The sequence below is a fragment of the Musca vetustissima genome, unplaced genomic scaffold (genome assembly GCF_032173495.1).
Source record: "Musca vetustissima isolate MV318-11 ecotype Yass unplaced genomic scaffold, APGP_CSIRO_Mvet_v1 utg71418, whole genome shotgun sequence".
NCBI lineage: Eukaryota > Metazoa > Arthropoda > Insecta > Diptera > Muscidae > Musca > Musca vetustissima.
The window spans coordinates 12,234-74,419 of record NW_026886115.1 but is presented as its reverse complement, the minus strand read 5'-3'; the positions used below and the strand labels follow the sequence as shown (position 1 = coordinate 74,419).

At 35.7% G+C, this 62,186-nt stretch overlaps 6 protein-coding genes across 6 annotated transcripts; all 6 read right to left on the bottom strand.

Moving 5' to 3' along the window:
- Nucleotides 1-2,159: 2,159 nt before the first annotated feature.
- LOC133333599 (uncharacterized) lies at nt 2,160-4,758 on the bottom strand (the record flags this gene model as incomplete). The annotated part of the gene is made up of 3 exons (XM_061541909.1): nt 3,805-4,758; nt 2,450-3,012; nt 2,160-2,392 (listed from the first exon to the last, which is right to left on the bottom strand). Coding segments are annotated over exons 1-3 (1,750 nt in total), but the record flags the coding sequence as incomplete, so codon positions are not given.
- A 3,490-nt stretch (nt 4,759-8,248) lies between these two features.
- On the bottom strand, nt 8,249-9,939 carry LOC133333598 (uncharacterized). The gene is made up of 3 exons (XM_061541908.1): nt 9,061-9,939; nt 8,366-8,928; nt 8,249-8,291 (listed from the first exon to the last, which is right to left on the bottom strand). The coding sequence occupies exons 1-3, from the start codon at nt 9,937-9,939 to the stop codon at nt 8,249-8,251; spliced, it is 1,485 nt and encodes a 494-aa protein (XP_061397892.1).
- An 11,164-nt stretch (nt 9,940-21,103) lies between these two features.
- On the bottom strand, nt 21,104-21,757 carry LOC133333597 (uncharacterized). The gene is made up of 2 exons (XM_061541906.1): nt 21,361-21,757; nt 21,104-21,294 (listed from the first exon to the last, which is right to left on the bottom strand). The coding sequence occupies exons 1-2, from the start codon at nt 21,755-21,757 to the stop codon at nt 21,104-21,106; spliced, it is 588 nt and encodes a 195-aa protein (XP_061397890.1).
- Nucleotides 21,758-22,777: 1,020 nt separating this feature from the next.
- Nucleotides 22,778-27,885, bottom strand: LOC133333596 (uncharacterized; the record flags this gene model as incomplete). Its single annotated transcript, XM_061541905.1, has 2 exons — nt 27,160-27,885; nt 22,778-23,074 (listed from the first exon to the last, which is right to left on the bottom strand). Coding segments are annotated over exons 1-2 (1,023 nt in total), but the record flags the coding sequence as incomplete, so codon positions are not given.
- Nucleotides 27,886-34,956: 7,071 nt separating this feature from the next.
- Nucleotides 34,957-40,356, bottom strand: LOC133333595 (uncharacterized). The gene is made up of 3 exons (XM_061541904.1): nt 39,661-40,356; nt 35,208-35,574; nt 34,957-35,145 (listed from the first exon to the last, which is right to left on the bottom strand). The coding sequence occupies exons 1-3, from the start codon at nt 40,354-40,356 to the stop codon at nt 34,958-34,960; spliced, it is 1,251 nt and encodes a 416-aa protein (XP_061397888.1). The 3' UTR covers nt 34,957.
- Nucleotides 40,357-53,345: 12,989 nt separating this feature from the next.
- LOC133333593 (uncharacterized) lies at nt 53,346-58,400 on the bottom strand. Its single transcript, XM_061541902.1, has 4 exons — nt 58,226-58,400; nt 54,055-54,548; nt 53,612-53,978; nt 53,346-53,542 (listed from the first exon to the last, which is right to left on the bottom strand). Exons 1-4 carry the CDS (start codon nt 58,398-58,400, stop codon nt 53,346-53,348), a joined length of 1,233 nt encoding a protein of 410 aa, XP_061397886.1.
- Between the last annotated feature and the right edge of the window lie 3,786 nt (nt 58,401-62,186).

The window sequence follows — 62,186 nt, the reverse complement described above, 5'->3', positions numbered from 1 at the left end:
TTTTTTTTTTTTTTTATTTTGCTTGGTTAAATTCTAGTATTGCTCTCATTATCGTCGTCGTGACTCATATTAAGCACCAAAGGACAAATTTGCCATAGGTCAGAGTTTTGAGTTTAGGCCGCGATGAACTTTTCTTCTGACAACTCTACAGTTCACGAAGAAAAACAATTTTATCTATGTTTGTGGCTATTCCCGAGTATTTGTGATTGTATAACACACCCTCCTTCTATCTTGAAACTTTAAGAGTCTTTTTACACCCTTCATCACACTGAGGTACAGGGTAATATGTCTTTGTGCATAAGTTTTGTAACAGAAAACGAGATAGACCCATGGTTTGAGTTATGCATATCTGTTAGATATAGCTCCCATATATAGTTTCGTCGGATTTTAGGTAATTCGTGCACCAAACGCTTAATATTTGTCCGACTGAGACTGAATTAAACCCAGTTTGATGTATGTGAAGTATTGTTGAAATCGATTCAGATTTAAATATAGTTCCCATATATATTTTCTACCGATTTTGGTGGTATTTGGTGCACCGAACTTTCAATATTTTTCCGATTCAAACACAATTTTGTACAGAGAACTGTGTTGGTTACAGATAGACGTACGTATGTGTATGTGAGACATAGCTTCAATATATATTTTCGTCCGCTTTTATCTAAATAGTGCATGAAACTCCCAATATTCGTCCCATTGAGACACTATTTTGGAAAGCGTTGATATAGCTCCCATATATATTAGTTTGGAATATATATCGGAATGTCCGATTTGAGCCAAATAAGAACCTTTTTTGTATGATTTTTTGGTAATCTCATAATGCATTTCTCATAATGCGTCTCTCCTGCTCTCTTTTTGCAAAAAACTGTAGTAGTCGTTCTTTACAATCCTTCCTAGATACCATTTTTTTTGCAGTGCAAGAAAGAGAAATAGCCGCTTGGTGCCAGCTGAAGTCCGGACTGTATGGCGGATGCATTAAAACTTCCCAACCAAGCTCCCGAAGTTTCTCGCGAGTCACTGGGTGACACGACACCTCTACTGTTGGTCAATTCTGGCCGTTTCTGGTCAATTGCTATCTTCAAACGTTCCAGTTGTTGACAGTGGGGATCACAATTTAGCGTTTGGCCATATGGAAACAATTCATAATAAATAATCCCCTTCCAGTCCCACCAAATGCATTGCAGAACCTTCCTGGCCGTTAGTCCTGGTTTGGCCACCGTTTTAGGTGCTTCATCTTTGACCACGATCCTTTTCGCACAGGGTTATCGTATGTGATCCATTTCTCATCTCCAGTCACCATGGGTCTATATAATTCCGTTTGGACAACGCTTCGCAGATGTAATGGTTTAAAGCAGTTTTTTCGATTTCTAGTTTCTGGGCGATGTTACGACTGCTAACATACCGGTCAACTCCAATCATTTCTCCGATTTTATCGACATTTTCATAATGTATTTCTTTTTCGAGAACCTAATATATTCGTCAGATTTTAAGTGAATATTGCACCAAACTCTCAATATTTATCCATGTACGGCGAAGTTTTGTTGAAACCGGTTCATTTAGAAATAGCTTCCATATATATTTCCATCCGATTTCATATAAATAGTGTACCAAATTATTAAAATTTGTATTTATGCCACGGTTGCTCAATTAGGTCCATTTTTTACATATAGTCCCTTGGAGGAGGTTTGATGTAATTTATTTTACCACGGTCCTTATAAACCTTTATGGTTTCAATTTTTATGATTCTGTAGAATTGATTTTATTTCGTGCTATTTTTTACACAACCTATTTATAGTGTACGAGTATAAATAACATTACCAACATCTGCACAATTATAAATGCAGCAATTAACAATTAAAATTTCTGTACCTCATTATTTTATTGCAAAGTTTATAGACCATCTACATATTGGAAAAAATAAAGAAATCAAACACCTATCTTATCAAAAAATAATAAAGCCGACAAATATCTACTGTCACCTGGGGCACGCTTCAAAATATTACCTCGTTATCAATGTCCGCACTTTCTGATACCGTTCATATCGGCCAGTATAAACGTATTAGCACATAAATAACAAATACAATAGATATAAGAATGTACCCCATTCTTCAAACAAATAAAAAGTTCCATTACGATCGCCTAGAAATGTTCTCACGTACCTTTTAGCTCGATATCGATATCAGTCTTTAACATTATCGATGAATAGTTATCTCCGGTATTTGTTGCTGGGCTGACTTTGAATTTTACAATTTGTTGATAATTTTCAAACTCGCCACGAATAATATCTTCGAAATACTTTTCGTTTAACCATTCGGGGTGGGTGGTGGAGGGATCTTGCTTAGGTTCAGGGACAGAGACAGTTACAGTTTCAACAACTTCTTTGGTAACAAATCTGCAATGATATTATTTATTATGAATTATTCTTCTAAATTTTATTTCTAATACCTACTTTGGCACCAAATAACCATGATGAGCCAGCCATGGCAACACCTTATTAATGTGTGTTATATAACGTGGATTCGAGTACGCCAGTTTCTTAAAGTCCACACTCTCTTTTTCGTCACCCATGAGATTTTCAAATTTAGCATCATCGCTTGGGTCCAACAACACAATTCCCATGGTCAAGAAGGCAGTCACCGTGGCCCACGAACCATAGGTAATTATCTGTTTATTGAATTCTCTCAAGCTGGGAATTTTCTCTTTAGGATAGGCTAATAAATTTAAATTTTCCACCAAATGCTGATGATAGTATTGTACAAAATATTCAAATTTATCCACTTTAATATCAGCTTGTGTTGAAGAGATCATAAAATATAGGAAATCTTGAGCTGGAGAGCCGTAATTGGTATTTTGGAAATCAACATATAGACAATCCACCAATTTGCCTTGGTCATCGTATTTGAAGAGGATGTTATTGGACCACGAATCGCCGTGATTGAGACAATTGAAGAAGTCGGGATTTACTTTACGCATTTGTACGAATTCTTCAACACAGTTATCGAAGAAAAATTCCTAAAAGTAATAAAGACAGCGACTTTAGAATTATAAGGAAAGATAGGACAGAAATAATGGAAAAAAATAGATTAAATTACAAAAATATATAGACATTTCGTTAAATTTGGCCGAGTTCAATTTTTATACCCTTACAAAAAATCTGGTGTACAATTGCAAGGAGGTTCCTGCTCATTCCATAACTCGAAATTATGGTTGATTAATTGGGAGGATTTTTTTAACACCTTGACATATCAGATATGCCAAATTATAGATAAATAGTTTGAAGAATTTGGTGAGGACATTTAAAATGTCTATTATGGGGTTATGTAACCTGACCTGGTATTTTTATATGCGAGCCTCGTCAACATGCTTTGAGGTGTTTTACCCTTGAAATATGACCACGGCTAGGCTATCAAAAAAGTTAGAGCTCTGCAATTTTGCACATACATTGCTAGTACTCCTAGAATGTTAGGTATTGCAAATGGGATATATCGGTCCATGTTTTGGTGTAGCCCTCATATAACGGTACGCCCCAATATTCGGTATTCTGCAGATTTTGGACACGTTTCCAACCGAATTGATTGTAATTTGGTGTTTTGGGTTCTCATTGTATAGCACATCTCCGTACCAAAAATTATTAATACTGACCCCCAATATTCGGTATTCTGGGGATTTTGGACAAGTTTTTCAAACGTAGTGTCCTTATTTTAAATAATTTGATTGCCATCCTCATGTTGGAGGGTATAAAAACTTCGGCCGGGTCGAACTTAATATCTTTTTTACTTGTTATCCTTCAACATCTCTACTTACCATCGCATCATAATATTGTTCACCATTCTCGTAAAGTTTGATGCAATCCAAAAATGGTTTCTTGAATGAACCGAACATTTGTTGTATAAATCCGCGACTAATTGGCGAATCCAAATCACGCTTAAACTCCTCCCGAAATTCTCCCTTCCGGAACACACGAACAGCTGATGCCGCATGGAATAGAGCCATTTTGCGTAGAACCGCCTCTGTATGTTCTGTATCTAAACTTTCCAAGCGATTGGCATTCTTATAGTGTAGAGGTCCCAAATCTTGCAATAGGACATAAAAATCGGCGGGAGCCTCTTCAGCCATGCGATAGGCCTGTGGGCCAAAGGAAACATCAACACCAGCCTTACGATACATTTCTTCCATTTCGGGTATGGCGTCATTGTAGGTGGCATTTTCAACTTGGAAGAAGTTCATATGATGCAACATTTGTTGCATATCCTTGTTGTCGTGGGCGACCTTTAACATGTACGATAAATCTTTGGTGGTGCCATCCAAAAGGCTGATTGTGACATAGACGCGCAACATAAGTGTGGCATAATTTTCACCAGCAGCTAAGGCAGGTTGGGCTTTGAACGAAACAATTTCATTGAAATTGGGATATTGTTTCATTAGTAAAGGTTGGATATTTTTCTTGTTCACCCAAGCGGGAATGTGGGGATTTGGAACTTCTTCAGTTTTTGTCTCTTCATTGTCTACAGCAGAGGTTACGATAGGTACTTGTAGCTGTTCCTTGGTTGCAGTTGGCTCTTCCTGAGGTACCTCTTCATTATTTGTAGTGACACTTTGTGGTTCCTCTTCACTGGGAGTTTCAGGTGTAACTGTCAGTAAGGGTAATTTAATTTCTGGCAATGGCCTTGGTGTTTTCTTGTAACTGAAATCTTTATCCGATACAACAGGAGCTATATCATAACTCTTGGGATCATGTTTTGAATTGCGTAAACCCATAATATAAAAAACCAAACAAAACCGAATCTGAACACAAATAATTTCTATTGAATACTAAGAGAAAATAATTTCAAATCAACGGCTGATGAACAGAAATCGGAAAAATGATATTCGTAACTATTGGAATGAAACAACCTTCACGGTTCACTACACACTCAGTACTGTGGAGAAGCGATTAACTAATTTTTCGGTTATATGCATTTCATAGATATGTATAGCTAAAAAACAAACACACCACGATCACTTTGAGTAATTTGGCGATAAATTGAGAGCGGGCTCTTGGAAAAACAACAGGTACAACGTATGGCATAGTATTATCAAGTTTGTTTGAAGTGGCCACCAGTCGCTTAGCATTTCCATTGGTAGTGCGTAGTGAAATTATCAGAATACGATCTAAGATATAGTTATACTCTCTGTCTCTCTGGTGGTTCTCTTCGACGCGTTTGCCTCTTTTTCTATTTCTAAATTAATGACAATGCTTATTTTCAATATCAACAATGATGACATTTATTAGTGGTTTGTTTGCTATCAAAATAAAATCAATATTTTGTAGATAAGCTCGATTTTAGCCATGACTGATGTAATATTCGTATTTCAAGACAAATCCCGCACTAAATGTTTTGAAATATTTTAACCTTTGATTTATAATTTTTAACATTTCATTTCCTCCCCAATATCTAAAATATGTCATAAGTGCGATATCTAAAAATAAAAAAAAAAAATCTGAAGACCCTCTTCTGCATATTTTCTCTTTCATATTCTGTTGTATGGCTATTTTTGTGCACAATTTAATATTTCTAGTTTTGCACATTTTTAATACGTCATTTTTGTTATCAAATTTAAATTTGAAAGGTACATCCTAGTCAGTGTTATCAGCAAGTACAAAAGTCCTCATAGACATTGCGGTTTCTTAATGTGATGGATATGTAGGCTTTGAGAAATATTTCACTATGTTGACAGTCATTGATGGTTTTTTTTTTTTTTTTTTTTTTTTTGAAAATCGACAGTGCAAAGGTCGAAGTGCAAAGGTCGTTTAGTTCAGCTGGATCGAATTTGTTACACCCTCTAGCTTTAGGAAAATACATTTGAAATAAAAGCGATATATGAACTATGGAAAGATCTAGGTTATAACTTATATTGCCAATATGAAAATAATAATATGTTTTCCAATAATTCGTCGGCGGATTTTATATAATCTAAGTTTTTTTTATACCCTCCACCATAGTATGGAGGGTATATTAGTTTTGTTTTTCCGTTTGCAACGCATCGAAATAATCATTTCCGACCCTATAAAGTATATATTCTTGATCAGCGTAAAATTCTAAGGCGATCTAAGCATGTCCGTCTGTCTGTTGTAATCACTCTAGCGTCTAAACGAATTGAGATAGAGCCCCAAAATGTTGCATAGAGTCGTCTTTTGTCTGCAGGCAGGTCAAGTTCGAAGATGGGCTATATCGGTCCACGTTTAGGCATAGCTCCCATATAAGGGTACCCCCCAATTTTCGGTATTTTGAGGTTCTTGAGCGTGTTTTTCAACCAAATTCGCTGAAATTCGGTACTTTGAGTTCTTATTGGGTAGCAAATCTCCCCACTATAAATAATAAATATAGGTCCATTTTTTCGGACAGCCCCCATACAAGGGTACCCCCAATTTTCAGTATTTTGAGGTTCTTGGGCGTGTTTTTCAGCCGAATTCGCTGAAAATTGGTACATTGGGTTCTTATTGGGTACCAAATTTCTCCACTAAAAATTATAAATATAGGTCCACTTTTTCTGGTAGCCCCCATATAAGGGTACCTCCCAATTTCCAGTTTTTGAGGGGTATTGACCGGATTTTTCTACCGAATTGGCTGTAATTTAGTACTTTGACTTCTTATTGGGTATCGAATCTCTCCACAAAAAATTATAAATATAGGTCCATATTTTCGGGTAGCCCCCATATAAGGGAGCCCACAAATTTATAACCCCCTTTTTATATTAAAATAGTTAGAGGATTTTTTCCGTGTATTGGGGTTATCACATATAGCTGTATTCCACCATAGTAGGGGGGATATTCGGTAGACGAAATTTTCAGTTTATATCCCACATAGTATGGAATTCTAAAACGATTTAGTCGATTTAGCCATATGTTTAATAATTTTTCTCTCGGAGGATATCGATATAAAAACTAAAACGTGAGGTTTGAGAATGAACTGTATCGACCCGCATTTACGACCAGGTCCTATATAAAACATCCTTCCTATTAATTATTTAGCGTGATGGACGGTATTGGGATTCAAAACTAAAATATTAGCTTGGAACTTGAGCTACATCGGTTCTAATTAGGCCTAACCCCTTATATAATGAAAACACAAAGTAGTTGCTAAATTGGAGTATTTTCAGAATTTTATACACATGTTTCACCGTACCATGCGTTAATAATATATGTCAACATTTTAGGGTTTTGATACTTTCGGAAAACCCCCATTGAAATTGCAGAATATTCTATTTGGTTTACAACAATCGATTGGAAGAATTGTCGTTATATGTATGTTCCCTATGTTTTCATTTCAAAAATTTGCCAGTATTTCTTTTTTTATCAGAATCTTTCTATGCAAAATTTCCCGTTTAAATTGCAAAATAATTTATTTCATATTTTGGCTGGATGAACGGGTCTTACACATCCCGTTCATTAATTATTTGCTTCAAATGAGGTATTCGTTTTTATCAAAAAAGTTTCGAATTTAATGCTGATCAAATCGTTTATTCAATTCGCCTCAAATTAAACTTATAAGTTTCTAAAATATTGATCCTTACTAGGGGAGGTTCCATAATCTTGGTAATGATAATAGCTTGTAGAAAGTTTCAGATCGGACATTTCAATCGTCTGATTATATCGAATATCGATTATAATAAATATCGAAAGTTTTGAAAGATTTTTGAATTTATAAATATTGAAAGTTTTGAGCCTTTTTGGGGTGTCGAGTCTTTACGGTTTCTATATCATTCATTTGATTAAACGACTATCACCGAAAACTATACATTCAAAACTTTAATAATCGACGCGATATGTTAATATAGGACAACTACAGAATCTACATAATCTAAAATGTAAATATTTATGTGTAGCTCCCCAATCCGAGTATATATATATCTATGTAATTGGTATCAATTTACCATTCCATTTGGATATAAACATAGACCCAGGGACCCCAACAACTTATATGGGGATATATTAAAACGTGGACCCAGTGACCCCAGAAGTACTGCTGAGTTCTCTTGCTACGTCATATGGTTCGCCAGTTAAATAGTTTTTACTCAACATTCGGAGACTCGGATTATTACCTAAGTGTGTTACGTGTTTAAAGAATTATATAACTCTCCATTTTGAACCACAAGTGAAATCCAGAAATAAATTCCTAAGAAATTCCTCAGAAACAGAAAATAGCATTAATATATATATATATATATATATATATTTATCACATTATTTATACATTCATTGGATCGTCTAGTCCCTTGTTGGCAAATCCTTACCATCATTGCTACAATCCCTAAAGAAATAAAATAACATACAATTTTTACAAATTAAAACAGCTTTTCAATTTTAGATATTTTCACTACTCGCCTCGTTTCCATAAAACCCCGATGATATAGCCATGGCAATACCTCATTCATATGCTCCACATAACGTGGGTTTGAATATATCGTATTCTTAAATTCTAAATGCTCTTTTTGTTCGCCTATGAAATTTTCAAATTTCGCCTTATCCGTAGGATCCAACAGAACAATGCCCATTGTTAGGAATGATGTAATTGTGGCCCAGCTACCATAGTGAATTAACTGCCGGTGCAATTCACAAAGTGATGGAATTTTCTCTATCGGATATCCAAGTAATCGAAGATTTTCGTCCAGATGTTGATGATAGTAACGTATGAAATAATGAAATTGCTCCACTTTTATATCTTTCTGTGTTGATGATATTATAAAATAGAATAGATCTTGAGCCACTGAACCATAATTGGAATTCTGAAAGTCAACAAAAAGAACATCCTCGACATGGCCATCGGCGTTGTGTTTGAAGAGAATATTATTGCACCAGGCATCTCCGTGATTGAGTACGTTAAAGTATGCGGGATTTGGTCGGCGACCGAGAGTGAACTCGTCTACAACATTGTCGAAAAATTTACTCTGAAAGAAAGATAAAATGCAATTTTTTATAAGAAATAGTTTCACTGACATTTTTTGTGAGCCGTTTACGAATTATGAAGTTTCCCCAGGCTTATAAACGGAATTAAAAACATAATTTAGCTTCCTACTTACCATATTGTCATGATATTTTTCACCGTCATCATATAATTTCAAATTTTCCATAAATGATTTCTTAAATGAACTAAACATTTGCGAAATAAATTCACGACCCTTTGGATTTTCTAAATTAGGGGAAAATGTTTCAGAATACGGTCCTTTTCGATAGACACGACAAACTGATGCTGCATGAAATGTAGCTAATTTTCGTAACACCGCCTTAGTGTGTTCCATATCTAGGCATTGCAAGCGATTAACATTTTTATAGCCACGCAGACTTAAATCTTCTAAGAGGACATAATTAGATGAGGGTTCTGCGTCATGCAATTCATAGACTATGGCACCAAATGTCACCTCACTACCAGCCTGATGATACATTTGCTCCAATTCCGGTATGACATTGTGGTAGACCTCGTTTTCAACATCAAAGAAATTTTTGATTTGCAGTAATTCCTTCATTTCATTATTGTCATGGGCCACTTTCATCATAAAGGATAGTTTTTTTGTGGACTTATCCTTGAGTTTTATTGTGATTTTTATTTTCAGCATTAATGTGGAATAATTTTCTCCTGGTGCCAAGGCGGGTTGGACTTGAAAGGATATAATTTCTAGAAATTCGGATTCTATGCGTTGTAAAAGTTCATGGAAGGTACTCATATGTATCCACGTGGGAATGCTTATATTTGTGGTACGTTTATCGGAATTGACAACTTCTCTGACGTTTTTCTCATTTTCCGGCTGTGAATCTTCATCTGCTTCTGGTGCAATAATCACTTGTGGCACTGCAACATCGGGTAATGCCTTTGTTGCCTTCTTATAACGAAATTCCTTGTCGGATACAATTGGTGCAATATCATAACTGCGCGGACTGCGTTTGGAAGAATTTAAACCCATTTTGGTACATAAAAACAACAACCTATCTAATTCAACTTTTTTAATATACTGAACCGTCTCAATATATTTTTTCGTCGTCACTTTATGACAAGGTGAATATTGTCTTACGGAATATTTTTTTTTAGATAACCGATTTTAAGTAGATTGTTATCTTGTGTTTACATTGCCACCAACTCGTAAAATGAAGTGGCATTAGACCCCACCTATATAGGTAGTATTAAAAATAATGCAATTTTTGAACTACAACATAATAACAGTGATGGAAAAATAAATAGAATGGCGACAATAATACATGAATATATCATTGTTTCTAGATGGATATATGTAATGTTTGTCATAAATAGGTTTAGATTTGAGTATAGCTCCCTTATATAATTTCGTCCGATTTTCACCAATGTTTGCATAGAAAATGCTGCATCAAAATTACATCATATACATACATACTACGCTACCAAAATTAGTGTAAATTTGTCATTGCAACACCTTGAAATATTAATCGGAATGTATATACTTGAGCAGAATAAAATTATATGTAGATTTAAACATGTCTATCTGTCTATCTGTTGAAACCACGATTGAGTTTAGTTTTGAAGATATCTTGCTACTACTCCTTGGATTTTTGGTGTTGAAAATTTGTATTTTCGTATAGCCCCATATAGCAGTTTTGGGGGTATTTTAGGAATTTTTTGTATGTTTTTCAAACGAATAGGCTGTAATTTTTCTAATTATATACAACCCTAATCAGTGAAGGTGCCTACCCCATGTTAAAAATTTACAATTTCAGTTACAAATCTATCTAACTCCCACAAAAATGATCCAAATTGAAACAAACAACATTTATTTGAAAGATAATTTTAACCAGTCAACGGAGCAGTATAGTCGGTTCTATATTATAAACATGGGCATTATATCGCGATATTTGCACCTTTTTGACCGATTAGAGGTCAACAAATACTATTAATATTCAGTACAGCCCTTCTAATTACTTATCCAGATTTCCTTCACCGTGGGTTGTGTTGCGATGCTCGGCTTTCAATTGTGGCCTATATATCGATTCGAAAAAACACAAAAATAAAGTATCTGATCCTCACCGAACATTATAGGCGTTGTCCTTGACCATACCTTGATCCGATCAGTGCTATATTTCCGCCCTCTAGTATGTTAATTGGTTACTAAATAATATCTGAATACGTAAGGACCTGTAAATATTTAAGTGTAACTCCCACATCCGAGTACATACGACAATATAGTTGTATCAATTTAAAGGTCAGCCACTCCTCTTAGATATACTATCAACTTCTCGGGTCTATGTCCTCCAGGGGCAAATATATGCGACATAGAATACATTTTTTTTTTATTTTTTTCACACAAAAATCGGGGTCCATTCGACCCGCTAAATATTGACTGATATTTATCAAAACACGCATGCCTATTCTTTGGTCCAATCCTCATCTCCCTGTTAAAATTCGCGATGTTTGGGCCATAATTGCGGCCTCTGGAGCGACAGGAAAAACCGACAAAAATTAAGTATTTGGTCCATTTCGCCCCCTAAATATTAAATTGGCCAGAACCCATCGTACATGCAAAATTTCGTGAAGATTGGTCAATAACTGTGGCCTGTATCGTGTTTACAAATTATAATGGACAGACGGACGGACACACATGTCTAGATCGACTCAGCTAGTCGAGATATGACGATCGGTATACTTAAAGGTGGGTCTAGGACCAATATTTCGCTGCGTTACAAACTTTTGGGGCTGCACAAAGCTATAATACACTGACAACATAGTTGTGTAGGGTATAAATATCGATTATTTTGAAAAGGTTTTGTTTGTAATAGAAACCAGTAAGGAAAGATCAAAATCGGACGGACCGACTATATGATTCTCTTCACCACTTTGGGTACATGCAAGAGATTCTAATACATACAATATCTTGAAGATAGAACAGACATATCATCTTTAGAAGACCTTTGAAATGGAATCGGCCGAAATTTAATTTGTGTTCTACATAGATATTTGAACGTAGTAGAAAACCTCAGTAGTGTTGGCGGGTTATTTGGGATACCATTTGTATTTTGTTTTTGCAAAATAGTCAGGCTTAATCCCAGTTTGTTGTTTTTATAAAAAAAACAACTATTTATTAGTGGGAATGTATGGCATTGTCAGCCGAGGGGTAAGGCAGGGAAGACTATAGTTTCGGATCTCGCCACTGATCCTCATCAGTTCCCTTAGTTTTTTTGTTGGGATATTCTCCCCAGAAGCTATTAATAGCTTCTTTACAAAAAACCTTTCAAACGACGAATGCACATAACGTTGTTGATGGTATTGCTAGTTAAAGCAATAAACCAAACAGTATGACCGTGCCTCGTCTACAACTTCAGTAGTGTTGGCGGGTTATTTGGGATACCATTTGTATTTTGTTTTTGCAAAATAGTCAGGCTTAATCCCAGTTTGTTGTTTTTATAAAAAAACAACTATTTATTAGTGGGAATGTATGGCATTGTCAGCCGAGGGGTAAGACAGGGAAATAACCCGCCAACACTACTGAAGTTGTAGACGAGGCACAGTCATACTGTTTGGTTTATTGCTTTAACTAGCAATACCATCAACAACGTTATGTGCATTCGTCACAAAGTGACGACATATAGCAGTGGGAAATGTATTGTAGTTGTTTGTAAATGCCTTGTTGACCACGAAGTCAGGCGCCAACGAAACGAACTTCTCATTGGGGTCGTAAGAACTTCGAATTGTCACAAGAGACATTTGGGTTTGAAAGGTTTTTTGTAAAGAAGCTATTAATAGCTTCTGGGGAGAATATCCCAACAAAAAAACTAAGGGAACTGATGAGGATCAGTGGCGAGATCCGAAACTATAGTCTTCCCTGCCTTACCCCTCGGCTGACAATGCCATACATTCCCACTAATAAATAGTTTTTTTTTATAAAAACAACAAACTGGGATTAAGCCTGACTATTTTGCAAAAACAAAGTATTAGAAAACCCCTAAAATCTATGAAAATTTCTATGTTAATCAGAGAGACTTGCATTCTTTGATGTATCATTTGTATAAAATCGAGCAACACTCGTGTATATGGACCTCTTCCAAATTTTGTGTAAATCGAACAAACATCATTTACAAAAAATTGTACGAAAATATATTTTTGGGAGCTTTATCTATATCTGAACCGATTTCAACAAAACTTCCCATACGTCTATCTGGACCTAACTCGGTACACAGTGCAAAATTTTGTCTCCATGGGATAAATATTGGAATATTTCAACACAACTTCACATACATCAAACTGGACTTCATTATGTACACTGTGCCAAATTTTGGCTGACAAATGTTGGTAGTTTGGTGCACCATTTACACAAAATCGGACGAAACTATATATAGGAGCTTTATCAAAATTTGAACCGATATATAGATACTTTGGTGCACCATTTACATTAAATGGAACGAAATTATAAATCGGAGCTATATATAAATCTAAACCGATTTAAAAAAAACTTCACAGACAGTAAACTTGACCTAATTCAGAACGCTGCGCAAAATGTTTTTTCAATCGGACAAATATTTGGAGTTTAGTGCACCATTTAAATAAAATCGGACGAAAATATATATTGGAGCTATATCTAAATCTGAACCGATTTTTCCCAATTTCTACTGGGTTCGTTCTTGGACCAAATAAATGAGCTGTGCCAAATTTCATCCAATTCGGATCATAAATGCTCAAAAGGGAACCATGTGTCTATCTCGTTTTCTTTTACCTTTTATAAACATAGGCACAAAGACATACTTCCCTTTACCACGGTTTGATCAAGAGTATAATGAATTGACATTTTTATACCCTTCACCACACTGTGGTACAGGGTATTATGTTTTTGTGCATATGTTTGTAACAGGCAAAAAGAAACGAGATAGACACATGGTTCCTTTTGAGAATATGCATAGAATCACTTTCTAAGTCGATTTACGCATGTCCGTCTGTCCGTCCGTCTGTCCGTCCATGTATTTTTGTGAACATAGTACAGGTCGCATTTATGATCCGATTTGAATGAAAGTTGGCACAGGTCACTTATTTGGCCCAAGGACGAACCCTATTGAAATTGGGAAAAATCGGTTCAGATTTAGATATAGCTCCCATATATATTTTCGTCCGATTTAATGTAAATGGGGCACCAAAGTCCCTATATATCTTTCGATTTGCACAAAATTTGGCACAGCGTAATGAATTAGGCATAGAATGATGTGTGCTGAGTTTCATGGAAATCGGTTCAGATTTAGATATAGCTCCCATATATAGTTTCGTCCGATTTTATGTAAATGGTGTACCAAAGTCCCTATATATCTTTCGATTTTCACGAAATTTGGCACAACGTAATGAATTAGGCATAGAATGATGTGTGCTGAGTTTCATGAAAATCGGTTCAGATTTAGATATAGCTCCCATATATAGTTTCGTCCGATTTAATGTAAATGGGGCACCAAAGTCCCTATATATCTTTCGATTTGCACGAAATTGGGCACAGCGTAATGAATTAGGCATAGAATGATGTGTGTTAAGTTTTCTGAAAATCGGTTCAGATTTAGATATAGCTCCCATATATATTTTCGTCCGATTTAATGTAAATGGTCCAACAAAGTCCCCATATATCTTTCGATGTGCACGAATTTTCGCACAGCGTAATGAATGTAGTATAGAATGATGTGTGTCAAGTTTCCTGAAAATCGGTTCAGATTTACATATAGCTCCCATATATATTTTCGTCCGATTTAAGGTAAATGGCGCTCCAAAGGCCTTGTACATTTTTCGATGTGCACGAAATTTGGCATAGAATACTGAATTAGGTCCGGAATGATGTGTGCTAAGTTTCGTGAAAATCGGTTCAGATTTAAATACAGCTCCCATATATAGTTTCGTCCGATTTAAGGTAAATGGTGCACCAAAGGCCTTATACATCTTTCGATTTGCTCGAAATTTGGCAAAGCGTACTGAATATACACTAGAACGATTTGTGTTACGTTTCGTGAAAATCGGTTCAGATTTAGATATAGCTTCTATATCTGACCAAATGAAAAATTTAGTATCGGTTGCAGAATGAAATGTTTATGTATCTAATTTCATTTTACTGGTCCTTTCAAAATGCGACGTCTGTTAGGATTCATCGGTTGAATATACCCAAAGTGGTGAAGGGTATCATATAGTCGGCCCCGTCCGACTTTACTACTTTCCTTACTGGTTTGTTGTTGTTTTTGTAATTAACGAAAATAAATGAGCTGTGCCAAATTTCATCCAATTCGGATCATAAATGCTCAAAAGCGAACCATGTGTCTATCTCGTTTTCTTTTACCTGTTATAAACATAGGCACAAAGACATACTACCCTTTACCACAGTGTGATCAAGAGTATAATGAATTGACATTTTTTGTTGTTGTTTTTGTAATTAACGAAAAGTCTTTTCGACGGGGGAATGATTTCCGATCACAGGATCCGATTTAAAAAAATTTCAACGGCATTAGAAAAAGTACATGTCTGACTCTGGTATAAACTAGGATTATTAACATCACACAAAAATTAAGAAATAGCGGACCAATATTTTTTAAATTACCTATTTTTGTCTACCTATGTATGTACTGAATAACGTGTTGAATTTTGGAACTGATTGTATTTTTAGTTTTTAAGTTATCGTGTTACAAGAAAAACGAGTTTAAAGTATGAGAACCACTTCTGCCGTCGTTTGATGCTGACACAGCAAATATCTTCAATTTTTTAAAACCTTAAAGGAGAGATCCCCATTTGCCCGTCTCTGTGGTGATACCACGATTTAGTTCGTAACATTTAAGAGAGTGTTCGCTACCCCCAATTTTTGGTATTTTACGGATTACGTAGTGGATGTAATTTGGTATTCAGCGACCGTGTCGTTTAAGCATTTTCTTCATATAAATTTTGCAAAATATATCCATGATTGTATACAGTCCCCATTCAAAAATCACCCAATTCACATCTGACTGCACATAACTGGGTACTTCGTTTTCACCTTGTCTCATTTTACCACGACCTAACCCCCGTAGAAAAGTCACGCTCGATTTTCGGTATTTTGAATGTCCTCCTCATGGTGTAGGATATAAAAGATCGGCCCCATTATTTTAGACATTCTTTGTTATTTCCTATAGAAACATTTAAAAAGAATGTATCGCGCAGGCATTGATAATCTCAACATTATGATTATCATGCTCTGGATTAAGAGTTTGTGAAACACCCAAACTTGTTGTTCTATACCTACCCTTATGTATACTGAACCTACCTACGAAACATTATCAATATTATATATTTGGGGAGCCCCGTATAACGGTACCGGTATTATGTTTCTACCTAATTGGTTGTAATTTGTTATTCTGGTTTGTGGTATGCAAAATTTGCAGCACATAATGATGTAAATCATGCTTTTATTAATCGGTCCAATTTTAGATGTACCTCCCGTGACTCGTTTCTCTATATAAATGACGACCAACTGATTTGTCTTGATTTGTCCGATTTAAACAACATTTTGTGTAGGCGGCCGAATATAATCTGACATGACGTGCCGAAAGTCAGTAATCAAAATCCATCACGACAATAGCCTTAAATCATTTCTGATAATACTTTTTACCCCATATCAAGATGTTGACAACGTTTTTAGTCTACCAAAGTGCGACGTACGTATTATTTTCCAAATTGCAAAATCATTGTTAACTCTTGATACCGTAAGTAACAAGGCACATATTTCTGCAGAACGAATATATTTCTTATTTTGTACACAATTTGAAAGTCATTCGCGAGGTCTCGCGCTACCTGCGAAATACACTTATCAGCGAAAAGCATATCAACAAATATGAGTTTATGACGTTGTATTTGGCGTAAGCCAAATATTGATAATGGAAATTAATAGAATAATCTAATGGACATGTTTTAAAATATTTCGTCAATATTGTCATAATCTGTTGGTGATTGCTAAGACCATGGCGTTAGTATTCGTAGATATTATATTATTATTAACAGTGACTAAGACTTGTTTAAAACCGTCTAAAGTGTTTTAGATAATATTGGTCTATAAGTTCAACAATGGACGCCAATTTCTATAAATTGGGTTTTCCAATTACTAATATTTTTTACTAAAATAAATTAACAAATCAAAAACTCTAATAACACAAATGTCCTTGTCAATAATCAGTATTTTTATACCTTTCACCACACTGTGGTACAGGGTATTATGTCTTTGTGTATATGTTTGTAACAGGCAAAAAGAATCGAGATAGACCCATGGTTCCTTTTGAGAATATGCATAGAATCACTTTCTGAGTCGATTTATGCATGTCCGTCTGTCCGTCCGTCCATGTATTTTTGTTAACAAAGTACAGGTCGCATTTATGATCCGATTTGAATGAAATATAGCACAGGTCACGAACCCTATTGAAAAAATCGGTCCACATTTAGGCATAGCTCCCATATAAGGGTACCCCCCTTCCAAACCAAATTCTTTATAATTTGGTTTTTTGTAGACGTATATGGTAACAAACCTCCCTCCCAAAAATTGTTAATATTCGCCCCTTTTAGGGGTAGTCCCCATATAAACCCCTTTTTATACCCTTCACCACACTGTGGTACAGGGTATTGTGTCTTTGTGCATACGTCTTTATCAGGCAAACAAATCGAGATAGACCCATTGTTCCTTTTGAGAATATGAATAGAATCACTTTCTGAGTCGATTTATGCATGTCCGTCCGTCCGCTCATTTATTTTTGTTAACAAAGCACAGGTCACTTAATAGGCCAAAGGACGAACCCTATTGAAATTGGAGAAAATCGGTTCAGATTTAGATATAGCTCTCATATATATTGATGCACCAAACTCCCAATAGTGATCCGATTGAGACAAAATTTTGCATAGAGTATTGAATTAGGTCCTGATTAATGTTTGCGAAGTTTTGTTGAAATCGGTTCAGATTTCGATATAGCTCCCATATATAGTTTCGTCCGATTTAATGTAAATAGTGCACCGAACTCCCAATAACGGTCCGACTAAAGCAAAATTTTGCACAGAGTACTGAATTAAGTGCCGACTGATATAGCTCCCATATATAGTTTCGTCCGATTTAAAGTAAATTGTGCACCAAACTCTCAATATTGTTCCGATTGAAGCAAAATGTTGCACAGAGTACCGAATTAGGTCCCGACTAATGTATGCGAAATTTCTATATCAACAGGAAATTGTAGATATTAACATGTCTTGCATGTACCCATAGTGGTGATGATACCCTTCACCTGATATACCCTTCGACTGATATAGCTCCCATATATAGTTTCGTCCGATTTAAAGTAAATTGTGCACCAAACTCTCAATATTGTTCCGATTGAAGCAAAATGTTGCACAGAGTACCGAATTAGGTCCCGACTAATGTATGCGAAATTTCTATATCAACAGGAAATTGTAGATATTAACATGTCTTGCATCATATAGTCGGCCCCGTCCGACTTTTGAACTTTCCTTACTGGTTTTATTAATGCCATTTAACTTTTGTCAAAGCAAGAAATCGAAAAATTAATAAACAATTAAAACAATCGACTAACATATAGCAACCAAGATTTATTTTATATTTCAATCGAAAAAATCTTATCTTGGACTAAAAGCCGTATAATTATTGCCGAAACACTTTGATGTTCTATACTAGAATACCTGGAAATATGTATAATATTTCATGATGTCTCGGTGGATTTCACAATATTTTAAACCATATAAAATATATGTCAACAAGTTTTTTGAAATACTACATTTTGTATATTATGATGTGATCTCTTTTAAGCCCACCCACAAGAATTACGCACGAATAGTATTGGAAAATTTTGGAACTGGAACACATTTAGTCATACTTGTGCACTTTACGACTTAGTCAATAAAATCTGTATCGGATTTCAAATATCAGAAGTATACATATATAGGTATATATAATTGATAAGGATTGACTCAAGAAATTACTGCATCATATTGCGTATAATTTACTATTTCTTCCAAGAGAAGAGAATGGACGGGCATATATACTAAAGCATATAACCTCGGAAAACGCAATTTGTGTCTTGTGTAAAATGCCCATTGAGAAATTTTACATTTTATGCATAAATGACAGTAACAACACGTAATGCGATGGGGACTTATCGGGAGAAAAGGTGAGAGGGGAAACGTATTTTCAGAAAAAAGAAGAAAGAACAAGAAAAAAGTGAGCAAATCGAGATGTACAGTAGTCAGAATGAAGTCCGGAAATTTTACCAACGAGTAAAACACCAAACCGATGGCTTTGGTTCAGGCATTTCCTCCTGTAGAGACGAAGATGAAAACCTGTTGACAGATACACATAACGTGTTGAGGATCTGGAAGGAGCATTTTGAAAAGTTTTTGGTATCAACTAGTGGCAGTGAAGAATATGGCCCAGAACCAATAAGAGATGACGGTATGGAGTTTATTCCATATTCCAGTTTAGCAATTAATCGTCTGATTAACAATAAATCAGCAGGTGCCAATGGATTACCAGCCGGGAGATGCTGGTCAGGAGCATGCAACAACTGATTAGTACAATTTGACTGGAGGAATGCATGCCCAATGATTGGAACCTCAGCATCCTGTGTCCCGTGCACAAAAGAGCACACAAGTCGATATGTGCCAACTATAGAGGAATAAGTCTCCTTCCCATCGCCCATAAGGTGCTATCCAGCGGGCTGTGTGAACGACTGATGCCAATGGCCAACGACATTATAGGGTCATACCAATGCGGCTTCAGTCCTAGCAAATTCAACATTGACTAGATCTTCACTCTGCGGCAAATTCTGGAAAAGACCCACGAAAAACACATCGACAAATTTCACTCGACAGCCCTTTCAGAGGTGTTTAAGGCCATGTCTGCGTGTATCATTCCTGCAAAATTAATACGGCTATGTAGGATAACTTTAACTGGCACAAGGTCCGCAGTGAAAGTCTGAAAGGACTTATCGGAGCCCTTCAATACCGAACAAGGATTCAGATAAGGTGACAGTTAGTCGGGTGACCTGCTTAACATCCTGCTGGTAAAGGTCATACGAGATACAAATGTGAAAAGAAATGACACTCTATACTCACCGACGACATCGACATAATGGATCCACCATTACGAGGGGTAACAGCCACATTTGAAGGAGTTGAGAAGGAGTCTGCTAAAGTGGGACTGGCAGTAAATGGCGAAAAGATCAAGCTCATGGTCCAGTTGACTCGGACCAACTGTGGAACTTGAATACTAAAACTTCAAGGTTGTAAACAATTTTATATACCTCGGTACCGCCAAAAACAAAAATAATAACATCTGCTTTGTAATCTGGAGGAGAATTGTTTTGGCCAACAGTTGCTACTATGAAATTGGATATTCCGTTCTCTCCATATGAGGTTTACATGTTTTCAAAATGTTGACCCTTTTTGGGGGACGTACTAGAACGTGTGAAACGATAAGTCCTCTCTTCCAACATTATGTAGCCATAGTTAAAGATTATTTTGTGTGGGAGGTACGAGAAGGAGTGGACCAATTGAGTCCTATCTCCAACATGAATTAAGTCTGAAAGAAAATCTACGATGTGCACAATTTGACTCAAGTCGAACATTCCATTAGCCTAATAATGGATTTTTTTTAAATATTGAAAATGTTAACACTTTGTAGGGAAGGTACCAGAAGGAGTGGACCAATGGGTCCCATATTCGTACTTGGTGAAGGTAAGCGGTTGTCGAATAGTCCGTTAGCATGATATTATAATAATATTCTGCAAAATTTCACGGGGGAGGAGGTATCAAAAGAAGTGTACTGATATTCCCATCGTCGAACATAAACTAGAACTAGTTTAGAAAAAAAATATTGCGATGGGCAAAGTTTGGATGAAAACGGTTACTCCCTTCGACATTTATAGTGCGCATCAGTCTGCCAGGCATATAGACGGCTGGACGATGAGTTTCATTTACGTTTACTTTTGAAAACACGAAATTTATAACCCTATAAATTCATGTTTTAGCTGAGAACCCATATATGAGTACCATTCTTTTTATTTAAATAACTAAATAACAATAATTAATCGATTTTAACAATAAAAACGATTTTCAAATTTATTTCTAAATTATACTTCAAATGCACCACGATTGTCCAACCACGGAATTAAAACTTTCATATTTTCCGCTAATCTTTTATTAGTGTACATAGCTTGACGGAAATCGCTACCTTCTTCACCACCGATGACATTATCCATATTGGCATCTTCACGGGACTCACAAAGTATTACAGGCATCAAATTTGTTGCAATGGTATAAGCTAAATAAAAGAAATAATAAATGTATGTCAACTTTTAAATTTCATAATAATAAATACAAATCTTACCCCAATAATCATGCTTGTACATGGCAATGTGTATATCTCTCAAACTGGGAATTTTACTTTCATATTTCAGTAATTTCAAACTCTCCACTAATTTTTCATGATAATAGGCAATGAAATAATCAAAATGTTTTAATTTAATTTCCAAATTGGTTGATGAGTAAAGGAAATATTGTAAATCCTGTGCCGGCGATCCATAGCGACCCAATTGGAAATCAATGAAATAGGTCTCTTTCAGCGCGCCATCTTCATGATATTGGAACATAATATTATTTACCCATAAATCACCATGATTTAGTACATTAAATTCGGCGGGACTTCGTTCTGATTTGATTTGATATGGGTCCGATTGAGATTCAACGCATTTTTTCTGTAATTGAGAGAGGAGTGTATAAGACATTTTAATTATAGTATAGCTGTACTAGTCCTGATAATAGTAATTCTTAAAGAATAATTAAATAAATACATCATTATCGGCCTAGATAAAAACTTAAATTAACCAGTTATAAAAACCAGTGAGCGGAGCAGTATAGTCGGACGGGGCCGACCATACAATACCCTACACAACTCCCACGGAACTCTTATTTTCTGCTGATGTTTTTTCCGAGCCTGGGCAATATTTCGTGATATTTGCACCCTTCAACAGCTCATCTTCCTTACACCGACGTATTTTCCGAATATTACTAATATTCAGTATAGCGCTTCTAATTACTTTTCCAGATTCCCTTCGCCGTAGACTGTATTGGGATGTCCGGCTTATAATTATGGCCTATAGAGCAAAAAACACAAAAATTTAAGTTTTTGGTCCATTTCATCCCAAAATTACTATCTGATCATCACCGAAAATTATAGGCATTGTCCTTGACCATAACTGGAACCTCACCTCTAGTGTGGTAAAGGCCTACTAAATAATATCTGTATACGTAAGCACATATAAATATTTAAGTGTAGCTTCAACATCCGAGTACATACGACAATATAGTTGGTATCAATTTAAAGGTCAATCACTCTTCTTGGGTGTACTAACAACTTCCCGGGCCTGTGTCCTTCAGCTAAATATTGATAGATCTTCATCAAGCCATACATGCTTATTCTCCGGCCCGATCCCCTTCTCCACGTATAATTTTGCGATTCTTGGGCCATAGTTGCGGCCTCTGGAGCGATCAGAAAAAATAGCTTGACGGAAATCGCTACCTTCTTCACCACCGATGACATTATCCATATTGGCATCTTCACGGGACTCACAAAGTATTACAGGCATCAAATTTGTTGCAATGGTATAAGCTAAATAAAAGAAATAATAAATGTATGTCAACTTTTAAATTTCATAATAATAAATACAAATCTTACCCCAATAATCATGCTTGTACATGGCAATGTGTATATCTCTCAAACTGGGAATTTTACTTTCATATTTCAGTAATTTCAAACTCTCCACTAATTTTTCATGATAATAGGCAATGAAATAATCAAAATGTTTTAATTTAATTTCCAAATTGGTTGATGAGTAAAGAAAATATTGTAAATCCTGTGCCGGCGATCCATAGCGACCCAATTGGAAATCAATGAAATAGGTCTCTTTCAGCGCGCCATCTTCATGATATTGGAACATAATATTGTTTACCCATAAATCACCATGATTTAGTACATTAAATTCGGCGGGATTTCGTTTTGATTTGATTTGATATGGGTCCGATTGAGATTCAACGCATTTTTTCTGTAATTGAGAGAGGAGTGTATAAGACATTTTAATTATAGTATAGCTGTACTAGTCCTGCTAATAGTAATTCTTAAAGAATAATTAAATAAATACACCATTATCGGCCTAGATAAAAACTTAAATTAACCAGTTATAAAAACCAGTGAGCGGAGCAGAACGGAACTCTTATTTTCTGCTGATGTTTTTTACGAGCCTGGGCAATATTTCGTGATATTTGCACCCATCAACAGCTCATCTTCCTTACACCGACGTATTTTCCGAATATTACTAATATTCAGTATAGCGCTTCTAATTACTTTTCCAGATTCCCTTCGCCGTGGACTGTATTGTGATGTTCGGCTTATAATTATGGCCTATAGAGCAAAAAACACAAAAATTTAATTTTTTGGTCCATTTCATCCCAAAATTACTATCTGATCATCACCGAAAATTATAGGCATTGTCCTTGACCATAACTGGAACCTCACCTCTAGTGTGGTAAAGGCCTACTAAATAATATCTGTATACGTAAACACATGTAAATATTTAAGTGTAACTCCCACATCCGAGTACATACGACAATATAATTGGTATCAATTTAAAGGTCAATCACTCTTCTTGGGTGTACTAACAACTTCCCGGGCCTGTGTCCTTCAGCTAAATATTGATAGATCTTCATCAAGCCATACATGCTTATTCTCCGGCCCGATCCCCTTCTCCACGTATAATTTTGCGATTCTTGGGCCATAGTTGCGGCCTCTGGAGCGATCAGAAAATCGGACAAAAAAGTTTTTGGTTCATTGCATCCCCTAACATTCATCTTTACCAAAAACAATAGGGGTCTTCATTGGCCAGAACCCATCCTACATGCAAAATTTCGTGAAGATTGGTCCATAACTGCGACCTGTATCGTGATTACAAATTATAATGGACAGACGGACGGACAGACACACATGTCTAGATCGACTCAGCTAGTCGAGATATGACGATCGGTATGCTTTTGGTCCATTGCATCCCCTAAATATTAACCGATCTTTACCAAAAACAATAGGGGTCTTCATTGGCCAGAACCCATCCTACATGCAAAATTTCGTGAAGATTGGTCCATAACCGCGACCTGTATCGTGATTACAAATTATAATAGACGGACGGACGGACGGACACACATGTCTAGATCGACTCAGCTAGTCGAGATATGACGATCGGTATGCTTAAAGGTGGGTCTAGGACCAATATTTCGCGGCGTTACAAACTCTGGGGCTTCACAAAGCTATAATACCCTGACAACATAGTTGTGTAGGGTGTAATAATAATCCAAGGACAAAAGTCGAATAGGGCCGATTAAATGATACCCTAGGAAGAATGCCTCCTATGTTTCTTATTGAAACATACCAAAATATATTTTCCGATTTAAATCAAGATTAACTGATTTGGCCATCTCAAATGATTGTATTTGTATGCGAATATGTGACCTATATAGATATATGAACCGATTTTAATCATTCCATATCAATGTCAATATCTATGCAAGGTTTTAAATAAATTAAGGTCTTTGTGTACCATTTATATGAAATCGGACAACATTATGTATGAATGACTGCACATGCTAGTCGGTATGTTGCAGCACAGTGTGCTTTCCAAACTGGGACTTTGATGAACCATTTACATTAAATCGGTCGAAAATATATATACGATCTATATCCAAATCTGAACCGATTTTCAAGAACTTTTACACACATCATTCTAGACTCAATTCAGTAGGCTATGCCAAATTTCGTGCAAATCGGAATATATATAGGGACTTTGGCATACCATTTACCTAAAATCGGGGGGAAGCTGTATATGGGAGCTATATCTAAATCTAAACCGATTTTCTCCAATTTCAATACGGTTAGTCCTTGGGCCAAATAAGTGAACTGTGGCAAATTTCATCCAAATCGGATTATAAATGCGACCTTTACTTTGTTAACAAAAATACATGGACGGACGGACTGACGGACATGCGTAAATCGACTCAGAAAGTGATTCTATGCATATTCTCAAAACGAACCATGGGTTTATCTCGATTCATTTTGCCTGTTACAAACATATGCACAAAGACATAATAGCCTAGTGTGGTGACCAAAGTGTGGTGAAGTGTATAAAAAACAGTAAGGACAGTTTAAAATTCGGACGGGCCGAATTAGGTACATACAAGAGATGCTCATGTGTACTCGTACAATATTCTGTATATAGAATATACATAGCATCTTCGGATAACCATTGAAATGGAATTGGACGAAATTAAATATATGATCAACATAAATATTTGAACTAATTTAAAACAACCCTTACACATACTATTCCGAAGTCTATTAAAAATTTCATGTCAATCGGGCTGACTTGGGTTCTTTGGTGTACCATTTGTATGAAATAGAGCCTTATTATGTATGGAAGCTATAACTAAATCCGGAAGTATTCGAGCAATCATGGCATCCACCACATTGTATGCTGCAATACAGTACGCTGCCCAAAATTTAACTCGATCGATGAACCATTTACATAAAATCGGACAAAACTATGTATGGAGGCTATATCTAAATATGAACCGATTTCAACAAAACTTCAAGTGTCTCAATCTGCTCCAATTACGCTGTGCACAATTTTGTCTCAATCGGACAAAACTTGGCTGTTTGGTGTACAATTTACATAAAATTGGACAGAACTATATATGGGACCTATATCTAAATCCGAACCGATTTCAACAAAACTACACACACATATATCTGGATCTAACTCAGTACTCTGCGCAAAATGTTGGCTCAATCGGACCAATATTGACAGTTGGTGTTTCATTTACATAAAATCGGACGAAACTATATACAGGACCTTTATCTTAATCTGAACCGGTTCTATCAAAACTTCGCATTTATAAATTAAAACCTAATTCACTACTCTGTGCAAAACGTTGTCTCAATCCGGCCAATATTGGCAGTATGGTGTTCCATTTACATAAAATCGGACGAGACTATATACAGGATCTTTATCTTAATCTGAACCGATTCTATCAAAACTTGGGATACATCAAACTGGACCTAATTTAGTACGCTGTACAAAATTTTGTCTCAATCGAACCAATATTGGCAGTATGGTGCTGTATTTACATAAAATCGGAAGAAACTATATATGGGAGCTATATCTAAATCTGAACCGATTACAACAAAACTTCGCATACATCCTTCTAGACATTACTCAGTGTAAATTTTGTTCTCAATCGGACCAATATCCATTTACATAAAATCGGACGAAACTATGTATGGGAGCTATCTCTAAATCTGAACCGATTCCATAAAAATTTCGCATAATGTGTAAAAGTTTGTCTCAATCGGACAAATATTGGGAGTTTGGTGCACCATATACATAAAATCGCACAAAACTATATTCTGGAGCTATATCTAAATCTGGAGAAGAAACTATATATGGGAACTATATCTAAATTAACATGGACAAACGGACGGACGGAACCGTGGGTCTATCTCGTTTCATTTTGCCTGTTGGAAACTATGTACAAAGACATAATACCCTGTACCACAGAGTGATGAAGTTTATAAAAATTTTAAACAAATATATTATGAGCGCTATTCAAAGGAGCACCGCTCTCCCTACAATTAAAATATATAAATATCGATCCTATCAAACTATTATGGACTAAATTTTGTAGTATATTTAGATGATAAAAACCCCATCATGTTGTTCAAGGTTCATGTTTACCCTACGCAAAATATCCTCCAATATTAAAATAAATTCTGCCTATTGGTATTTTATCCTCCCTAAAATATGTCCGTATAACCACATCGCTTGAAAAATAAAGCTAGAACAATAAAAATTCTTAAAATGCGCAGGTAATATTTAAAATGGGCGCATACTTTGGGAATTGGCTATGGACATTCAAAATCTAGCGGGAGCTATGGGAGCTATGTCCAAAAATAGACCAATAATGATCATTTGTTCACCACTTCTGCTGAAAACTTCTAAATATCGTAATATGCAAATTTTCAGTTCTACTCTGATATAATTTTTATTCTAATTAGGCTTTTCCATATAGGTCAATAATTTCCACTCACCAATTTCTCTCGTAAATATTCCAAATCACCATACAAATGCATATTATCTCTAAAGGTTTTTCCAGCATTCAGACGATGTTCTACAAACTCATCCTTCTCCGCCACCACACACTGGTCGTACATTTTGGGGAATTCCTCCACCGATTCAACATAACGTGCTGATGCAGCATGAAATTGTGCCAATTTTTCAAGTACTGCCTTTGTGTGTGCGATATCAAGACCCAAATGCCGATTGGCATTTTTAAAATCATGCAAACGTAAATCTTCCATAATAAGTAAATAATCGTTATGGGTGGCATTTTTCAATTCCAGTAATTTTGGAGCAAACCGCACAGTCTTCCCCACATTCGAATAGAATTCTTCGAATTTGGGTATATATTTGGAATAGGTTGCCTGCTCCTTTTCAAATATTTGCCATTCTTTGATCATATTTTCCATTTGTTGAGTGTTGGGTTTTATTTTCACCATATAGGATGTGGATTTGGTGCTCGAGTCGGGCAATTCAACTTCTAAATGTATTCTTAATAAGGTGGTCATAAAATTTTCACCTGCAGCCACTGCCCGCTTAACATCAAAGTTGGTAATTTTTGTATAATTTGGATAATCATTTTTTAAGAAATCACTAAACAATTCTGGTGTTAACCATTCCGGTTTATCTGGAAAGTCGCCATTGTTGTTGTTATTTTGTTCTTTATGCTGCGTATCACCATTTGAATTTTGAACCATTTTGGTATTGTTGTTGTTCGGTTTTAGTATTTTAAATTGATTGTTTGTTGTTTTTTGTCCGCGTTGAATATTTAAGCGCAACGTTCGAAAAGCTACTGAGACTTGATATAGATTTTGTTTAAGAACATTGCGCAAATTATGATTTGCTATTGCGCTGTATCATGAATGCGTCGCAATGCCAAAATGATTAATTCCAATAAGAGAAAAATGTAAAATTGAATGATAAATGTTTTGTGTCTCTATATTACATGTAGATATGGAAGATTTTATGTGGAGGGTAATTATGTCGACGATACGATTATCAAAGATTATAAAACACATGGAGTTTTAAATAAAAAAATAAAAAAAAAATATTTTCTAGAACTAACATAATGGTAAATTAAAACCAGTAAGGAAAATAGTAAAGTCGGACTGGACCGACTAAATGATACCCTTCACCACTTTGGAATATTCTACATATGTATTCTAAAACCAGTGAGCGGAGCAGTATAGTCGGACGGGGCCGACCATATGATACCCTACACAACTTCCACGAACATCTAACTTTCTGTGGTACCACATTCTGAGCTTGGGCAATATTTCGCAATGTATGCATCCTCATGACCCACCAGAGGTCCACAAATATTACTAATATTCAGTACAGTCCTTATAATTACTTGTCCAGATTCCCTTCAAAGTGGGTTGTTTTGTGATGTTCAGCTTTCAATTTTGGCCTGTAGATCGACTCGAAAAAAAAACGTTATCGGTCCACTTTATTCCATCATCACCGAAAATTATCATCACGAAAATTATAGGCGTTGTCCTTGACCATACCTCGATACTAGTGAAAGCGATGAGCGCTATATTTCCATATTTCCGCCCCCTAGTGTGTTAATGGGTTACTAAATAATATCTGAGTACGTAAGCACCTGTAAACAATTAAGTGTAACTCCCACAACCGAGTACATACGACAGTGAAATTGGTATCAGTTTAAAGGTCAACCACTCCTCATGGATATACTATCAACTTCTCAGGTCTATGTCCTTCAGTGGTAAATCTATACGCTATAGGATACAAATTTTGTAATTTTTCACACAAAAGTCAGGGTCCATTTGACCCGCTAAATATTGACCGATCTTTATCGAAACAGGCATGCTTATTATTTGGCTCCATGTTAAAATTTCCGGTGTTTGGGCCATAATTGCGGCCTCTGGAGCGACCAGAAAAACCGAAAAAATAAAGTTTTTGGTTCATTTCATCCCCTAAATATTAACAGATCTTTTCCAAAAACAATAGGGGTCTTCATTGACCAGAACCCATTCTACATGCCAAATTTCGTGAAGATTGGTCCATAACTGTGGCCTGCATCGTGTTTACAAATTATAATGGACAGACGGACGGACGGACACACATGTCTAGATCGACTCAGCTAGTCGATATATGTCGATCGGTATACTTAAAGGTGGGTCTAGGACCAATATTTCGCGGCGTTACAAACATTGGGGGCTGCACAAAGCTATAATACCCTGACAACATAGTTGTGTAGGGTATAATGAATAAGTAAAAATTATATATGGAAGCTATGCTATAGGGTTCGTCCCTGGGTCAAATAAGTGACTTGTGCCAAATTTCATTCAAATCGGATTATAAATGCGACCTGTACTTTGTTTACAAAAATACATGGACGGACAGAAATGCGCAAATCGACTCAGAAAGTGATTCCATGCATATTCTCAAAAGGAACCATGTGTCTATCTCGTTTCCTTTTGCCTGTTACAAACATATACACAAAGACATAATACCCTGTACCGCAGTGTGGTGAAGGGTATAAAAATGCCTTGATATTATCAATTAATATTTGTTCATGGATTTGAAGAATATTTTTTTACCGATCAATTTCTTTTAGTATTGAAAGTAGCACGGGCTTTTGATAGAGTATTTATTCGTATGGTTTTTTTAAAGAATATGTTTTCAAGAAGTAATTTAAGCTTAGATGGCTTAATAAATATTCGTTGAAGTATTAAAATATATCTGAATGGTCAATATATCGGACCATATTCACCAAAAACAAGTTTTGTTTTAAACTATAGTTCTAAATTTCAAAATAATAGCTTTATTAAATCTGAATTTATTTAAAACAAAACTTCTCCTGTAAAATTTCAAATTTGAGGGTTACATTTTTTTTGGTGAATAGGGCTCGATATACATACCCGCCCATCTGTCCATTTACTTTTGAAAACAAAGTACAGGTCACATTTATAATCCGAATTGGATGAAATGTGTGACAATTATTCAAATTCTGCAGTTAATCAATTTGGCATGTCAACCACTCACCTAGCTTTCCTCATAATTCGAGTTTTTGGCAATTGTTTGTCGCTGTATTCTATTGCTTTGGTCAATTAACCATATATAGTATAAAATAAGCTCAGAATAATTATAATTATATTAAGCTGCTATTCAAGTATTTTTAATCACAAACAACAAACATGATACAAATAATAAAAATATGTCTGCTAACAAATATATACAAATGCATAATTAATTTTAATTTAAACATGTCATTGTACACCTGACCTTCATTTTGGAGACAAAACGAATATTGTGTTGATGCATTCTGTTTATAATGGTTCAAAAATGTATTTATTAGATCCCACACAATATACACACATACATACTATGTATGAATATGAATACGCAGCTATTGTCAAACAAATTGTATACAAAGGAAATACAAGCAAATGCACATATGCATACATACATTATTATATGGATGTTTTATTTGGTTATAAAAACTTAGGAATTTCATTTTTAAGTTGAATGACCGCATTATTTTCAAATGTATATACCATTCAAATATTTTGAAGTGCATCTTTTATATATATATATATATATATATATGCCTCTCTCATAGAAGTCTTGCAAAAAACGCTAGTAGTCGATTTTCACAATCCTCCTACATACCAATTTTTTATCATTAAGGGAACCCCCATTCTCGATTTTAATTTGTCAAGATTTTCAATGGGCTGGTAAATCAATACCAATGCTTGTTAAAGTTCGTAACTTTGCACATATATATTTGAAGATTTAAAAAAGAAGAAAACTAATTTACAAAAAAAAAAAATTGTTATTGTTTTGTTGTTGTTAATTGTAATTAAACAAAAGTCCTTAATTTTTATGGCGGGCATGATAACTCCTCACTGGAAGCTAAACTTTGAAAAAATATTTTTGGAAAATCGCCGATTTTTGATCAAAAACCAAGTTAAACCAGTAAGTAAAGTAGTAAAGTCGGACGGGGCCGACTATATGCTACCATTCACAACTATAGGTATATTAAAAAGGACTATTTACATGAAATTGGATAAAATAAAATATGTGATATTTATCTAAATGTGAATCTACCTAGATCTATCCATAAACACGTCATTCGTTAGTATGTAAATCGACTTCAAACAAATATAAATAGGTCATCCGTTGGGCTATGTCTATACTTCTGGAAAACGCAACTACGTAATTCTATGCTCAATTTTGTACGTTGTGCAAAATTTGATATCAATCTGACTTACATGAGGAGTTTGATGCCCAATTTACTTGAAATCGGTCGGAAATATATATGGAAGCTATCCAAATATTAAGCTGTTTCAAACAAACTTGTCACAGGTTAGGTTATACTAATTTCAGAACGTTTTGTTCCTATCAGCCTATTGGTTCCTTGGAGCGTCAATTACTTAAAATCAATCTATAATAAAAGGGAACTATATCTAAATCTGGACCGATTTTCAGGAAACAAGGCAGACATCACTCTAGGCTCAATTCAGTACGTTATGCCAAATTTCGTGCAAATCGAAGGATATATAGGGACTTTGGTGCACCATTTACATAAAATCGGACGAAACTATATATGGGAGCTATATCTAAATCAGGACCAATTTTCACGAAACTTGGCAGACATCATTCTAGGCTCAATTCAGTACGTTATGCCAAATTTCGTGCAAATCGAAGGATATATAGGGACTTTGGTGCACCATTTACATGAAATCGGACGAAACTATATATAGGAGCTATATCTAAATCAGGACCGATTTTCACGAAACTTGGCAGACATCATTCTAGGCTCACTTCAGTACGTTATGCCAAATTTCGTGCAAATCGAACGATATATAGGGACTTTGGGGCACCATTTACATGAAATCGGACGAAACTATATATGGGAGCTATATCTAAATCTGGACCGATTTTCTCGAAACTTGGCAGACATCACTCTAGGCTTAATTCAATATGTTATGCCAAATTTCGTGCAAATCGAAAGATATATATGGACTTTGGTGCACCATTTACATGAAATCGGACGAAACTATATATGGGAGCTATATCTAAATCTGGACCGATTTTCACGAAACTTGGCAGACATCATTCTAGACCTAAATGATTAGGCTATACAAAATTTCGTGCAAATCGAAAGAAATATAGGGACCGTTTACATTAAATCGGTTAAATATATATATATATATATATATATATATGGGAGCTATATCTAAATCTGAACCGATTTTTCCCAATTTCAATAGGGTTCGTCCTTGGGCCGAATAAGTGACTTGTGCCAAATTTCATCCAAATCGGATCATAAATGCGACCTGTACTTTGTTTACAATTTAACATCTACAGACGGACGGACAGACGAACGGAAGGACATGCATAAATCGATTCAGAAAGTGATTCTATGCATATTCTCAAAAGGAACCATGTGTCTATCTCGTTTCCTTTTGCCTGTTACAAACATATGCACAAAGACATAATACCCTGTACCACAGTGTGGTGAAGGGTATAAAAATAAGGAAGATCTTTACCGATTGGCTTTATCCTCGTTCATACGATAGCTATACAATCCCAGAGAAACGTGTAAAAATTTGGAATCGATTGGGTTATTAGTTTTTGTGTTATCGTGCCCGCCATTCGCAAAACCAATGTTTAGAGAAAAGCGCGTTTAAAGTTTGAGAAGCCCTTCAGCCGTCGTTTGATGCTGACAAAATAAATCGGCTATATCTTCAAGAGTTTTTGAGACTTTCACTTGAAATTTTGTAGGGTCATTCATGAATTAGAGTAGATTAGAATTAAGTCAAAACAATTTTTGACACCGCGAATGGGGACCACCACCTCTCGCCTGACCAAATTCACACTCCACACGACGCTGATACTATCCGTATGGATCTGAAACATGGAAAATTCTCCGAAATATCAATGGGCCAAACTGTGTCGACGCTGAATGAACCATGAGTTTAATGAACCATGAGTTGTATCATCTTTTCTCGGACATTGAGCTGCAGCGAATACGTTGGCTAGGCCATATTGTGAGGATGTCCCAGCACAAAAGGCATATAAAAGCGAGCCAACTGATGGTTAAAGCAGGAGGGTAAGGCCATAAATTCGATGGACAGATCAAGTGGAAGATAACATGATCTCTCAAATTGGAAAAGCTGCGCACAAGACCGAAGCTCCTGGAAATATTTTTTAAGCTCTGCTCATGGAACAAATGCTCAGCATCAAGCCAGATAAGTGTGTAAATAGTATGAGCTTTTACATCATTCAATTTAAACTTAATTTTTGAGGACCATTGCCTGATAGTTCTCGAGTTGATTTCCATCAAAGTGCTCGCTGCACTTCTCCAAATAAAGCGTGTTTAGCAAAAAATTCTTCAAACGAGTAACGTCCTTGTAGATAACCCTGTAGATTCTCTATTGACATGAGGTTGGGATTTCAATGCACCCAGCGAAAATCTACTGGAACATCGTAGCTGCTTTATTGGACAACAATGTTTACCTCATAAAAAGGTAGCATTAAATGCTTCCAGTAGCTCATTGATGTTCCACTGTTATTTTCCCAAAGACTACTGTCTGATGAATCCGACGTATTTTTGGAACAATCAAATATCTCAGAGCTGGTATCTGTGTCGCTTGCATTGTCCTTTCGCTTGGACCGGTAGATGGTATTGACACTAAATAAATATAAAGCGTTAAATGAAGTGGTGTTTCGTTGTATCTTATTGATGGCGCTTAAAACTGGACTAAGTTTTCTTAACTTTCGAAGCTCTCTTCTCGAATGAAATGTAATTCATTACTTCATTTTTTTTGCGGGTTTTCCATTTTACTACATAGTTTTCATAATACTTATGAATGGGCCCATTTATGGTGACTGTATACCGTACACATATGCATTATAAAATTGTTAAATAATTAACTGCCACATATGCATTATAAAATTGTTAAATAATTAACTGCCATAAAAGTGGTTACAGCAAAAATTTAAATTTGCATGAAAAAGAGTGCTACCATAACAGAACCCGAAGATCCACAGAAAAAAATAATTCGTAAAATATATGAATCGTGTTCAGAAATAGTTGCCAAGGTCCGAATTTCTGCATTTTATGAATACTGGTTTCTTGTCAGGGAGAGAGAGAGTGAGTGAGTGAAAAAAGTTGTGAGTGTTGTTTGGTCTTGGCGGTTTGGTCTTCTGTGGCACATAATCTCTTTGTCGTTTTGATTTTATGCTTTCTTCTTTGTTTTGTATTCTCTCGTTTCTTCTTATTTACGTGCATGTTTTTCTCGCGCGTCATTAGAAAGATCATATACAATGTTATACATTCGGTTGGGTTTGTTGTTCCAATCAACACTTGTTTGATATATTGTATTTGTCATTTATATCGATATACTCTTGAAAATGCAGAAGCGAATTTTATGTTCCGTGTCTAAAATATTGAAACAATGCGGTTGTTATCAAGACAAACAAACGATTGCGAAACTAACAACCACCAAGTGAGAGGAGAATCATTACGGTTTGTATGATGGAAATTATCCTTGATTGTGAAAATCATAAAAACTGCTGTGTTTTTATAAAAAAAAACTCGACTAGGCGGTACTTAGTTATATTTTTCCAATATTTTAATTTGTTTCAATATATTAATTAGTTTTATTTGTATAAATGTAACACTAGAATAATATCATATAATACCAGCATGCAATTGACTGAAATCTAATAAAACAACAAATATTATTTTGTTCGTCTACATACATAAGTACACAAATACTAGTTTTAGGAACATCATAAATCAAAAGCTCCACGATTATCAAGCCAAGGTAATAACATTTTCATCGATTTGACATAATTGGCGCCACCATACATGGCTTGGCGGAACTCTTCTCCATTCTCACCGGTTAAGTTATCAACATTGGCATCATCACGTGCCTCACAAAGTACAATGGGCATCAATGCACTGACTGTAGTATAGGCTAAAAGAAAATGCGATTTATTAAATTTATCAAAGTCAAAAAAGTTTATTTTTTTAACTTACCCCAATAATCATGTTTGAACAGCGCCAACTGAATATCCTTTAATTTTGGCATTACCCCTTTATACTTAAGCAATTGCAAATTTTCAATTAACTTCCGATGATAGTAGGATATGAAATAATCAAAATGTTTCAATTTAATATCAACACTGGTCGATGAGAATATAAAATATAATAAATCTTGTGCTGGTGGTCCATAACGACCCATTTGAAAGTCAATGAAATATGTCTCCTTTAACGATCCATCATCATTGTACTGGAACATGATATTATTAACCCATAAATCACCATGATTTAGAACATTGAATTCTGCGGGATCACGTTCCGATTTCATTTGAAATGGATCACATTTCAGTTCGGCATAGTTTTTCTGAAAAAAAAATTAAATATTTTTATTAGGTGTGGAAAATGGCAAAAAATGGGGCGGAATCTTTTAATATGGAGACTTTGTCAACATATGGACCAAAATAAAATGATAAACATATGTCAGACTCCAAAAATTACAGCCTACTTGGTGGGAAAATTCGGCTGAAACGTTCAAAACATCGAAAATGGGCTGGAAGGGCTGTATTGAAAATGGTCACCCTCTAAGAGGCTATGTCAAACCAGTAAGGAAAGTAGTATAGTCGGACGGGGCCGATCATATGATACCCTACACAACTATCATCGGAATTGAATATTCATCAGAAGTTAACATAATTTTGCGTTATTATAATATTTTATATAATGAAACTCTCACATTTACTTCGCGGTTCTATTTTTGAGGTGGTGAATTATGTTTTGGAATGTACCTATGTACCATTAGTTATCTGAAATCATCATTAAACTTAAAGGTTGGTCTAGGACCAATATTTCGAGGCGTTACAAACTCTTGGGGCTGCACAAAGCTATAATACCCTGACAACATATTTGTGTAGGATACAATAAATTTTCGGTCCATTTCATCTCGAAATTATTATCTGATCATCAAAGGTCCTTGACCATACCTGGATCCTCATTGAACATTTCAAAGTGATCAGAGCTATATTTCCGCCTTCTAGTGTTGTAATGGGTTAGTACGTAAGCACCTGTAAATATTTAAGTGTAACTCCCACATCTGAGTACATACGACCCTATAATTGGTATCAATTTAAAGGTCAACCACTCTTCTTGGATATACTATACACTTCTCGGGTCTGTGTTCTTCAGGGACAAATATATAAGCCATAGAATACACATTTTGTCATTTTTCACACAAAAGTATGGGTCCATTTGACCCGCTAAATATTGACCGATCTTTATCAAAACAGGCATACTTATTCTTTGGCCCGATCCCCTCTCCATGCAAAAATACGCGATGTTTGTACCATAATTGCGGCCTCTGGAGCGACCAGAAAATCAGACAAAAATAAAGTTTTTGGGCCATTTCATCAGCTTAATATTAACTGATCTTTTTCAAAAACAACCAGTAAGGAAAGTAGTAAAGTCGGACGGGGCCGACTATATGATACCCTTCACCACTATGGGTATATTAAACAGGACTATTAACATGATATATTTCATGGGAGCTATATAGACCGATTTTCTCGAAACTTGGCAGACATCACTCTAGGCTCAATTCAGTACGTTATGCCAAATTTCGTGCAAATCGAAGGACTTTGGTGCACCATTTATATGAAATCGGACGAAACTATATATGATTTTCACGAAACTTAGCAAATTGCCAAATTTCGTGCAAATCGAAAGATATATAAGTACTTTGTGGCACCATTTACATGAAATCGGACGAAACTATATATGGAAGCTATATCTACATCTGGACCGATTTTCTCGAAACTAGGCAGACATCACTCTAGGCTTAATTCAGTACGATATGCCAAATTTCGTGCAAATCGAAAGATATATAGGGACTTTGGGGCACCATTTACATGAAATCGGACGAACATCAGACAGACAGAGAGACATCACTCTAGGCTCAATTCAGTACGTTATGCCAAATTTCGAGCAAATCGAAAGATATATAGGGACTTTGGGGCACCATTTACATGAAATCGGACGAAACTATATATGGGAGCTATATCTAAATCAGGACCGATTTTCACGAAACTTGGCAGACATCACTCTAGGATCAATTCAGTACGTTATGCCAAATTTCGTGCAAATCGAAACATATATAGGTACTTTGGGGCACCATTTACATGAAATCGGACGAAACTATACATGGAAGCTATATCTAAATTTAGATCGATTTTCTCGAAACTTGGCAGACATCACTCTAGGCTTAATTCAGTACGATATGCCAACTTTCGTGCCAATCGAAAGACATATAGGGACTTTGGGGAACCATTTACATGAAATCGGACGAAACTATATATGGGAGGTATATCTAAATCTGAACCGATTTTCTTAAAACTTGGCAGACATCACTCTAGACTCAATTCAGACGAAACTATATATGGGAGCTATATCTAAATGTGAACCGATTTTCACGAAACTTGGCAGACATAATTCTAGGCTCAATTCAGTACGTTATGCCAAAATTGGTGCAAATGGAAAGATATATAGGGACTTTTGATGCACCATTTACATGAAATCGGACGAAACTATATATGGGAGCTATATCTAAATCTGGACCGATTTTCACGAAACTTGGCAGACATCATTCTAGACCGAAATGATTAGGCTGTACGAAATTTCGTGCAAATCGAAAGATATATGTGGACTTTGGTGCACCATTTACATGAAATCGGACGAAACTATATATGGGAGCTATATCTAAATCTGGACCGATTTTCATGAAACTTGGCAGACATAATTCTAGGCTCAATTCAGTACGTTATGCCAAAATTGGTGCAAATCGAAAGATATATAGGGACTTTTGATGCACCATTTACATGAAATCGGACGAAACTATATATGGGAGCTATATCTAAATCTGGACCGATTTTCACGAAACTTGGCAGACATCATTCTAGACCGAAATGATTAGGCTGTACCAAATTTCGTGCAAATCGAAAGATATGTAAGGACCGTTTACATTAAATCGGTTAAATATATATATGGGAGCTATATCTAAATCTGAACCGATTTTTCCCAATTTCAATAGGGTTTGTCCTTAGGCCGAATAAGTGACCTATGCCAAATTTCATCTAATTCGGATCATAAATGCGACCTGTACTTTGTTTAAAATTTAACATGGACAGACAGACGGACAGACGGACGGACGGACGGACGGACGGACATGCATAAATCGACTTCAAAAGTGATTCTATGCATATTCTCAAAAGGAACCATCTGTCTATCTCGTTTCCTTTTGCCTGTTACAAACATATGCACAAAGACATAATACCCTGTACCACAGTGTGGTGAAGGGTATAAAAATAGGGGTATTCATTGGGCGGAACCCATCCTACACCAATATTTCGCGGCGTTACAAACTTTTGGGACTGCACAAAGCTATAATACACTGACAACATAGTTGTGTAGGGTATAAAATGGGCTCACAATGAAAATATTCTGCAAAAATTATTTTCACCCCGGAATGCCATATTTCAAAACTAATTTTCAAAACTCTGAAAAGGGCGCAATTATAAGACTATGCCAAAACCTTGCCCTATTAAAAAAAATCTCCAAAAACTTCCCACTCTCCAAGAATTCGGAATGCCAAATTGCAGACCATTCGAATATAACCTTCAAAATACCGAAAATAGAGCGGAACCTTTATATGGGGCCTATGGCAAAACATTGACCCACAATCAAATATTTCTGCAAAATTTGGCACTTTCCGAGAATACGGAATATCAAATCGCAGCTTGAAAATTCGATCTTTAAAATACCGAAAAATGTGCGAAACCGCGGAATATTAACCCTTTGTGGCCCAATGTTGCCCACAGGCAACAAAATGTTTTAGAGCTTATATTTAATATGCAGCTAGTAAATATAAATTATTTGGATTTCATATGTCAAGACCTGATTATGAAAGACACATATCAAACAGAAAAATCCAAAAATTTTAAATTTTGGTAAAGTTATGAGCTTTTCAATATAGAGAAGTGGCTAAATTTGTGTACAGTACTAATTTGTGTATAAAGTCCAAATTATTTAAATCGCTTCGTATTTAAAATGTACGAGTTCTGCCATCAGAATTATTTTTAATTCTTGTAAAAATGAATATAGAGAATGATTTAAAATGATTTTTCTGTCGATTTTAGATTTGGTTTTCTTGATATTGGACTTTAATTTTTCCGAAAGAATGTACTGTATCTCCCGAATGCGAGGATGTAGCGATGCCAAATTTTGTGAATATCCTATTTAGGATAGTTGCATTAAATCTGTGAATATGAATTTGTTCTAAGATCGTGGAAAAAAATTCGGGGCTCAAAGGGTTAATTTTTTTCTGCATAGACTTATGTCATCCTCCAGAAACGAAAAAAAATATTGAATAGTATATTAATGATTTAGTATATTTTTCACTTACCAACTTGTCTTCCAAATACTCCATCCCACCATATAAATGCAAATTTTCCCGGAATATTTTTCCAATACGCAAACGATGATCGTGAAATAAATCCTTTTTGGCAGTAAAACATTGATCATACATTGCGGGGAATTCTTCCTCTTCGAGGGCATAATGTGCCGAGGCAGCATGAAATTGTGCCAACTTCCTCAATACCGCTTTTGTGTGTATCATATCTAAACCCGTATGACGATTGAAATTTTTAAATCCCTTCAGACGTAAATCTTCCAATATCAAAAGGTCATCCTTAATGTCGTGCACTTGTTGCGGCATCAAAATACGTGGTGCTATTTTCAGTGGACTTCCCGCCTCAGCGTAGTATTGTTCAAATTTTGGTATATATTTACTATAGGTGGTGTGTTCTTTACGAAATATTTGCCATTCTTTGATCATGATTTGTAGCCTTTCTACATGCGGTTTAATTTTGACCATATATGAGGTGGTATTGATGCTGCTATCGGGCATTTCAACGGAAATTATAACTCTCAGCAACACTGTCATATAATTTTCCCCAGCCGCAACTGCAGGTTTGATGTGAAAATTTGAGATTCTTTTAAAATTTGGAAAATCTTTTTCAAGAAATTCTCGAAATAATTCCTCCGTTAACCATTCTGGTGTATTTTGAACATCTTCGCTTTCACCGATTTTGTTAACCATTTCTGCGAGATTTTTTAAAATAAACACGATTGTCCGATAGTTCTCCGTTTACGTGTGAACCTTCCCGTTGAAATTCTGATGAACTACTAATTTAGTAATTGTCACGGAATAAACCCACAAGATCCATTAATGGGCCCAATGTGAAAAAAGGCTTTTCCAACATTTTAATTGTAGATCAACTGCGTTTGTTTGTGTTTTATTTACACAAATACAACTTTTGTTGTTGTAGTTGCGAAACGCAAACCAAATACACAAAGCTTGTAGATCAACTGCGATTGTTTGTATTTTATTTACACAAATACAACTTTTGTTGTTGTAGTTGCGAAACGCAAACCAAATACACAAAGCTTCAAAGATATGAACGTGAAAAAATTAAATACAATTATTAAAAAGATAAGATGCTCATATCTAGGGGATTAAATAAAAATGACATCTGGCTAAAACTAAGTGATAGGGAAATAGTCAAAATTATCTAGTAACTACACAAAATAAGGAATGGTCCAAAATCTGACGATTCGAATATATGAAACCATATAACACTTTGGGAATATTTAGATGTGTTTGTAATTGGTATTATAAGCCATTAAATTTAAATTTGTCATTACGTTTTCAACACCTCGAAATACACACCGGAGACCCAATAAAGTAAATACATTATTGATCGGAATAACATTCTATGTCGATTTAGCCATGTCCGTCCGTCTATATCTGTTAAGAGCGTTGACATTTTCCTCATACATTGCTATTACTAGGATGTTTCGTATTTATAATGGGTTATATCGGTCCACTTTGTAGTGTAGCCCCCTCAAATAATTGCTATTTTGAAACATTTTAACCGAATTGCTTCTAATTTGGTATAAGGGATTCTCACTGAGCAAAAAAACCCTCTACGAAAAATTATCTGGCTCGAAACAGAACATTTGTTCCATAAGCCGAACTTAAACCAGTAAGGAAAGTAGTAAAGTCGGACGGGGCCGACTATATGATACCCTTCACCACTTTGAGTATATTCAACAGATGAATCCTAACAGAAGTCGCATTTTTAAAGGACCAGTAAAATGAAATTGGAAACAAAAACACGTCATTCTGCAACCGATACTAAATTGTTCATTTGGTCAGATATAGAAGCTATATCTAAATCTGAACCGATTTCAGGAAACTTAACACACATCATTCTAGACCTAATTTGTTACGCTGTGCCAAATTTCGTGCAAATCGAAAGATATATAGGGACTTTGGTGCACCATTTACATTAAATCTGACGAAAGTATATGTGGGAGCTATATATAAATCTGAACCGATTTTCAGGCAACTTTACACACATCATTCTAGACCTAATTTGCTACGCGGTGCCAAATTTCGTGCTTAAATGGACTCAAAAAGTGATTCTATGCATATTCTCAAAAGGAGCCATGGGTCTATCTCGATTATTTTTGCATGTTACAAACATATGCACAAAAACATAATACCCTGTACCAGAAAAAAGAATTTGGTTCAATAACCTCAAAACCGGGGGGCTACCAGAAAAAATTGACCAATATTTATAATTTATAGTGGAGAGATGTGCTACCTAATAAGAACTCGACGTACTAAATTACAGTCAATTTGGTCGAAAAATCCGATCAGAACCCCCAAAATACCAAAAATTTTGGGGTACCGTTATATGGGTACTACCAGAAAAACTGGACCTATATTTATAATTTTTAGTGGAGTAATTTGGTACCCAATAAGAACCCAATGTACAAAATTTCAGCGAATTCAGTTATAAAACGAGCCCAAAAACCCGAAAATACCGAAAATTGGGGGTGCCCTTATATGGGGGCTTTCCGAAAAAATGTACCTTTATTTATAATGTTTGGTAGGGGGATTTGCTACCCAATAAGAACACAAAGTACCAAATTTCAGTGAATTCGGTCGAAAAATGCGATCACAACCCCCAAAATACCGAAAATTGGGGGTAATCTTATATGGGGGCTATCCCAAAAAATGGACCTTTATTTATAATTTTTGGTAGGGAGATTTGCTACCCAATAAGAACTCAATGTACAAAATTTCAGGGAATTCAGTTAAAAAACGCGCTTAAGAACCTCAAAATACCGAAAATTTGGGGGTACCCTTATATGGGGGCTATGCGAAAAAATGGACCGTTATTTATAATTTTTGGTAGGGAGATTTGCTACCCAATAAGAACACAAAGTACCAAATTTCAGCGAATTCGGTCGGAAAATGCGATCAAAACCCCCAAAATACCGAAAATTGGGGGTAATCTTATATGGGGGCTATCCGAAAAAAATGGACCTTTATTTATAATTTTTGATAGAGAGATTTGCTACCCAATAAGAACTCAAAGTACCAAATTTCTGCGAATTCAGTTAAAAAACGCGCTCAAGAACCTCAAAATACCGAAAATTTTGGGGTACCCTTATATGGGAGCTATGCCTAAACGTGGACCGATTTTTTCCAATTTCAATAGGTGATTCTATGCATATTCTCAAAAGGAGCCATGGGTCTATCTCGATTATTTTTGCATGTTACAAACATATGCACAAAAACATAATACCCTGTACCAGAATAAAGAATTTGGTTCAATAACCTCATAACCTGGGGGCTACCAGAAAAAATTGACCAATATTTATAATTTATAGTGGAGAGATGTGCTACCTAATAAGAACTCGACGTACTAAATTACAGTCAATTTGGTCGAAAAATCCGATCAGAACCCCCAAAATACCAAAAATTTTGGGGTACCGTTATATGGGTACTACCAGAAAAACTGGACCTATATTTATAATTTTTAGTGGAGTAATTTGGTACCCAATAAGAACCCAATGTACAAAATTTCAGCGAATTCAGTTATAAAACGAGCCCAAAAACCCGAAAATACCGAAAATTGGGGGTGCCCTTATATGGGGGCTTTCCGAAAAAATGGACCTTTATTTATAATGTTTGGTAGGGGGATTTGCTACCCAATAAGAACACAAAGTACCAAATTTCAGTGAATTCGGTCGAAAAATGCGATCAAAACCCCCAAAATACCGAAAATTGGGGGTAATCTTATATGGGGGCTATCCGAAAAAATGGACCTTTATTTATAATTTTTGGTAGGGAGATTTGCTACCCAATAAGAACTCAATGTACAAAATTTCAGGGAATTCAGTTAAAAAACGCGCTCAAGAACCTCAAAATACCGAAAATTTGGGGGTACCCTTATATGGGGGCTATGCGAAAAAATGGACCGTTATTTATAATTTTTGGTAGGGAGATTTGCTACCCAATAAGAACACAAAGTACCAAATTTCAGCGAATTCGGTCGGAAAATGCGATCAAAACCCCCAAAATACCGAAAATTGGGGGTAATCTTATATGGGGGCTATCCGAAAAAAATGGACCTTTATTTATAATTTTTGATAGAGAGATTTGCTACCCAATAAGAACTCAAAGTACCAAATTTCAGCGAATTCAGTTAAAAAACGCGCTCAAGAACCTCAAAATACCGAAAATTTTGGGGTACCCTTATATGGGAGCTATGCCTAAACGTGGACCGATTTTTTCCGGTTCAATAACCTCATAACCTGGGGGCTACCAGAAAAAATTGACCAATATTTATAATTTATAGTGGAGAGATGTGCTACCTAATAAGAACTCGACGTACTAAATTACAGTCAATTTGGTCGAAAAATCCGATCAGAACCCCCAAAATACCAAAAATTTTGGGGTACCGTTATATGGGTACTACCAGAAAAACTGGACCTATATTTATAATTTTTAGTGGAGTAATTTGGTACCCAATAAGAACCCAATGTACAAAATTTCAGCGAATTCAGTTATAAAACGAGCCCAAAAACCCGAAAATACCGAAAATTGGGGGTGCCCTTATATGGGGGCTTTCCGAAAAAATGGACCTTTATTTATAATGTTTGGTAGGGGGATTTGCTACCCAATAAGAACACAAAGTACCAAATTTCAGTGAATTCGGTCGAAAAATGCGATCAAAACCCCCAAAATACCGAAAATTGGGGGTAATCTTATATGGGGGCTATCCGAAAAAATGGACCTTTATTTATAATTTTTGATAGAGAGATTTGCTACCCAATAGGAACTCAAAGTACCAAATTTCTGCGAATTCAGTTAAAAAACGCGCTCAAGAACCTCAAAATACCGAAAATTTTGGGGTACCCTTATATGGGAGCTATGCCTAAACGTGGACCGATTTTTTCCAATTTCAATAGGGTTCGTCCTTGGGCCAATTAAGTGAACTGTGCCAAATTTCATCCAAATCGGATCATAAATGCGACCTGTACTTTGTTAACAAAAATACATGGACGGACGGACAGACGGACGGACGGACGGACGGACAGACGGACAGACGGACATGCATAAATCGACTCAGAAAGTGATTCTATGCATATTCTCAAAAGGAACCATGGGTCTATCTCGATTATTTTTGCCTGTTACAAACATATGCACAAAGACATAATACCCTGTACCACAGTGTGGTGAAGGGTATAAAAAGATTTCCAGGCGCGGTTTTTTCCAATTTGAAAAACAATGTTTTGATCTGTCATCCTCGACTTGATATTTCCATCGAATTCGAGGCCTTACCCTTCTGCGTGAACCATAAGTAGGCTCGCTTTTATATGCTTTTTGATCTGAGGCATACTCATCCATTCACACAACACCGAAGTCTCTGCAGCTCGATACGACTGACTATGTCGATGTCCGCATATAGATTGTAAAGCTCGTGTTTCATTCGACGCCGATATTCACCGTTGACGCAGATCGGTCCATAGATCTCTCGGAGAATTTTTCTCTCAAACACTTCAAGAGCTGCTTCATCTGTTTGAGTAAGTACCCAGGTCCATATAACAGCACGGGTAGTATTAACGTCTTGTAGAGTGTGAGTTTGGCCTGGGGAGAGGTGCCTTGTTGACCATAGTAGCATCTGTAGCCAAAAATATCCTTCTCCGAATTTCAAAACTGATGTCAATTATTTTATTTATGGCGGTACGGAGGTATATAAATTGAAGTTGTAGCTTTCAAGTTCCACCGTTGGTCCGAGTCTACTGGACTCCTTCGTGTTGATACCATCAGCTTGGTCTTCTCGCCATTTACTGCCAGACCCACGTTGGCAGACTCCTTCTCAATTTGTTCAAAGGTCGCTGTTACAGTTCGCAATGTTCGATTTCATCTGCGTAAGCGATTTCTGCCATTTCTGTCCACTCTTGCCTCTCGTATGACCTTTTCTAGCAGGATGTTAAAAAAAGTCACACGAGAAGCTGCCACCTAGTCTGAACCCCCGAAGGGCTCCGATAGGTATTTTCCGACTTTAATAGCTGATCTTGTGCCAGTTAAAGTTATCCTGCATAGCCGTATTAATTTTGTAGGAATGCCTAAGGCGAATGCGCCCTTATAGGCGACGAATAGGTGGAATGTCCCGACATGTTTTTCGTAGTTCATTTCCAAGATTTAACGCGGTGTGAAAATTTGGTCATATACAGTAAAGTTGTGACTTGTCACCCGCACATAAAAAAATAAGTTAAGAAGATTTTCGGCCCGGCCTTACTTTTTATTACCTCTATCATGAGGATGGCATAAAACATGTGTAAAATTAATAGTTCCTAGAAAACTCATGATATAATAGGAACTTGAATTTACCGAAAAAGTTTTAGATGTTTATCTAATAGGGGGCTATCGTTTTATTGGGTTATACCAAAACGGGAATCAATATTGATAATTTTGGGTAGTGAAATTTGGGTAGTGAAACCATTCAATGAAAATACATATTACAGCCAATTCGGTTAAAAAACAAGTCAAAAATCTCCAAAGAATCGAATATTCGGGGTACCGTTATATGGGGGCTTCACCAAAACCTGGACCTCTATATCGAATTTATATCCCAACACCAAACCTCCTAGAAGTAGCAATGTCTGTGCAATGTCAGTTTTATCTTTATCTCAATCGTGATTTAAAAAGACGGACCGACAGAGAAACTAAGTACGAAGAAGGATAGTATTGAACCAGTCCTTCTTATACCTACTCCACAAAGTAGTGAATATTGTGAAGAAAAACAAATATATATCCATTCGTAGCATATTTTTATACCCTTCACCACACTGTGGTACAGGGTAATATGTCTTTGTGCATATGTTTGTAACAGGCAAAAGGAAACGAGATAGACACATGGTTCCTTTTGAGAATATGCATAGAATAACTCTTTAATACGATTTATGCATGTCCGTCCGTCCGTAGTACAGGTCGCATTTATGATCCGAATTGGATGAAATTTGGCATAGGTCACTTATTTGACCCAAGGACGAACCCTATTGAAATTGGGAAAAATCGGTTCAGAGTTAGATATAGCTCCCATATTTATTTTCGTCCGATTTAATGTGAATGGCGTACCAAAGTCCCTATATATCTTTCAATTTGCACGAATTAGAATGATGTGTGTTAAGTTTCCTGAAAATCGGTCCAGATTTAGATATAGCTCCCATATATATTTTCGTCCGATTTTAGGTAAATGGTGTACCAAAGTCCCTATATATGTTTAGATTTGCACGAAATTTGGAATAGCGTAATGAATTAGGTCTAGAATTATGTGTGTTAAGTTTCCTGAAAATCGGTCCAGATTTCGATATTGCTCCCATATATATTTTCGTCCGATTTTAGGAAAATAGTGCACCAAAGTCCCTATATATTATTCGATCTGGATGAAATTTGTCATAGCGTCCTGAATAAGGTCTAGAATGATGTGTGTTAAGTTTCGTGAAAATATATGTTAGATGTCTAGAATGATGTATGTTAGATTTCGTTAAAATCGGTTCTCGGTTCACAAAATTGTGCACAACTTAGAGAAGTTAGTATAGCTTAACGTGTGGTAAGTTTCGTTCAAATCGGTTCAGATTTGGATATAGCTTCTATATTTTCCTTCTATTTTAAGTAAATCATATACCAAGGACCCAAAATATGGTCAATATCATGTTATGTCAGAATACAACTGTTGAATATACCCAAAGTGGTGAAGGGTATCATATCAGACGGGGCCGAGACTTTACTACTTTTGTTAATGGTTTTATTTTAAATGCCATGAATTCGGAATTCAAAATATCTAAATCAGTCGAGGTCATCCCATGAGAGCTATGTTAAAAAATTGATTCCAGAGAATTATTATTCTCTGGGGAAACGGAATACAAAATTGCTCAATTTACCGAAAAATATTGACATGTTTATATGGAGATTATGTTAAAATCTGACATTTATGTGTTTATATCTCAAAGCATGGAAATATGCTGAACATTTTCTGCACACATATCATTCACAATTTATAAATACAGATTGTTCTGTTAAAAATGGGAAAGCACCTATATATACATAATATATACCTAAAGATGGACCGATATTGATATTTTTGATAGGAAGAAAAACCACCCAATGGGAACCCGATGACTCCAATTAGAAATACTCAATATAATTTTAGACTTAGTGTGTTTGGTGTACCTGTACCGATTTCTACAAAACTTTATACATACCTCAATTTAGTTTAGCTCTACAAATAGTTGTCTCGATCTGTCAAACATTAGGACTATATTTCTAATTTCAATAGAAATATATTTCTAATGTGAAATAAATGATCTGTACCAAGTTTCATCCAATTTAAGTCATAAATTCGATCTGTACTTTGTTTTTAATTAATACATGGAGAGACAGACGTTTGGATGGACCTGCATAAATCGACTCAGAAGGTTACTCTTAAAATTAACAACGGGTCTATGTCGTTTCTTTTGGCATGTTACAAACATATACACATATGTCCTGTCCCAAAGCGTGATGAATAGTCTCACTGATTTAGTACAGATATGTGGGTACCGTTATATGGGGGCTACACTCCAACTTTGTACAGTATTAATAATGATGTGCTATACACTAAATAATTCCAAAATCTAACATTGTGGGTGAACCAGCAAGACGGTCATATTTAAATCTACATATTATTTTTTTCTAATAAATGACAAATTTAAAATACATTCCAACTAATATCCGAAGATGAAATTTATTGACCCTCGATTATAAATCGTATTATTCTTAACGAGACTTCATTAAATACAAAAATTAGGTCGAATGGGCCATGCATTCGCATACCTCCACGTATTGATGAAAAACATATTTCCCGGTATTCCAAACCGGTCGATCATTAACATGTTCGGGTCTTTGAGACCAAGTAAAAGATAATGTTTTTGCCAACATACTTTAAAACGTGTTCTTGTTAACATGTGTACCAAAACATTTAATCATTCAAACTTAATATAAATTAGACTCTCCTCTAAACTTATTGTTTATGCATAAAAATTAGGCTTTGGCGAAATATACTACTTTTGCTGTATAGTGTAAACAATTGGAATGGCTTGGATGACGACGACAGTTTTTCATTGCAATAATTGATTAGTGGTGTAGAGTTACCATTATTTTCATATATCACATACAAATTTGTAGAATACGGATTCTAAGAAAGTTATGAAAAATTGACTCACGGTTATTATGTGTCCAAGGGATATAATCTTTTAATTACTGGGAATCGAACCAAGTCTTTATATGGTGGATATTTTAAAATATGGAAATATCGTGATGAGAGAACTGCTTCTTCCTTTCTCCATATGTTTAATTACAGTACAATCCATTAGAAAATTTGGTTAACTTGTCAAAATATCAAAAATCGTGTAACATGGAAATTTTCTACTTAGAACACAAGTTACCGTATTAAAACCAATTCAAAACCGGTAGGTGCATTGTATGGAAGCATGTTAGGAACCATTGTATGGATGGTTAATGTTAAAAATTTTCGAAATTAGCGGTTACAAATGACTGACAAGTTTAAAATATCGGATATTAGTTACAAACGGCAAACAATATTAATTCACCCTCCATTGCTATGGCTGACAATGAAAAAACCGACATTGGCAATCCTAAACTATTTTTGCGCTGTTTCTATATCAAAATAATTTAAAACCACCCATAATATGGTTTGCGTACACAATTGCCTATCTTTTGTAGATAATAAAATTTTTACTAGTTTTTTTTTAGTATTTGTTTTCAGTTCTACTGAAAGCCAGTATAACAAAAGATAATAGAAATTGCTCTCACGAACATGACTTGCAGGTTAATTGCTAACATTGATAAGTTTTTTTGTTTGATTAATTCAAACGCTTTTGTTTGAACAGTGGGGGAATTAATAGAACGGTCAATATCCCCAATGAGGTTGTAAAATGTTCACATGTCAGCACACTGTTCAAAGATGTACCTGAACTTGACCTACCTAAAAGTTTTTCATGATATTCAATTGAAAAACAGTAAAAACATTCAAATGTGAATTGTTACAAACGGTTAAAATATTAAATACCAGGAAATGCTTATATGCAATATAATGACATAAAAGGGCAGAATTTGAAATTTAATTATTGGGGATAAACATTTCTAAAACAACCTTAGTGAGCCCTTTGAAACAACCTTAGAAGGGCTCACTGTTATGCATTTATTAGTCACATGAAACAGTTAGCCTGCACTTGAGAAATACATTTTTAGCTTTCAGTTGATTTATTAATTAACCAAATAGGCTTTCATCAATTGAAATAAATTAATAGTCGGTTTAGCCATTACTTAAGAAGTGAATACAGACAGTAGAGCCATTAAATCCGATGACTATTTAAACTGATGTATAGTTATAATTGTTTTATTAATTAATATTTAAAAACTAAAAAAAATTGTTTTACGTATATTAATTTGAAAATCAACACTTATCGAACAGATGTTCACTTACTTACTTAGCTGGCTTGTTACAGAACGGTTGTTCCATAAGCCGAGCTTAAAAAAGATCTCCGTGCGCATCTACTCCAATTTGAAAGACCACGTTCCAAGATGTTTTCTACTTGGTCTTTCCATCTAATTCGTCGCCTACCCCTTCTACGGGAACCATCAGTAGGCTCGCTTCTATATGCCTTTTGAGCTGTGGCATTCTCATTCATTCGCAAAACATGGCCTAGCCATCGCACTCGCTGCAGCTCAATACGACTGACTGTCGACGCAGTTCGGCCCCTACATCCTCCGGAGAATTTTACTTTCAAACACCCCAAGCGTCTTGCGTCTGCGTCTTGTAAAGTATGAGTTTGCTCTGGCGGGAGGTGGCCTTGTTTCTAAACTGCTTACTTAGACCATAGTAGCATCTGTTGGCCATCACAATCCTTCTCCGAATTTCAAAACTGATGTCATTCGTTTTATTTATGGCGGTACCAAAGTATCTAAAATCTATAACTACCTCGAAGCTGTAGTTCTCAAGTTCCAAAGTTGGTCCGAGTCTACTGGACGTCTTGCGCGTTGATACCATCAACTTGGTCTTCTCGCCGTTTACTGCCAGACCCACTTTGGCAGACTCCTTCTCAATTTGTTCAAAGGTGGCTGTTACCGCTCGCAATTTTCGACCCATTATATCGATGACATCGGCGTAGGCGAGTAACATGTGTTGTTTGGTGTACAGAGTGTCATTTCTGTTCACCTTTGCGTCTCGTATGACTTTTTCCAGCAGGATGTTAAAAAGATCACACGACAAACTGTCACCTTGTCTGAATCCTCGTTCGGTATTAAAGGGCACCGATAGGTCCTTTCCGACTTTAACTGCTGACCTTGTGTCACTTAAACGTATCCTGTATTGCCGTATTAATTTTGCAGGAATGCCGAACGCAGTCATGGCTTTAAACACTTCTGAACGGATAGGACTGTCGAATGCGGCTTTATAATCGACGAATAGGTGGTATGTGTCGATGTGTTTTTTCCGTGGGTTTTTTCCAGGATTTGACGCAGTGTGAAAACCTGGTCGATGGTAAATTTGCCAAGTCTGAAGCCGCATTGGTATGGTCCAATAATGTCATTGGCCATGGGCTTCAATCGTTCACGCAGCACACTGGATAGCACTTTATATGCGATGGGAAGAAGGCTAATTCCTCTATAGTTGGCACATATCGTCTTGTCTCATTTTTTGTGCACGGGACACAGGATGCTGAGGTTCCAATCATTGGGCATGCATTCATCTAGCCAAATTGTACTAATCAGATGGTGCATGCTCCTGACCAGCATCTGACCACCAGTCATGAATAGTTCGGTTAGTAACCCGTCGGCTCCTGCTGTTTTATTGTTCTTGAGCCGATTAATTGCTTTTATGACCTCATCTTGGCTAGGTGATATATATTCTATACCGTCATCTCTTATTGGATGTGGCGTATCTTCTTCAACGCCACTTTTTGATACCAGAAGCTTTTCAAAATGCTCAATCCAGATCCTCAACACGCTGCCAGTATCTGTCACCAGGTTTCCTACTTCATCTCTACAGGAGGATGTGCCTGCACCAAAACCTTCGGTTTGGTGTTTTACTAGTTGGTAAAATTTCCGGACTTCAGTTTGACTCCTGTCCATCTCGATTTGCTCACGCTCACGTTTTTCTTGTTCTTTCTTCTTTTTTTCTGAAAACACGTTTCTCCTCTCTCCTTTTCTCCCGATAATTCTCCATCACATTACGTGTTACTACTGTCTGCAGAGTTGCCCTATACGCCACGTTTTTCACATCGGTAGCATTACGACACTCCTGATCGTACCATGGGTTTCTTGGTGGTGGTTTTTGGTACCCAAGTGTTGGTTTTGCTGCAGTATGTAGGGAGTGGGTAATTATTTGCCATTGTTCTTCTATACTTTATCGGAACAAGAAGTGCTTTCGTCAAGCAGGTGGGTAAGTTGAGCGGAGTAAGCCTCGGCTAACTGTTATGTTTGCAGCTTTTCGACGTCGAGTTGTCGTGTTGTGTTAGAGCGCACCTTTGCTGCAACATTAAGACGAGTGCGAAAGAGAAATCCAGGTGGCCTGTGTATATCGAGATGCTTGACAGCTATAGTACAGTGCGTAATCGTCTGTATTACTTACGCCTGCCCCTTTACATCGCATCTCCTGTAAAGCAATAATATGGGCTTTGTACTTCATGAGTATATCCGCCAAAGCGAAAACTGTGCCTGTTCTGTACCACGAAAGAAGACCAAGATAAGCCTGGACTTCGCCATGTTAAAGCCAATCAGAGCCGTTGCTTGGTATCTATCTATGGAAATGACATCGAACAGATGTTACTTCCAATTAATTTATTCCGGTTTCAAGATCTAGAGTTTCTTAAATTACACTCAGGATATTATGTATTTGTGCATATGTTTGTTACAGCAAAAGGAAATGAGAATTGAGAATATGCATTGAATCACTTTCTGAGTCTATTTATGCATGTCCGTCCATCTGTCCGTCTGTACATGTTAAATTGTAAACAAAGTACAGGTCGCATTTATGATCCGAATTAGATGAAATTTGACACAGCTCATTTATTTGGCTTAAGGACGAACCCTATTGAAATTGGGAAAAATCGGTTCAGATTTACATATAGCTCCCATATATAGCTTGGTCCGATTTTTAGTAAATGGTGCACCAAAGACCATAAGATAGGCCGATTGCCGCAAAATTTTACACAACGTACTGAAATTACTATAACGATTTTCACGAATCTTGACACGCGTTAGTTTCGTGAAAATCGTTTTAGATTTAGAAATTGCGTGTCTGGATGAGATTAAATTTTGAAATTTACTTTTAATCGATTTACATAAATTTGCCCCATTGTGCGCAAACGACTCTAAATCTGGCCGTCGGTTTACTTATAGATAAAGATTACATATATATGTTCGTTCAATTGCATGTCAGTGCTCCTTCGAAATGGCGATGTCTGTTAGTATACGCATGTAAAATATAACCACAGGGCTGAAGGTTATCATATAGTCGGCCCAGTCCGGCTTTACTACTTTCCTTACTGATTTTTTATTAATTACTATAAATTTTCTTTATTAACTAAATTCATGGATTCAGTCCTTTTTGTTATTGTACATATATACAAGTATATGAACTTTAAATAACTAAAATAATTTACTTAATCAAAATATCCCTTATTTGCTAACCATGGCAAAAGTTGTTGCATTTGTTTGCAGTAACGTTCACCGGTGTACATGGCCTTTTGCATTGCCCCGCCATCCTTTTTATCGCCCATCATGTTGTCCATGTTAATATCTTTGGTGGTACTGGGATCCAAAAGAACAACGGGAAGGCTCTTTAAAATCACAGTGTAACCTGAAAATCAAGGACAGTTTTCAAATTAGTAGAATAAAGTTTTTTCTTTAAATTTCTTCCAAAACCTACCCATAAAAGCAAAATCAATCATCCACAAATGGACATCTCTTAAAGTTGGCAACTTTTTGGGATAACCCAAAATCTTAAGATTTTCCACCAACTGCTTATGATAGTAACTAATAAAGTAATCGTAATATTTGATTTTGTTTTCCAAGCAAGTGGAACCCAACAGGAAATATTGCAGATCCAAGGCTGGAGATGTAAAACGACCAGCTTGAAAATCAACCAACAATGTCTTGACGATATTATTGTGTTCGTCGTGTTGAAACATAATGTTGTTGGACCAACAATCACCATGACTGAGGACATTGAAATCATCCATGCTACGTTTTTCTGAGTCAACGATTTCCTTCAAGTACTTTGGGCGATAACTTATCTGAAAGAACACAAATTTTAATACAATAACACATATATATATATATATATAACATGTTAGATCCTCTATAACTTACAAGTTTCTCTTTTAATTGCTCAGCTTTGTACAGAGGCAAATTTTCCTCTACCACTTTCTCTTGTGGCTCCTGGCCTTTGGCCAACATTTGTACCATTTGCTCATTAAGCATTGGCTTCATCATCAACTCGGGCAGACCATTGTTCTTTACAATATAGGTTGCTGAGGCAGCATGAAATTGGGCAATGACATTCAGAGCCTGTTTGGTATGATCCATATCAAGACCTTCAAGACGATTCATATTTTTGAAACCATCCTGACGTACATCCTCCATAAGGACAATATCGAAACCCAAATCTTTATCAAATGAATAGGCATTGGGAGCGATTTTTATCTCTTTACCAGCCTTACGGTACATTTCGTCGAATGCGGGGAAGAGTTCATAGTAACAAATTTTTTCACGTTTAAATGAACTCATCATGGCATTCAGAGCCTGGGCCTGTTGTGATGATGGTGGTACTTTAAGCATATATTTGCACACCTTTGTGGAGCCATCTGAAAGAAAAATAAATGAAGATAAATTAATGTCGTGAAATAAAGGAGAAATCTAAATCTAATTTTGGGCTAAATAATCCGCTCAGATCACTATGTGATATATAGCACCATCCTATAGCAATGTGAAGACTAGTTAACGGTCGTTATGATACAGAGCTAAATTATAGCCAATAATCGAATATTTGTTGCAACCGTTATGTGAGACTATAGCAAGACGTGGCCCAATATATTCCACTTTCAATACCAAATATCCTAGGAAACAGAATGACAAATTTGTACACACTACACCATAAGGTGGCATCTCGAAGAAGAGCGTTTACTCGAATTTTTGGTTGAAATTTTCAAACCAAGTTTGAATCCGAATCCAGTTGAATCCAGTTTTGAATCCGAAATCGAACAAAAAATATAGTGTGCTTATTAAACTGCATTGTAGGCACAATAAGCAATCCTGAGCAAAATTTCATTCCTATCGGACAAAAATTTGAGTCTTAAAATGTCAAGAAGTTTTTTTTCACGCAATTTGTATTTACGTAATTCCAATAATATATTGTCGTCATCGGTTTATCAATAGAAATGTGTACGTCATTATTTAATATTAATCAATTACAAGTTAATTTCAAAATTGCCTGTTTCTTGAAGATAATAACATTATAAGTGTTAGTATTTTGTTTCCGTTTTAATTTGCATTTCATTTTTTTTTAATGAAACCCCTAATCAAAACCTCACAACAAATTGCTCTCACGAATTATAATTTTGTGTTATTTTCTGTTTGACTTTCAACTTTTTTTTTCGGATGGAAGAGGAAATTAATTAAACAAAAACTCATTTATAAGAGCTTTTGTTTTAAGAGAAAGATTAAAAATGTGAATAAAAATATTCACTCATTTTTGAGAGATTGTCAACTATTTCCTTATTTATACACACTGTGCCAAGGTGACCCTGAACTTGACATATCCATATGTTTTTTCTTGACACACATTTGAAATATGGTCAACTATAGCTGTAATGTTCATATTGTGTATATGTGATCATAAAATGTTTATTTTTTCTGGCATTTTACAAGAGCCGACAAATAAATTGACGACTTACAGAAGTGACATATATTAAGTTGAGAAAAAAGAAATCCATTAGGCCGGTCGTTGAAAATGTCGATAAATTCGGAGAAATGGTCGGAGTTGACCGGCAACTGTTTTAAACCATTCACACAAGGCTGGATTCAAAAAGAAGCTCGATGTTTGGGTGCCACACCAATTAACAGAAAAAATAGAATGGGGCGAATTTCCATCTGCGAATGAGATAGACCCATTTTTTAACGGAAGGTGCCTGGAGATGAGAAATGGACCACATACGGGGATTATTTATTATGAGTCTCTACTGTCAATAACTGGACCATTTGAAATAGCAATTGACCTGAAACGACAAGAATTGGCCAACAGGAGAGGTGTCGTGTTCCGGCAGGACAACGCTAGGCCACACACATCTACAGTGACTCTTCAGAAACGTCGGGAGCTTTGTTGGGAAGTTTTAGTGCATCCGCCATACAGTCCGGACTTGGCAACAAGCGATTATCATTTGTTTTTCTTGCATTGTAAAATTGCTTTAATGATAAAACAAATTGGTATCTAGGGAGGATTGTGAAAATCGACTACAGTAGATATCGGATATAAGAAACTCAAAAAAAGCCGGAGATTTCTTTCTTATATGTACTAGAGTTTTTTGCAAATAGAGAGCAGGACGTCTATGAGAGAGGCATTATGAAGTTACTTTTAAAATGGCAACAAACCTTACAACAAAACGGTGCATATTTGGACATTCCGAAGCATGTTAAATAAGGTCCTATAGATCTATATACTGAATGTCGGCAAATTATTTAACAGCTTTCCTCAACAAATTATTCAGATTTCACTTGACATGTTAATTAACCAAATAGGCTTTCATCAATTAAACTAAATTAATGCATGTTTTAATAATTACTCGCGAATGTCTAGCAGTGGTTTCATCAAATCTGATGAATATTTAAGAAGAAACATTTTATACCCCAACCATGTTGAGGGTAATTAATTTTGCAGAAACTGAAAATAGTCGCTTAAAATTTTTAATTCAATTTATGTTACTTGTTGCCTACCGAACATTTGTAAAATCGTGGAAAATTTTAAAAATTTAAAATCGGATGTTTGTTAATAAATAGTATAGTAAAATTATCTATTGCGAGTCTATCGGTTTTTATATGGGACCTATATGAAATCCTAGCCAATTAAATGAGTCGCTCCAAATTTCATCGCAATTTGTTAATAAATTCCATATTAAAGATACTTCGATTGACAAATCCGGCTAGTAACTTCAAAATTCCCAACATCCAACGTCCAAATATGGAACTATATTTTTCTAGTGAGTAAAAATTATTAATATTGACCCAAGATTCAGGGTAGAACCCAATATTCAGAATTGATTGATTTTGGATACTTTTTTCAACCGTATTGGCTGAAATTTGGTATTCTCATGTCATATTTCACTACCACTTATCAATAGGTATAGGTATTTTTCGGTATGTTCAAGGTCCTATCATTATCATTGTTTTCATTGGTCCCATTAATTTTAGATATTTTGAATGTAATATTCATGGTGGAAAATACTTGTTAAGAATAAAAACAACTGAGAAAAACAAATTCGACCGGCTTAATACCTAAGATCGGAAATTCTGAAAGCATTTCAGAATGAATGAACCGTTAGGTCTTCACTAGTACTTCACCTAGTACTGGTGAAAATATAAGGATGTGCAAAGTTTAAATCTTTTTGGAGGTAGTTTGCAGAATGGATTACTCGCTGCTCAACTGCACTTACGTAGTACAAAATCTTAAACAATAATGAGTGAGTTACTTATGACAGATAAACAGATTTGTCGTGTTATGGCTCTTGATTTTTTACTAGTCGAAAAATGGATCAAAGAATCTGTATTATGTTTTGTGTAAAAAATAATATGCAGAACATTTGAAATGTTGACTGTGGCGTATGGTCGGTCGACTATGAGCAGAACACAAGACTACAATAACGTCCACCATTAATTCTTGCCACAAGGACGTTCTGTAAATAAATGAATTTGCGTATGCTCGAAGTAACTCGCCACAACGATATAGAAGTGTGGAAAAATCAATAATGAACTTTGGACCATGATAACGCACCATATCACATATCGCTGCTCGTGCGGGAATTTTTAGCCAAAAATAAACCCGTTATCATGCCTTAACCACCGTATTTGACCACCACCGGACAATAAACGGACAGATGTACATCTATGCAAATCGAATCCAAATAGTTTAAAACTAATTTCTTATAAATGATACACCAAAGATTGCCGACTGATATTTGTATGGTCTGTTTGATGTACATAGGTTTATATGTAGGTATAGATCACATATTTAAAAAAAATAGTAAACCCTATATATTTGAGGTACTGAAAGATGTAGTATTTTGAAGTCTAACAATTTTTATTTTTAGAACCTTTTTTGAACCGTAAATGATAAATTTTATTTTAATTGTTCCATATTGTTTCGATCACACATTCGCTGTTATAACGTAAAACATTTCAACTTATATATATTTCTTTTGTGGCACACACTTTTCACTTTTATTATTTATAATGAATCCGCTTTTAATACGTCGCCACACCACAAACTTACCCTTCAAGGCAGCTTCAATTTCTATGGCCCACAAAGTGGATAGGAAATTTTCTCCAGCGGCAAAGGGAGTATCCGCTTTCATAGAATTGATTTTATCGAAATTTTCAACATTCTTTTGCACAACGCTTACAAACAAATCAGCTGTTAACCATTCTGGAACTGGGGTAGAAGTCATTGTAAAAAAAAATAAAATAAAACTATTTCTTGTGATTGCCGCGATTCAAATCAAACTAAAATCGCTGGACAAAAAACTACTAGTTTATATAGTTAAACAATCAGAATTCGTGTGCCCATATCTTTTTATCAATTCACTGGCGACATTTTCTCCGCTCTGCTTCGTAAAAGAAATCAGGACAAACATATGTAAACTCAAATCATAATCATTTTTTAACATGCTCGCTCATGCTAACAACAAATCAAAAGAAAAAAAAAACTTATCAACATTGATTGCCAAAAATAATCAAACACTCTCTTCGTGAAAAAAAACTTGTGTTGATCTTTATTTGTTGATAGTGTATCTACATTCTCTTTCTCTGCTTGGTTTTCTCCCCAACACGCTCTACAATTGTTTTTGTATTCGCCGGCTATCTAATCTCAGTCACACTTCTAGTAGCGCTTTATTCTCCATCCATGGCAGCAATTTCTGAATTTGTTGACAATAATTCTGTTGGCCGTACATAGCTTTCAATAGTTTATCTTTAAATTCACGTAGATCGTCGGAACTTGCTACTATATGGCTATCTTTGCTGGGATCCCAAAGTGTAAGAGGCAATACTTGCGTCACCGCTTCAAAGGCTGAAAGTAAAGAACAAATATATTTTTTCATTATATCTGTGACATGCCCATTGTTTTCAAAAACGATTAGATTAAGTTTTGGTTCCAAAATAATTTATGAATATGTCTACGTAGAGTGAATATGCCATTTTTATTGCGATTAATACTAATACGAATTCAAGTGCATGTCTAATGAAGTGATGTTCATTTCAGACGTGCCTCCAAGTATGAGAGATATGTTAGACAGTGGAAAAAGGCGTAACCATTTCGTGGTTACAAAAGTATGGAAGTGGAATTCGACATCGGGCTGGAGTTTTCATTTCAGTTGAAAGTCAGAATTATCAAAAACCAGTAAGGAAAGTAGTAAAGTCGGACGGGCCGACTATATGATACCCTTCACCACTATGGGTATATTAAATAGGACTATTAACATGAAATTGGATGAAATAAAATATGTGATATTTATCTAAATGTGAATCTACCTAGATCTGTCCATAAAGTATGTAAATCGACTTCAAACAAATATAAATAGGTCATCCGTTGGGCAATGTCTGAACTTCTAGAAAACGCAACTACGTAATTCTATGCTCAATTTTGTACGTTGTGCAAAATTTGATGTCAATCTGACTAACATGAGGAGTTTGATGCCCAATTTACTTGAAATCGGGCGAAAATTTATATGGAAGCTCTATTCAAATATTAAGCGAATTCAAACAAACTTTTCAGGTTAGGCTATACTAATAATTTCAGAACGTTTTGTTCCTATTGGTTCCATGGTGCGTCAATTACTTAAAATCAATCTATAATAAATGGGAGCTATATCTAAATCTGGACCGATTTTCACGAAACAAGGCAGACATCACTCTAGGCTCAATTCAGTACGTTATGCCAAATTTTGTGCAAATCGAAAGATATATAGGGACTTTGGTGCACCATTTACGTGAAATCGGACGAAACTATATATGGGAGCTATATCAACATCTGGACCGATTTTCACGAAACTTGGCAGACATCATTTTAGGCTCAATTCAGTACGTTATGCCAAATTTCGTGCAAATCAAAAGATATATAGGGACTTTGGTGCACCATTTACATGAAATCGGACGAAACTATATATGGGAGCTATATAGAAATATGGACCGATTTTCATGAAACTAGGCAGACATCATTCTAGGCTCAGTTAAGTACGTTAAAACAAATTTCGTGCAAATCGAAGGATATATAGGCACTTTGGTGCACCATTTACATGAAATCGGACGAAACTATATATGGGAGCTTTATCTAAATCTTGACCTATTTTCACGAAACTTGGCAGACATAATTCTAGACTCAATTCAGTACGTTATGCCAAATTTCGTGCAAATCGCACCATTTCTGGACCGATTTTCTCGAAACTTGGCAGACATCACTCTAGGCTCAATTCAGTACGTTATGCCAAATTTCGTGCAAATCGAAGGGTATATAGCGACTTTGGTGCAACATTTACATGAAATCGGATGAAACTATATATGGGAGCTATATCTAAATCTGGACCGATTTTCTCGAAACTTGGCATACATCATTCTAGACCTAAATGAATAGGCTGTACCAAATTTCTTGCAAATCGAAAGATATATAGGGACCGTTTACATTAAATCGGTTAGATATATATATATATATATATATATATATATATGGGAGCTATATCTAAATCTGAACCCAATTTCAATAGGGTTCGTCCTAGGGTCGAATAAGTGACCTATGCCAAATTTCATCCAATTCGGATCATAAATGCGACCTGTACTTTGTTTACAATTTAACATGGACAGACAGACGGACGGACGGACATGCATAAATTGACTTAGAAAGTGATTCTATGCATATTCTCAAAAGGAACCATTTGTCTATCTCGTTTCCTTTTGCCTGTTACAAACATATGCACAAAGACATAATACCCTGTACCACAGTGTGGTGAAGGGTATAAAAAGTTAACCTATGATGTTCGGCCCGGCCGAACATTTATACCCCTCAACATGAGGATAGCATTCAAAATATGTAAAATTAATGGCGCTTCTAGGAAATGTTATGATAGGACGTTGAATATACCGAAAAATAGGTGAGAAAAATTTGATTAAGTTTTATGGGATATACAAGAACGGGGATCAATACTGATCATTTTGGGTAGTAACAAATTACAGCCAATTCAGTTGAAAAAGTGTCCAAAATTCCTAAAATACCGATTTGGGTCAATATTAATAATTTTTAGTACAGAGATATAGGGGTACAGGATATTATGTCTTTGTGCATATGTTTGTAACAGGCAAAAGGGAACGAGATAGACACATGGTTACTTCTGAGAATATGCATAGAATCACTTTCTAAGTCGATTTATGCATGTCTGTTACTCTGTCCATGTATTTTTGTGAAAAAGTACAGATCGCATTTATGTTCCGATTTAGATGAAATTAAGCACAACTCACGTATTTGGCCTAAGGACGATTCGTATTGAAATTGGAAAATCGGTTCAGATTTAGATAGATCTCCCATATCTATTTTCGTCAGATTTTATCTAAATGGTACACAAAGCACCCAATATTTGTCCAAACAAAATTTTGCACAGCGTACTCACTTAAGTCACTTAAGTTTGATGCCCGTGAAGTTTTGTTGAAATCGGTTCATATTTAGACATAGCTTCCATATATAGTTTCGTCCGATTTTAGTTAATTGGTGCACCAAAGTCCCAAGAATTGTCCGATCCAAAAATTAAATAACTTGAATAGCATACTGAATTAAGTCCCGTTTAAAGTCTGTGCTCTTTTCTGTTTTCGGTTCAGATTTAGATAACTCCCATATATACTTTCGTCCGATTTTAAGTAAAAGGTGCACAAAACTTCCAATATTTGAGACAAAATCTTGCGCTATGTACGGAGTTAGGTCCAGATACACGTATGCGAAGTTTTTTTTTGAAATCGGATCAAATTTAGATATAGCTCCGATATATATTTTCGTGTGATTTCATTAAATTGTGAACTGAATACCCAACATTTGTTCGATTCCGATGAAATCTTGGATAGCACGCCTTGCTTCAGCCGAATGTTATATGTCAAGTTTTCTTCAAATCGGTCCAAATTTACATATAGCTCACACAAATAATTTCACTTGATTTCATACAATGGTACACCAAAGTCCCCACGTCTACCGATGGACA

Coding starts and splice junctions, on each gene's coding strand:
- LOC133333598 (XM_061541908.1), bottom strand. CDS start 9,939: ATGGGTTTAAATTCTTCCAAACGCAGTCCGCGCAGTTATGATATTGCA. Junction 8,929..9,060: donor AAAAATATCATGACAATATG/GTAAGTAGGAAG, acceptor TCTTTCTTTCAG/AGTAAATTTTTCGACAATGT. Junction 8,292..8,365: donor CGGGGTTTTATGGAAACGAG/GCGAGTAGTGAA, acceptor TTATTTCTTTAG/GGATTGTAGCAATGATGGTA.
- LOC133333597 (XM_061541906.1), bottom strand. CDS start 21,757: ATGTCTTATACACTCCTCTCTCAATTACAGAAAAAATGCGTTGAATCT. Junction 21,295..21,360: donor GTACAAGCATGATTATTGGG/GTAAGATTTGTA, acceptor TCTTTTATTTAG/CTTATACCATTGCAACAAAT.
- LOC133333595 (XM_061541904.1), bottom strand. CDS start 40,356: ATGGTTAACAAAATCGGTGAAAGCGAAGATGTTCAAAATACACCAGAA. Junction 35,575..39,660: donor AGTATTTGGAAGACAAGTTG/GTAAGTGAAAAA, acceptor TTTTTTTTTCAG/AAAAACTATGCCGAACTGAA. Junction 35,146..35,207: donor GTTCAAACATGATTATTGGG/GTAAGTTAAAAA, acceptor ATTTTCTTTTAG/CCTATACTACAGTCAGTGCA.
- LOC133333593 (XM_061541902.1), bottom strand. CDS start 58,400: ATGACTTCTACCCCAGTTCCAGAATGGTTAACAGCTGATTTGTTTGTA. Junction 54,549..58,225: donor AATTGAAGCTGCCTTGAAGG/GTAAGTTTGTGG, acceptor TTTTTCTTTCAG/ATGGCTCCACAAAGGTGTGC. Junction 53,543..53,611: donor GATTGATTTTGCTTTTATGG/GTAGGTTTTGGA, acceptor CTTGATTTTCAG/GTTACACTGTGATTTTAAAG.